This window comes from Canis lupus, chromosome X (assembly GCF_048164855.1).
Source record: "Canis lupus baileyi chromosome X, mCanLup2.hap1, whole genome shotgun sequence".
Lineage (NCBI taxonomy): Eukaryota > Metazoa > Chordata > Mammalia > Carnivora > Canidae > Canis > Canis lupus.
Genome location: NC_132876.1, coordinates 8,788,238 through 8,860,326, shown reverse-complemented (window position 1 = coordinate 8,860,326; position 72,089 = coordinate 8,788,238). Strand labels below are relative to the sequence as shown.

Sequence of the window (72,089 nt, the reverse complement as noted above, 5' to 3'; positions counted from 1 at the left end):
CCAGGGCGTGATCCTGGAGTCCCGGGATCGAATCCCACGTCGGGCTCCCAGCATGGAGCCTGCGTCTCCCTCTGCCTGTGTCTCTGCCTCTCTCTCTCTCTCTCTCTCTCTGTGTGACTATCATGAATAAATAAAAAATTAAAAAAAAAAAAAGAAAAAGAAAATATAATGACCAAAACGCATTGATTAAAAAGTATGTCAGTGACGTATTAGTGAGAACATTACGGCAGAACCAGAATTAATTACAGAGAAAGACTTACCGTGCACATCTGTGGGGAACCACATATTTGCTTCAGTCAGAAAAAAAGCTGTGGACCTGTTGTTCCTCAGTGCTTGACGACTTAAGTCAGGAACGTTAGAATTCAAGAGTGTGGACAGGAGTGTAAGAACTTTTTTCCCTGATGAATCTTACATCTTCTTACACTTACTACGAAGTTAATTTGATAGAAAAAAAAAATCAAGAAACAGTTGAAAGCCAACCAATGCAACTCAGTTTAAGACCTTAAACATACTTCGTATCCTCTCCAAGCCCCCAGATTCCCCATTTCTAAAAGTGGAAATGTTTATACACACCCCAATTAGCAATTAACATCTAGGGAATGCTTATGTAGAAATCAGAGTGCTTAGCGTTTATATTCACTATTTTATTAAATCCTTACCCCCACAAACACTGTCATATATGAAATTATTACTCCTGTCACACATTTGAAATGAAGAGAGATATGTGAAAATAATCTTGTCAGCTGTAAGACAGCACACAAACTTTTGGGCTAATGATCAAGACATTTGCATTTTCTCATGTAACGGTAAACATCTATGCGTGTGTATATAATTTCCCTTTCCTAGTTCTATCCCACATTCCCTTTCTAGCAGGAATTAGTTTCATGCTTAATAACTGAATTCAACCCTGAAAGTTCAATCTCTATTCTTTTAACCTAAAGATCCCTAAGTGAATTTGTGTTTCATATAGTTATCAGTCAGAGCAGTATGAGTACACGTTCTGTAGCTTCAAAGCCCCAGGAAGTTTTCAACGGAGGACTACAGGCTATCCTAGCCCAGAAAGCAAGAACTCTGCTTGGCTTTGCCAGCTATTATTGTAAGCCATAGTTTGGGGTTGGAATTTTACAGCATATCAGATTCCAAAATTCTATTACTAGCAAACCACAAATAGCAAGAGAATCAATGTAAAGTTTTGGGAACTGAAAAGATATTTCAGTAAAGTGAGAAGATAAAAAAAAACATACATAATATTTAAGAACAGTGACTTTTCTACATAGGGATGATTAGAAGAAAATGTGATAATGAACTACACACCAGCATAAGGAAAAATGTTTAAAATAAATTCCTTAGACTCTTAACAAGGACTGTTGAGAACCTGAATGAAGACAACCATAAGGCAAAAGTTCTAAAAGGTGGATTTACTAGATGGACATACACACTTGGGCCTGGATGTATTGTAAATAATTTCTCTCCAATTAATTCATGATGTAAGGTATTGGACTGAAAGTCTCAATGTGATTTGAGAAAGAGAAGTGAAGTTAAGACTTTTTCTGAAAATATGGAGCATTGAAAATAGTCTTTATTTTCGTGATTTCAAAGAACAAGAAGAGCTCAAGATTTTAGAGTTCTGCTCTACCTCTGAAACTAATAATACACTATATGTTAATTAACTGAATTTAAATAGAAAATAGCCTGTTTAAAAAAATAAATTCTTTATACATAAATAAATAATAAATAAAAAGAGTTTAGAGTTAAGGAGCAGAAAGTAGAGCTTGTGAAAGATAATGAGCAAGTTCTATATTGGGAGGGAAAAGGAGACTTCAAAGCTCACTTTGCTCCAAACAAATGCATCTCACATGAGCTTAAATACTTAAATTCAAGTAAAGAATAAAAGGATTTCTATAAAAACCTCAAAAGCACGCCTTGTGCATATTCAGTAGGATATATTCCTGATTGTGGAAAACTGTGCAGTAGTAGAGGCATCAGGTGACACATCTGGAGTATGGTCATTCTGGAAGGGGGGGTCCCCTCAACTCCCTATTTTTGCTTGTCTTATATTTATCGACAAGTACCATATCAGTATCTTCAAATACTGACAAATATTTAATGTGAGTTAACTTAAAAAAAAAATAATAATGTGAGTTAACTTGTGGCACACAGCAAGCCTAGTTTACTCAGAACTAAGGGAGGAGAGATGAAGGATTCAAGATGCAGGGGAAGAAGGGGAAACAGAAGCGGGGGGAGGGGAGCAGGAGATTCGGGAGGAGGAGAGACTGAGGGGAGGAAAATTAGAGGGGGGAGTTTATCGCTGGGGAGGGGAGAGGGGAAGGAGGTGGGGAGAGAGGAGAACAGGGAGGAAGAAAGGAGAGTGGAGGAGGAGTTAGGAGGAGAAAGAGCAATATGAAGCAATATGAAACCACAACATCGAACGTTTGCTGAACTCTCAATTGCTGAACTCTCAGACCTTTCGGGAAGCACTCTGACAAGGATGACCTCATATGCTGCTTACTGTACACATTTACACGCTGTGCATTACATAAATGGACCACGTGCACATAGAACAGTATTTGATGAGCACTTTTGAAAATTTTCATCAGGAGGACAAGTGAGCCAACATATGCGAAAAGCTCTGTAAATTGGGACTTGACCTAAGAAGATGAGCAATAGGGGGTGCCTGGGTGGTTCAGTAGTTGAGCTTCTGCCTTTGCTTCAGGGGGGATCTGGGATAGAGTCCCACATCAGGCTCCCTGCAGGGGGCTTGCTTCTCTGTCTCTCTCATGAATAAATGAATAAAATGCAAAAAAAAAAACAAAAGAAGAGGAATGGTTACAGCACTGTTTCTAGGTCTAATTAAACACTTTACAGCCATGTACTTTTACCAATAACCCACCTACCAGGCTATGAGCACCAGAATAAGCCTCTGAAGAGGCTTGATTTCACCACCAAGGCTTAAAGACAATTCTTTTCCCACCAGCATCTCTGCTGTGTTTGGGTCTCACACTACTGCCCAGACAACCCTGGGGGATTGGGGGGGGGGGGAGTCTGGTGGCAGGGACCCTCCCAGTGCCAATCCTGTGGGAGAAGGTCCCTATAATACCTACCAAGAAGCTGCAAAACCAAGTGCAAAGAGGGAGTACAGTGGTGGAAGCCAGGGAACCCCTGAGAGCTAGACTGCTGTCTGACTGGCTCTATTGCCCACATACAGCCCCTCTGTTGAAGAGACAGCTTTTCCCATAGTTCAAGTTTTGCAGTGCATCACACATAAAGGACAAAATGATCCCCCTGAAAACTCAAGGACATAAAGTGAAAATCTCTAAGAACCCAAAAGATGGGCCAATGAGGTGGACAGAGGAAAAAAAACACAGATGAGCAATCTCAGCATTGAGTGATGAATGTAGTAAACATTCTAGTAAGAAAACAATTGGGCAGCCCCGGTAGCTCAGCGGTTTAGTGCCACCTTCAGCCCAGGGTGTGATCCTGGAGACCTGGGATGGAGTCCCATGTCAGGCTCCCTGCATGGAGCCTGCTTCTCCCTCTGCCTGTGTCTGTGCCCCTCTCTCTCTCTGTGCGTGTCTCTCATAAATAAATAAATAAAATATTAAAAAAAAAAACACAATTAAGATCTGTCCGGAACATGAATGAAGTAATCCTCAGGGATGCCTGAGTGGCTCAGTGGTTGAGCGGCTACCTTCAGCTCAGGTTGTGATCCCAGGATTCCCAGATCAAGTCCCACATCAGGCTCCCCGCAGAGAGCCTGCTTCTCCCTCTGCCTATGTCTTTGCCTCTGCGCCTCTGCCTCTCTCTCTCTCTCTCTCATAAACAAATAAGGGGGATCCCAGGGTGGCTCAGCGGTTTAGCGCCTGCCTTCAGCCCAGGGTGTGATCCTGGAGTCCCGGGATCAAGTCCCACATCAGGCTCCCTGCATGTAGCCTGCTTCTCCCTCTGCCTGGGTCTCTGCCTCTCTCTCTCCCTCTCTCTGTGTCTCTCATGAATGAATAAAATCTTGAAAAAAATAAAAATAAAATCTTTAAATGAATGAATGAATGAATGAATGAATGAATGAATGAATGAAAGGAATCCTCAGAATTTGCACTGAGAGTTAGAAACAAGCGAACAAATGTACATGGCCCCGACTGGCCTGAGTTCACAGTGTGTAACGGGAATTCTACAGGAGGCATTAAACCTTTCACCGTCAATATTAAAGCCAACTTGCAACAATAAATCAGGGACAAAATTCGTGAAATTACCCACAAAAACAGAGTAACGAGGGACACTTGCCACAGCAAACTGTGCTGTAAAATGAAGGTATTTCAAACATTACCAGGGAGGCTTGAGTGGTGACAGAGATCACAGGATCAGAGTGAAGAGCTCATCTGACACTGGGCAAATTGGGTGTTTGCCAGTGACGCTCAGCTGGGGAAAAATTAATCCTCAAAAACAAAATTTTTCCTGATAAAAGTCTAAAAAAACTGAGTGGCTCACGTGGTTAAGTTCTTGGTTTCAGCTCAAGTCAGGATCTCAGGGTCATGGGACTGAGCCCATATTGGGCTCCCTGCTCAGCCGGGAATCTACTTGAAGATTCTTTCCCTCTGCCCCTCACCCCACTCATTTGGGCATGCTGTCGCTCGCTAGCTCGCGTTCTCTAAAATAAATAAAAAACCTTGAAAAAAAAAAAAAAGCCTGAAAAAAATGTTGCACAGCATCAGGAGTTGGACATTAAAACATCAAGCGAATTGTTAAACACCCATGCTACCCAAAGCAATCTACAGATTCAGTGCAATCCACAGATTCAGTGCAATCCCTATCAAATTACCAACAGCACTTTTCAGAGAACTAGAACAAACATTGAAATTTGTATGAAACTGCAAAAGACTGCGAATGAAACATGAAGCATACAAATGTCCCCCTGGAGGAACATCCCTGGGGTTCTCCTCAGTGATGGGAGCAAGCTGTAGAAAACAACGGGTGGACTAGGACCCTGAAGGCAAAGGAAGAAATCCGGCTGGCCTGGTCGGTTTGTTTTCCCAGGGAGGTGAGGCCAGGGAGCTGCAGGGTGCTGGGAAAGCCAGACCTGAGCACCAAATCAGATTGGGGAGGAGGGCAGCAGAGGGACAGCAGGCTTGGGCAAGACCACTTGATATCTGCATGTCCATCTTGGCAGCATTTTACCAGTTAGAATGAGCAAGTCATTATTTTCTAAGGAAAGTATCAATGAGGACACGTAACAAAATAAATGTGAGCTTACTGTATGTGCCCTTACCAAGTGCTTCCATTCCTCTAGGTCTCAACTTGATCTCTAAAAATCAGGAAACACCTGCTCTTTGAACAAGTACCAATAGCAATAAGTACCAGTTAATAATGACAATAATCACAGCACTAACTTAAGGTCGGGCTGGTGGTGCATGCTCCTATTACTAACAACTCAGAGGCTGAGCCGGGGATGGGCTGGAGCCCCAGAGTTCTGGGATATAAGTACCCATTGTGTCCCCACTAAGTGTCCACACTTAAACTTGACCATCCGGATGGGACCTTCCCAGAGCGGGAACAGCCAGGATGCCTGAGAAGGAAAGGGTCAATTGGTCCAGGTTGGAAACAAAACCCATCAGTGATAATAAAAAGTAACAAGAAGCTATACGTAAATAAAGGTACAAAACAATGATGAGGAAATTTAACAAACCCTTGATTCAATAGAAAGATCCATATTTCTGTATGACAAGATTGTTATTGAAGATGCAGATTTTATTTCACTTGCAGTTGAGAAGTACGTCAAAAAAAAAAACCCACACCCCCCGAAAAAAAAATCCCAATGTGGCACTGAGAGTCGTGCTAGCCAAGAACATCTGCTACAATGATAAAAGTATGCTAAAATTTGCGCTGCCAAAGACAGCAGCCACTGGCCCCAAGTGGCTTTTAAGTGCTGAAGGTGGAACTAGATTTTATTTAGTTTAAAATAAATTCAATTTTGGGCGACAGGTGACTCTGGTTGAATGTGTGCCTTCAGCTCAGGTCATGATCCCAGGGTCCTGGGATGTCCTGGGATGAGTCCCGCATCAGGCTCCCTCTCCCTATGTCTCTGCCTCTGTGTGTGTCTTGTGAATAAATAAAATCCTTAAAAAAAAAACAAATAAATTCAAATTTATATTTTTTAAAGATTTAGTTTATTTATTCATGAGAGACACACACACACAAAGAGAGAGAGAGGCAGAGACAGGCATAGGGAGAAGCAGACTCCATGCACGCGGGACTCCATCCTGGTCTCCAGGATCAGGCCCTGGGCCGAAGGCAGATGCTCAATGGCTGAGCCACCCAGGCGTCCCATAAATTCAAATTTAAATATTCATCTCTTGGTCAGCTAGCTCAGCTTTAGGGAATTCATGAAATGAAATTAAGGAGGAGTCGTATTCTAATACCTAGTAAGGAATTTTCATATTAGATACCAAAACGGAATGATAAAAACTACCAAAATCAAACCGTATGGTTTTGGATCAAGTATTGACATAGTTGGAAAAAAGTACTAAAATGCTGCTGCAAAAATTAGGTATTTGTGTAGAAATTAAACTGTTAAATCAGCACTTCCCCACCTACACCCACAATACGTTAGATGCAGGTTAGATCTCTAAATTATAAATGTCATACAGGCATACCTCGTTTTATTGCATCTCGCTTTGTTAAGCATCGCAGATATTACGGGATTGGTTTTTAACTAAAGCTTTGTGACAACCTGCATCAAGTAATTTGTCAGTGCCACTTTTTCAATGGCAATTGCTTACTGTCTCTCTGTATCTCACAATATTTCTAACTACTTCATTATTATTGTATTTGTTATGGTGCCTGTGATCAGTACTCACAACTCACTAAAAGCTCAGATGATCATTAGTATTTTTTGCAGTGAAGTCTCTTTAGATTGAGGTACGTACATTGGTTCTTTTTTAGACATAATACTATTTTGCACACTCATTAGACTACAGTACAGAGTAAATGCAACTTTTATATGCACTGAGAAACCAAAAAAACTCATTTTGACTCTTTTTATTGCAATATGTGCTTTATTGTGGGTGGTCTGGAACCAAACCCCCATTATCCCCGAGGTATGCCTGTACAACACACAACTATTAATCTACAGAACTTCCGTAGCATATTTCAAGTAAGAAAAAAAACTAAAAAAATCAAAATTCATAGCAGGATTCCTGTTTTTAAAATGAAGTAATTCTTAAAGATTACCTGAGTGCTGGTTATTGACCGAAGTGTCTCTGCAAGGGTTGAGGTAGAAAAGAGGGTATAAAGCAAGGGAGGGTAGATTTGGAGCCACGGGGGAAATTTAAGAGGTGTGGTGTGCATATGCACATATGTAAGTAACTTTACTTATCTGATCTGCTTTAACAATGGATGCCTTAAAGGTGGGCTGGAGGGAGCAGAGGTTCCAGAAATCCTCAACGGCTTTTTAAATCTCTTTGTATTCTTTCTCCAGGCATTTGAGCATGTGTAACTCCTCTAATCAAAATAATTTAATTCTAAAATTGCAAGGAAATGAATGTCCTTTATTTGTTCTACTACTTAATATATACAACTTTAATTTTTCACATAATCAGGAAGAAAAATGATATCTGCTACAGAGAAGGGCTGTTAGCTATGAGGTTTTATGGAGTGCTTTCTCCAAGTCACACATTTTGCCCTGACCTGAGGATTCTCTTCTGGAATCTTCACCACAGTCCATGCAGCAAATTTAATCATTACACCACCTCCCTGACAGAGTGCTCACACAGATCAAGAAAGAGAGAAAGAGAGAGAGAGAGAGAGAGAGAGAGAGAGAGAGAGAGAGAGAAAGAGAGAAAGAGAGAGAGAGAGAGAGAGAGAGAGAGAGAGAGAGAAAGAGAGAAAGAGAGAAAGAGAGAAAGAGAGAAAGAGAGAAAGAGAGAAAGAAAGAGAGAAAGAAAGAAAGAAAGAAAGAAAGAAAGAAAGAAAGAAAGAAAGAAAGAAAGAAAGAAAGAAAGAAAATGGAAAGAGTGAACCTACTTGAAAATACAGTTGAATAAGTTACTGGTAACACAGCCAAATAAAATTTGTTTTGCATGTCATATGTATTACAACTGTATCTTACCATAAGGTAAAAGGAAGTATTAAGAAAATCATAAGGAAGAGAAAACATATTTACAATAGTATACTGAAAAAAAAATCATGCATAAGTGGACCCACAGTTCAAACCTGTGTTGTTCAAGGGTCAGCTATACTTTGCTAAACTGTAAATCAACCAACATGCTAAGGAGTTATATTATCAAGACAGGACTCTAGTTTTAAAGCCGGCGGTATTTACCAATTTCATGCTGTTTTTCTATCCAAAATCCACTCACCCTCTAGTACGTGAATGCAGTAAACAACCTGTCTCTAATACTTACGATTTAAGGCCCGCTGAGGGCAGTATTGGCATTGACTATGACCAACTGTTTTCCAGGACATTTGGGGTTTTATTTGGGGAGGGAAGATCCAAATAAGGAATGCTGCTTGAGTCATTCTATATAGGCACTCATAGCACTTCAAATGAATGAGAATGTAGTGGTTCTCTCTTTTAAAAATTTTTTTAGGGGCACCTGGCTGGCTCATTTGGAAATGCATCCAACTCTTGACCTCAGGATCATGAATTCAAGCTCCACGTGGAATGCAGATTATTTAAATAAATAAAACTTTAAAAAATAAAAGGGGCACCTGGGTGGCTCAGTGGCTGAGCCTATGCCTTTGGCTCAGGTCAGCATCCCGGAGTCCCGGGATCCCCAGGATTGAGTCCCACATCAGACTCCCCATGGAGAGCCTGTATCTCCCTCTGCCTATGTCTCTGCCTCTGTCTCATGAATAAAATTTTTTAAGAAATAAAATAATTTTTGTAAATATTTTTAAATTTTTGAAGTGCATAGTAGTCACTTGATTTTAATAACACAATGCAGGGATCCCTGGGTGGCGCAGCGGTTTGGCGCCTGCCTTTGGCCCAGGGCGCGATCCTGGAGACCCGGGATCGAATCCCACATCGGGCTCCTGGTGCGTGGAGCCTGCTTCTCCCTCTGCCTGTGTCTCTGCCTCTCTCTCTTTCTCTCTGTGTGACTATCATAAATAAATAAAAATTAAAAAAAAAAAAATAACACAATGCAAATTCATAGAGGATATTGTCTCAGTAGAAATCCCAAAATAATAAATTAAAAACTATGAAAACTACTTTGTCAAATCAGTTAGAAACCAATCATATACCTATAATATATACTAATGCAACAATATATAATATTAATATATAATATAGTGACGTATAGTTCATCTATACATGTAAATCGTATATGTAACTCATATACAACTACATACACACGAAGTCATAAAAGGAAAAAATCAAATGCACAGAAACAATCCTATCAAGAGTCATTCGAATCCTATAAGGAAACACTACAATATTTTGTCATGTGAAAGGCCACTTGAATTAACAGACGTATATTCCTATTACTTTTGGAGAATGTCATCCAGAGAACGTGACCGCTAGTTGACCTATGAGCTGTCCCAGGGTAACTGGCAATTGAAGGCTGCTGGCCCTCTCCCTCCTCACAGAGGAGGCTGTTTTCAAGGATGTGGCCTTGACGACTAAGGTAATGACAAGACCACCTGGATGGTAGACAGGACTGACGCCCATTAAGGCCTCTGTGTAAACTTACAGGATTCTGGGCAGGCTGAGATCTACTTGTTTTAAAACTGCCTGAAACAAGTATTATTTATTTAAGTTCCCCTGCTGGTTAAAGCTGTACCAATCTGGAGTGGCCTGCCTTTTTCTTCTATCCATCCTTGCCCTCCAAATATGGGGGCCAGTTTCAGATTTCACTTGGGAACTCTTGAGGTTTCAAACCAACAATTACTGAAAGGAACTTTTGATATTTGTAACCAGGTTTGGTTTTTTGTTATTGTTGTTCTGTTTGGTTTTTTTCTATATTTGATGTACATTTCATGGTAATTGTACTAAAATCTCCCACAGTTATTTCCTGAACTTGACAATGGTGTTAAAGTCAACCAGAAATACACCTGGGTACGTACATACTCTGATCAAATCTGAAACCGGCAAGACTAATGAAAGAACTTTACCACACCAAGCACTCACTGGCATTTTAAAGTTGGAATAATTGGCCCAAAAAGGTGCAGGCTCACACACTGACTGTCACATCAATGGAACCATATTAATGAAAGAAATGTTGGGGAAACAGCAGGACACAGTGATAAAGTGTGCAAAGTGTCACTCTGCACCTCATGCAACTGAAGGGTAGCAGAATACTCCACCCAAAAAAATGCCCCTTTTGGCACACTGATTATTTTGAAACAAAGTAACTTAGGGAACAACCAGTGCAAGAACACTCTGACCCTCCTTTGTGCTAGGAAGCAGGAAGTAAATATCCCATGTGAAAAGTATCCTCTTTGCATCAGAAGAGCAGGAGGCATTATCAGAAATAGCGAATTTAGGGTAGAGAAGGCTATATAAACAATCTTGTTATTTCCTCACTAAGTAAGTACCGCAAGCCCACAGTTTTTTGTCTTCTCAATTCTTCATAAATTTATTCTTTCTTTGCCTAAAAGCTGCCTGCTTTGGTCACTTGAGTTTTATAATCTTTATGGTGCAAGATTAAATTTGTTTAATTTTTAAAATCTGTAGGTTTTTCTTGTGTTCATCTGTTTTCTGTCAATTTAATTATTAAGCCAGCCAAAGGACCCAAAAGAGAAGAAGGGACAAGTTTTCTGCCCCTACATAACCAAATGATGCAGTCAGATGGTTTTTTAAATTTACTTTTAGAATTATAAAACTAGTGACTGGGATTAGCACGGCATAGTTGGGTTTTTTGTTTTTTTTGTTTTTTTTTTTTTTTGGATTTTATTTATTTGACAGAGAGAGAGAAAGCACAAGCAGGGGGAGCAGCAGAAGCAGACACCCCAGTGAGCAGAGAGACAGATGAAGGACTCATCCCAGGACTCCAGGATCATGACAGATGCTTAACTGAATGAGATGCTAAGCCAAGGCAGATGCTAACCCAAGGCAGATGTTTAACTGACTGAGCCACCCAGGTGCCCCACAGTTTTAAGTGAGAAAAGAATGTTTCTCCTCAATTGCAAAGTACAAGAGTCTTTTAAGCAGGAGTTGTCAACAAACCCCTATGAAATGGACAGGCACGGTAGGCAGAGTGGGCTCTTTCCCAGAGGATGGTTAGTGATCACTCATGAACTTGCTCAGTTCATCTTGGAGAGGGACCATCCTTTCAAGTAGATGCAATGATTACTCGTAGTTCTGTGCATTCCAGCAAGGATGAAATAGGAAAGCCGTGAGTCAGCACACAGAGTTAAGGATGGTTACCACTTCTCTGGCTGACAAAACACATTCATGTATGGTATTCAGACGTGCTATTTGAAAACTGCCTGAATGAGGGCTATGAGGATGCTTGTTTACTTATTAACTAACTGGGTTTAATCTCTGTGGCCTGTTACACTGCCAGTCTATCACTGTATTCCCAGGAGTGTGGGAGCCAGGGCAAACTTGCACCAGTTGACAGCAAAGTCATATCAAGTTGTTCACCTAAAGGTCCAGGTGCCAAATTGGAGCTCGAGAACCTGGGTCAGTGTCCAGGGAGGAAAGGGCCCCAAATCATGGGTCTGCTTGTTCCACCTTGCAGTGTCTAGCACTTAAGGATCATGATGTGTTCTCACATTTCACTATATCAAAAGCACATTATCCATTTTAGGCCCTGATGATACAGCAATGAACAAAGAAAAAGTTTTAATATTTACAAAGACAAAGAACACATATGGCACAAAGTAAATATTAAATAGGTATTTGAAGGGGCACCTGGGTGGCTCAGTGGTTGAGCGTCTGCCTTTGGCTCAGGGCATGATCCCTGGGATCCCTCCCTCCTGGGATAGAGCCCTGCATCAGGTTCCCTGCAGGGAGTCTGCTTCTCCCTCTGCCTGTGTCTCTGCCTCTCTGTCTCTCATGATTAAAGAAATAAAATCGATCTATGTGTCTGTTTTTGTGCCAGTACCACACTATCTTGATGACCACAGCTTTGTAGTACAACCTGAAATCTGGCATTGTGATGCCCCCAGATATGGTTTTCTTTTTTAAAATTCCCCTGGCTATTTGGGGTCTTTTCTGATTCCACACAAATCTTAAAATAATTTGTTCTAACTCTCTGAAGAAAGTCCATGGTATTTTGATAGGGATTGCATTAAACGTGTATATTGCCCTGGGTAACATTAACATTTTCACGATATTAATTCTGCCAATCCATGAGCATGGAATATTTTTCCATCTCTTTGTGTCTTCCTCAATTTCTTTCAGAAGTGTTCTATAGTTTTTAGGGTATAGATCCTTTACCTCTTTGGTGAGGTTTATTCCTAGGTATCTTATGCTTTTGGATGCAATTGTAAATGGGATTGACTCCTTAATTTCTCTTTCTTCAGTCTCATTGTTAGTGTATAGAAATGCCATTGATTTCTGGGCATTGATTTTGTATCCTGCCACGCTACCAAATTGCTGTATGAGTTCTAGCAATCTTGGGGTGGAGGCTTTTGGGTTTTCTATGTAGAGTATCATGTCATCGGTGAAGAGGGAGAGTTTGACTTCTTCTTTGCGAATCTGAATGCCTTTAATGTCTTTTTGTTGTCTGATTGCTGAGGCTAGGACTTCCAGTACTATGTTGAATAGCAGTGGTGAGAGTGGACATCCCTGTCTTGTTCCTGATCTTAGGGGAAAGGCTCCCAGTGCTTCCCCATTGAGAATGATATTTGCTGTGGGCTTTTCGTAGATGGCTTTTAAGATGTCGAGGAAAGTTCCCTCTATCCCTACACTCTGAAGAGTTTTGATCAGGAATGGATGCTGTATTTTGTCAAATGCTTTCTCTGCATCTAATAAGAGGATCATATGATTCTTGGTTTTTCTCTTGCTGATATGATGAATCACATTGATTGTTTTACGGGTGTTGAACCAGCCTTGTGTCCCGGGGATAAATCCTACTTGGTCATGATGAATGATTTTCTTAATGTGCTGTTGGATCCTATTGGCTACTATCTTGTTGAGAATTTCTGCATCCATGTTCATCAGGGATATTGGTCTATAATTCTCCTTTTTGGTGGGGTTTTTGTCTGGTTTTGGAATTAAGGTGATGCTGGCCTCATAGAACGAATTTGGAAGTACTCCATCTCTTTCTATCTTTCCAAACAGCTTTAGTAGAATAGGTATGATTTCTTCTTTAAACGTTTGATAGAATTCCCCTGGGAAGCCATCTGGTACTGGCACAAAAACAGACACATAGATCAATGGAACAGAATAGAGAACCCAGAAGTTGACCCTGAACTTTATGGTCAACTAATATTCGATAAAGGAGGAAAGACCATCCACTGGAAAAAAGACAGTCTCTTCAATAAATGGTGCTGGGAAAATTGGACATCCACATGCAGAATGAAACTAGACCACTCTCTTTCACCATACACAAAGATAAACTCAAAATGGATGAAAGATCTAAATGTGAGACAAGATCCCATCAAAATCCTAGAGGAAAACACAGGCAACACCCTTTTTGAACTTGGCCACAGTAACTTCTTGCAAGATACATCCACAAAGGCAAAAGAAACAAAAGCAAAAATGAACTATTGGGACTTGATCAAGATAAGAAGCTTTTGCACAGCAAAGGATACAGTCAACAAAACTAAGACAACCTACAGAATGGGAGGAGATATTTGCAAATGAGTATCAGATAAAGGGCTAGTTTCCAAGATCTATAAAGAACTTCTTAAACTCAACAGCAAAGAAACAAACAATCCAATCATGAAATGGGCAAAAGACATGAACAGAAATCTCACAGAGGAAGACATAGACATGGCCAACATGCACATGAGAAAATGCTCTGCATCACTTGCCATCAGGGAAATACAAATCAAAACCACAATGAGATACCACCTCACACCAGTGAGAATGGGGAACATTAACAAGGCAGGAAACCACAAATGTTGGAGAGGATGTGGAGAAAAGGGAACCCTCTTACACTGTTGGTGGGAATGTGAACTGGTGCAGCCACTCTGGAAAACTGTGTGGAGGTTCCTCAAAGAGTTAAAAATAGACCTGCCCTACGACCCAGCAATTGCACTGCTGGGGATTTACCCCAAAGATTCAGATGCAATGAAACGCCGGGACACCTGCACCCCGATGTTTCTAGCAGCAATGTCCACAATAGCCAAACTGTGGAAGGAGCCTCGGTGTCCATCAAAAGATGAATGGATAAAGAAAATGTGGTTTATGTATACAATGGAATATTACTCAGCCATTAGAAACGACAAATACCCACCATTTGCTTCAACGTGGATGGAACTGGAGGGTATTATGCTGAGTGAAGTAAGTCAATCGGAGAAGGACAAACAGTGTATGTTCTCATTCATTTGGGGAATATAAATAATAGTGAAAGGGAATATAAGGGAAGGGAGAAGAAATGTGTGGGAAATATCAGAAAGGGAGACAGAACATAAAGACTCCTAACTCTGGGAAAAGAACTAGGTGGTGGAAGGGGAGGAGGGCGGGGGGTGGGGGTGAATGGGTGACGGGCACTGAGGGGGACACTTGACGGGATGAGCACTGGGTGTTATTCTGTATGTTGGTAAATGAACACTAATAAAAAAATTAATTTATTAAAAAAAAGAAATAAAATCTTTTAAAAAATAAATAAATAGGTATTTGTTAAGTGCAACGAATATATAAGCTATATAGAAAATGGGTATTTGGGATCCCTGGGTGGCGCAGCGGTTTGGCGCCTGCCTTTGGCCCAGGGCACGATCCTGGAGACCCGGGATCGAATCCCATGTCGGGCTCCCGGTGCATGGAGCCTGCTTCTCCCTCTGCCTGTGTCTCTGCCTCTCTCTCTCTCTCTCTCTCTGTGTGTGACTATCATAATTAAAAAAAAAAAAAAAAAGAAGAAAATGGGTATTTTATTTACAGACAAGCAATACTCCATTAGAAAGTATGGTGGGGAAAAAGAAGCAATTTGTGTAGTGATAAAATCTAAAATGCTTAGAAAAAAACTCTTCAGGGGTACCTCGCTGATCCAGTCAGAAGAGTATGCCACTCTTGATCTCAGGGTCATGAGTTCGAGCCCCATACTGCTGGGTGCAGAGACTGCTGAAATAAATAAACTTTAACAAAACAAAAACAGAAAAAAAAAACTCTTCAACAATATTTGTTCAGGAATGATACAAACACAGATTAAAATTTAATGCAGAATGCGAGAGAAGATTTGAGTAAGTGGATATTTATTCCAGGAGTTTTCCTGAAAAATAAGATATCTGATGAAGTGGAGCCACAGAACAAATGGTCAAGATAGAATTCTTGAGATGATTTCAGTGCAAAACGGTTCTTTTATTACAGCGCAGGAACAGGACCCATGGGCAGAAAAAGTGCCTGGCTGACTCAGTCAGTTGAGTATATGACTTAATTTGGGGCCATGAGTTTGAGCCCCATGTTGTAGGCAGAGTTTACTTAAGTAATTTTTAAAAAAATTTTTGGAAAGAACTGCACTGGGATTGAGGAATGGCTGGCTATATACTTTTTAGTTAGTAGGGGTCAGGGATAATTTCTCTAAGGAACTGGAAAGCAAGGTTTCCAGGACCTTGAGGGGCTATTGTTAAGGTAAGGTTGCACTCAGTCTTTTAATGAAACATCAAGGAGCCATGAGTTCCTTGACAAACATCATGCTCTGTACTACTTCAGGGATTTATCAGTGGGCTGCAACTGTACAGAAATTTAATTTTAGGCTACATTTCTCTTTCCTTTGTTCTCAACATCATCTATCACATAGATATATAGAAGTATACATCATCTATCACATAGATGTATATGCACCTCGTATAGAAGAGGATGCCCATGCCACAAAGGATCTTTTCCTGGATCCCTGGCATCCATTCTACAGCCCAACATCTGAAAATCACAGCCACCAGAATCAGATATATACTACTCTCACCTCTTCAAGAAAAAGAATTCCAACAATTTATCGAGAGCTTACAGAAAACCAAAGACCTTTCTATGTGCTTTACATGGCTATCTCCTTCAATCTAACACAACTCTGCAGAACAGGAACTTTTATTATCTGCTTCCTACAGATAATGGCAGTTGAGGCTAAGAAGGTACTGGTCCCATCTTAAGTAACAAAGCCAGGTTCTGAGCCCCGTTCTCCCTGACTGCAAAACATATACCCTTTACATTCAGTGCACTGGGCGTGGGATCTGCTTAAGACTCTTTCTTCCTCTGCACCGCTGCCCCCTGCCCCTGCTTGTGTACACACACATGCATGCATGCTCTCTCTCTCAAAAACAAAAACAAACAAAAAAAATCAGTGATTTTTTAAAAAGTAATTGAAGAAAATACTAACCAATCTCCCTAGTGTGGCTCATATATTTTATTTCAGGAGGAAAACTGTAAGTTGTAGGAGACAAGATAATTATGTAAAATAGTAACAGTGGTAATAGTTATTGATTACTTATTCTGTAGCACATATTATCACTTTATCATGATTAACTCTTTAGGATTTTATTTATTTATTTGAGAGCAGGAGGGAGGGAGGGGGGAAAAAGGGAGAAAGGGGAAAAGAGAGATGGAGAAAGATCACACACAAATGGGTGAGGCCCAGAAGAAGAGGGAAAGGGAGAAGCAGACTTCCTACTGAGCTGGGAGTCTGATGCGGAACCCAATCCAAGGACCCTGAGTTCATGACCTGAGCCAAAGTCAGATGCTTAACTGAGCCACCCAGGTATCCCTATCACAATAACTCTTCAGAGTGGGTACAATGATTATCCCCATTTTACAGATGAAGAAATGTAGGCTCAGAGATAACATAATCTATGTTTAAATCTCAATCACCTTGTTTGATTCCAAGGTGTTAAGACTTAGCCACATGCTACACTGATTTCCGACCAAAGTGCTGTGGTGAAGCAATACAAGGGTCACAAAGCTTGATGACTGCACATTCCACTGGGAGGTCAAGAAGAGGTCAAGATGCTGTGAGGTCGATGGGTAACTGTCCAGGCTTAGAGCAGCCCCTATCAGCTAAAAGCAGATGAACTCACAAGTAAATCACAAGGGACAGAAACAAAACATTCTCCAAATGACATTGACCTGAGCAAACCCTCTGCTCACTTTCTGTCCAAAGGCACCTTTCTGAAGTGTGCTGGGGAGACAAGAAATAGGTTAGGAGATTCTCAAGCCAAAGCCCACCAGGATTCCCTCTAGCAAACAGCTTTCCTTTCAGATCAGGTCAGCCTTCATTTTCACATTGGCTCTCCATATGCTAGAACTCTGTAGGTTGGAAATGTACTCTACACCAGCGTCTGCTCTTGTCGGGTATTGTTGTATTTAATTCAAATGGAACTATATGTGCAGTCCAGGACATAGAGGGTAAATGAGAAAGGCTTTCAGGGAGTATGTTCATCATCGTATGAAAAAACTGCAGTGTCGTAATGAATTTAAATATCAAGAAGAGAGAGGAACCTCAAGGCTTCATGGAAGTGATGAAGAAATCATGAATCTGAAGACAGTCTGCTTACTTCATTCACTATAATGCACACTGGGTACCAACTACACGCTAAGTATCTGGGGGCCAGGCTTTTCTATAGCTATTATCTCACATAATCCCCTCCACAGTCGTATAGGTAGGGCACACTTTTTACATGAAGTGACTCACCAAGGAAGTGAAATAGCTAGGATTCAAACTAACTGGGTCTGGTGCCAAATCTGAAATCCTTCCTTGGCCCCTTAGCTATTTGGGTGACACGTTCATCTGTTTGGTGAAAATGAATCAATTCTGATTTTATGAATGCCACCTCCTCCCTTTCTTTTCCTATGTTTTGACTATAGTGGCAGGTTGTTTATAAGTGTAGGACTGACTTTACTTTCAGATGTAAGTGCTGAGCTCTCCAAAGAGTCTAATCCCTATAGGTCTGTAAAGTAGTCTTTAAAAAGACTTTTCAAAGTTCAATAAAGAATGACAGATGGGAACACATTGTGAACAACATATAATAATGATGTCAATCAAGATACAAAGAAAAAAAAAACAGTATTTGTTTCACAAAATAAAAACCAGTTCTGAAGGTTACTCCTCTTTTACTTACATAAAAGCAGATTACAGAGGGGTGTCTGGGTGGCTCAGTGGGTTAAGCTTAACCCATCTTCCTTGGGTTCAGGTCATGATCCCAGAGTCCTGGGATCGAGCCCTGCATCAGGCTCCCTGCTCAACGGGAAGGCTGCTTCTCCCTCTGCCCCTGCCTTCTCTCTCTCTCTCTTACACGCTCTCACAAATAAATAAAATCTTTAAAAACCCAGATTACAGAGACAGGATCCAAAATTATCTCAATGGGCTAAAATGATAGAACATTAAATTTAGCACAGTGAAAGTTAATGTAGCTAAATATGAACCCAGTATTTGGACCAAAATGAAATAAAGTAAGCAGAAGTACTGCCTAAGTATGGACTTAAAGATATTTGACTAACCAATAACTGTTGTTTTTTTTAAAGGTTTATAATTTTCTGGAAGCCCAGAATGAGTCAACAGTGTGACAAAGTTGCTGAGTAGTGATTATGATTTTATGTAATATCAGAAACATTCTCTGTATAATAAAAGAAATGATAGTCTCTAGTCTGTGAGGAGCAGGTCTCACATAAGGTTTTTTTTATTTTTAAATTTTTTTTCACATAATGTTTTGATCAGTGTTTAATTCCATATTCTGAGATGCTAACATGCTAGATTATATCTAGAGGTAAATGATCAGAATGGTAGTCTGGAACCTTTGGCAATGGAAAAACCGAAGTTGTCTGGAAAAGAAATAAATTAGCAGGAGCAATATTAATGTTTTCAACTATTTAAGGGAATAGCATGCAAAAAGAACGGTATGGCTCAAGAGGGACAAACTAGGATCCTAGCTCAGTCAGTAAAAATTTTAAGATAGTAGATTTTTACCTGACATTCAAATAAACTCTACACTAGTTAGAATAGGACAAAAGTACCTTCATGAGAAAATGACTTTGACATCTCTAGAGGTCAGAACATCATTTATCAAAACTGAGACAATTACTTTAGAGAGAAGATCAGGTTTGGAAAAGTTCAAAGGAAATTGTTGGTTCTGAGTCTCAGTATTCCTATCAGGCCTGCCCAGTAGGTATCTGAGTACTGTCTGCTATGATGTATGGGGTCTCTATCTAATGTAAACTTTACATAACTGCATTGAAAATTAGACACCAAAAAAGAACAGGTGACATCGATGGGGCTGGAACCATTTTAGCAACTCTGTCTTTAGAAGCACATGGTCTTTTGAACTAGGGGTAAGAGTTAAGATAACCAGAAATTTATAAAGAGTTACACTCCCTATGTTAAGAGCATAGACCAGTACATTGTTTGGATTTTGCTAGCTAGAAAAGGGGCATCATTAATGCACAGAGATGATGAGAAATGCGGACAATTCTACATGCCTGGCAGGATGGTGATGGCAGAGAAGCTGAGCCATGGAGTGAGGACTGGAGCTAGGAATTTGGAAAGCTAGCATATGAAGGCAAAAAAGATTCCTCAGAAGCTGAAGCCTCCTCTGGAAGAAAAAAGAATAGAGAAATGAATAGGTGAGACTTTGCAAAACCCCTGAAAAACTGGGAACTAAGAGTTGATGAATGGTCTAGGTGCTGATGTCCGAAAGTGGAGTGGCTTCTTGGCAGGGTAAGCACCATGACAGATGGTGTTTGCTTGAGAAAACGTGACAGGAAGGAGAAACAATGACTGCTTACTTTAGGACTTAGGGAGAAAAGGAATTAAAAGTATCTAACGAAGAGGCATCGGGGTGGGTCAGCTGGTTAAGCGTCCGGCTCTTGATTTAGGCTCAGGTCATGATCTCAGAATCCTGAGATCCCCACATCGGGTTCCGTGTTGGGTGTGGAGCCTGCTTGGGATTCTCTCTATCCCTCTATCCCTCTCCCTCTGCCCCTTCCCCACCGACTCATGCTGTGCCCACGGCACCCCACACACACATGCACACGCGCGCGCGCGCGCACACACACACACACAGTATCTGAAGAACTAGAGGCAAATAATTATTCTATGAAAGTCTATCATGTTTAGGGAAATCACTGAAAACCAAGTAATGCAGTATGACCCATGGGTATCCATAGCAACCAGGACACAAACCGAATTCTCAGAATGGGCTCTAGTTTTACTGGGTAGCTTTTAGAGAAAGCCTTTCCAAATATGCCAGAGAAACATACTGAAACAAAGCTTCCTGGCCTGATGGAGAGACTTGTTTTGTGGAACCACGAAAATATTCCTGTTGTGCTTATTTGTAGGGTGCAAAATGAAGAGGGGGCAGTGGACAGGGGCAGGAAGGCAGGTACACAAACTGAGCCCCACTTTGTGTCAGGCCCGTGCATGGCATTTTCACTGATACCTTCGCATTTAATCCTCGCACTGACACTATGAGAAAAGTATGATCATCGACATTTTACCATGGAAGGAAACAGGCTCACAGGTGCAAAGAGACTTGCCTTAATGAGTAAGAGGGAAAAGCCAGGTTTCAAGCTCAGGTCTCCAAGAGAAGGTCACAGAGTGGCGAAGAGAATGGAAATAAAGTATGAATGGGCAAAAATCTCTTGGTGAGAAAATGCAGTACAGTGGAGAGCATTTGACACAAAAATCCATGGTCGTATAAACCGAAAGCAAGAAAGTGCTTTAAAAGCCACACAATGGAGATAAGATGAAGAGAAACTGGCAGTGCATCCCAGGCTATTTTGCAGGACCTGAGCCATCATCAAGGACTGGTCATAAATGAAGAATATTAAAGACAAAGTGTTCTGGTAATGACAGCAGTAGGCAGCTGTTATCACTCAGCAAATCGCCCCCTTTTCCCTCCTAGCTCTTAATAGCTGACAACAAACCCTACACAAGGCACGGACAATCAAAAGGGGAGAGCAACCCAGAGTGGAAGCTGGGCAAATTCCCAAGGAAGAAAACAAAGACATGGCAATAGACTCAAAGAAGTCAGAAAAAGCCAAAGTAAGAAGTGAAATGCAGCTTGTAAAGACACAAAGGAATGGAGAACGAATAACCATTGAAGGGCAAACATGTTTCCCTGGAGTGGCTGCAGAGGGAAGCTATGCAAGTCAGTACACACATATCTGAGTCTAGACGCCAGAGCTCCGAAAAGGGGTCTGAGTGTTTTAGGAAGGAACTTGCCCTAATGCTCTGGCAATTACAGTGATTAAGTAATACAGATCCCCAATTACTTCTGCAAGGAAACAGCAGCGCCACATAAAGGGAGTACAAGCTGCTGTCTGGGTGCAGGAGACCAGGGCTGGTGTCATGGACCGAGGCACTTGGAGATTTTCCATCTAACCCTCTTATTCTCAGATATGGAAATTAAGATTCAGAGTGGTTCAGTGATCCCATGTTCCCTTTAAAGGACTGTTCAGGATGGTAGAAACCTAGAAGTAATCGGCAGAGGGAGGACTGCTGCTGCCAAGACCCTGGGTGAATATTGACATTTAAAAATCCCAACCCAAAGACACCCAGAGCAATCCCCTCGGACCTTCAGCCCGCAAAGAGGAATGTTCTTCTTGAAGATAACATGAAAATGACAAAGTAAATAAAACTTATGCCACACTCTTTGAATTTATCTAACTGAAAAAAGAATTTAAAAATTCAAAAATAGCATAGAAAAGGAAAAATAAAAATGTGGCTGATCTAGCCCTCAGTGCAAAAGCAGAGATAAACAAGTTATTGTGGATGTGTTAATATCATCTTAGGGGAACTGCAGATCATTATATGATTTATTTGAAGCTTTCTTTGTTTCTTAACTTGCTACACTGTGATTTTCTGAGACCCACACATGGAGTGGGAACACCTGAAAACAAAAGCAGAGTAAGACAATTTAGGACTGCAAAATAAAATGCCTGTAACTCTAATTTCCTATGTGCTGTGGGAAGAAAAAAAAATATGTTCTGATCAAAACCATCATGCCATCATGCCAGCTTGGGTCAGGCGTGGTCAGGCTAAATTGAACCCGAAATTACTCCCAGCAGAGGGGAAAGTATTTGCTAAGAAGAAACATGCTTGTATTAAACTGCATGCCACCTGCTTCCTTTGACAAAGGTTTCATGTTATGAAACAAGTGTGAAAGCTCAGTTATTCTGGAAAACATTATAATGAAACTCTAATTTCCTGTTATCAATTTTGTCGATTACATTAAAGGGAACATTACTGTGTGGCCTGGCATTCTGGATGTTTCTGCCTTCTGATTGGCCGCAAAGACTATTGCAGCCCAGCAGGCAGGATCTTCTAAGTTCAAAGTAACCATCAGTGATTTCTGAATTAAACTCCAAATTGGTCAAAATCATGCTGAGCCTGACCCAACAATAATCAGAGGGCAGACATTTTTCAAATGGAAGAAGTGGCCAAAGCAATGACATTTCAGACACTTTGTCTTGGGGCTGAGGGCCATTTCATGACAAACAGGCTACAGCATCAAAACTGGCAAATGATGCATGGAGATATTTATTCCTGGTCTTTGTAACTGCTCAGGCTTTATAGGAAAGGGAACTCCAGTACTCCCTTGCTGTTCACTGCCCTAGTTCTCAACTACTCTGCCATATTTTAAACCCCGCGATTTCCAAACACATCTCTTGGCTATTACTTACTTACTTACTTACTTACTTATTTATTTATTTATTCATGAGTGATAGAGAGAGAGGGAGAGACACAGGCAGAGGGAGAAGCAGGCTCCATGCAGGGAGCCCGATGCGGGACTCGATCCCCAGTCTCCAGGATCACACCCCGAGCTGCAGGCAGCGCTAAACTGCTGAGCCACCGGGGCTGCCCCTATCACTCCCTCTTTTGACTATACTTCAGCCTAGATGTCTAGGCACCATCTTCTTGGTGTCTCTTCATTTGGGATTCAGGTCCTGCTTCTGGCTAAACTAGTTTAGGTACAAATCCCTTCCCAGCTAGACCAGGTCCTGTGCCTGCCAATCTTGGTTGGATGGCCTCACTGCTTTCCCCCTTCTGCCACCTTAGGCAGCAGCATATCCAAGCTGCCAACCAACATGGCAGGGGAAGTAAGGTGGGGAGGAGGTGGCTTTCTGCCAGTCTTCATATGAAAGCCCCTACTGGGTTGAATTTACCAGTGGCAAAGTTACAAGGTAAAACTGTTATCACTGGCTACCAGGTCACCCTAACATTGTCATCACTCTGGTTTTCCTAGATCTATCTATTGACCTGGGAACATATCCCCTGCCCTCTTCAGTCTTGAGGGAAGCACCAAACCTCTGTTCTCCTGAGCTCTTCTTCCAGTGATTCCTGAAAGAAAGGACTCTAAGGAGAATTAGGAATTGGTCCCTGATCCGTGTCATCTATGCAGACATGCCACTTTCTCAGATTTTTCCTCAGATAACTGAACTGGTGGGGGATCATATTCCCTTTCCCTGTCAATGGGGAAATGGCTTGGTTTGATCAACCACAGGTACCAGAGTATCCTAGATCTGGTCCCTAGAAAAACAGAGGCCAATTGCTCCTTACAGTTATCCTGTGTGACCAGCCTTTGACATCTATGAAGTTTCCAATTGAGGCAAACTTTTGTTTTTGTTTTGTTTTTGAGAGAGAGAACATGAGTGGAGTCGAGGGGAGGGAGAGGAGGAAAGAGAGAGAATCTTCAGCAGACTCTGTGCCCAGTGCAGAGACTGACATAGGGCTATATCCTACGACCCTGAGATCATGACCTGAGCCAAAATCAGGAGTTGGGATGCTTAACCAACTGAACCACCCAGGTTCCCCAGTTGAAGCAAACTTTTCAGATGTTCCTGGGTGAGTAGGATTTTTGGCAGACCAAGAAGAGAGTGAGGGGATCCCTGGGTGGCTCACTGGTTTAACTCCTGCCTTCGGCGCAGAGCGTGATCCTGGAGTCCCAGGATCGAGTCCCACGTCAGGCTCCCTGTATGGAACCTGCTTCTCCTTCTGGCTGCGTCTCTGCTTCTCTCTCTCTGTATCTCTCATGAATAAATAAATAAAATCTTTAAAAAAGAGAGAGAGAGTAATGTTTCTGGTAATTAAAAAAGCATATCCCAGGTACAGAGATTCCAAAGGGCATGATGTGTTCAAGAACTAGCTAATAGGGGATGTCTGGGTGGCTCAGTTGGTTGAGCATCTGCCTTCGGCTCAAGTCATGACCCAGGGTCCTGGGATTGAGCCCCATGTTGAGTTCCCCGCTGAGCAGGGAGTCTGTTTCTCCCTCTCCCTCTGCCCCTCCCCCTGCTCATACTCTTTCTGTCTCTCTCACTCTCTCAAATAAATGAAATCTTAAAAAAAAAAGAACTAGCTAACAGTCAATGGCTGGAAGGGGGGTGAGGAATGGGGACAGCACAGCATTCAAAGTTTGTGACGAATAACTTGGAAAGGTCAATGGGCTGCTAACGATGAACACATTGAGTATCTTGTTACAGTTTAGACTCTGCTCTGTAGGCAACAGGAAGCCACTCATGGGGATCCCTGGGTGGCGCAGCGGTTTAGCGTCTGCCTTTGGCCCAGGGCGCGATCCTGGAGACCAGGGATCGAATCCCACGTCGGGCTCCCGGTGCATGGAGCCTGCTTCTCCCTCTGCCTGTGTCTCTGCCTCTCTCTCTCTCTCTGTGACTATCATAAGTAAATAAATAAAAAAATTTAAAAAAAAAAAAAAAGGAAGCCACTCATGTTTTTGAGTAGAGGAATGGCATGGTTAGAAAGACCGCTTGAGTCACAAGAAAAAGGATGTGTGGAGAGCGGAGACTGGTGTCAGGCCACTTAGGAAACAGCTGAGCCTAAGGTCAGTGTTTAACGAAGGGGGATTCCACAGCCCTGCAGGAAGGATGAACTAAGATTTGAAACTACCATATGCAAGGAGGCGGCCCTGCAATAGGTTAACCTTGCTCCCCTTACTTGCAAAATGTAGATCTTAATCCCTGTCCTGCTTCCTTAGCAGAGATGTGGGGAGGACTCAAGGACACAATTGAAGGCAGAATCAACAGAAAACTGTTAGAGAGGCACCTGTGTGGCTCAGCGGTTGAGCATCAGCCTTCAGCTCAGGGCGTTGCCCTGGAGTCCCAGGATCAAGTCCCACATCAGGCTCCTCTGGAGGAGCCTGCTTCTCCCTCTGCCTATGTCTCTGCCTATGTCTCTGCCTCTGTCTCTGTGTCTCTCTCATGAATAAATACATAAAATCTTTTTCCAAAAAAACCCAGAAAGCTGTTAAGAGAACCAAAAAGAACTACTGATCATGATACTACAAGAGTCTATATTAACTGCTTCTCGGTCCCGCTGCATGCCCGCCAGCAGTTCTTCCTCTCTTACCGCCAGGCCTCCAGTGAGTGGCGGTCACGTGGAAGGCCTGCAAGTAGTCAACGGAGCAGGTCCTGTCCCCTCCAAACATGCTCTCTTCTTCCTGTCCTTCTCTACACTTTTCCTTTTTCCATCCACCTAGCCCTCCTGATCGTCCGCCTCCTGGGCGAGACTCCTTGCTTACTTCCCTCTGCCATTCCACATGCTCTGTTTCCCCTGACAGCCCACTGCCTCCTCTCCCCATGTCCCCACCACACCGGCCCGTACCCTCCCAGGCTTTGAATAAGGCTCCCTCTTATTCATCCACTCCTGGGCCCCTGCTCTGTGGTTCTCTGTGCTCTGGAAGAGCTGCGTGGAACAGAGACCATGTCCTCACTCCTCCTACCAGGCATGCGCAACAGCAAGGGCCTCAAATAAATGAGGACCTGGTCCCTTGAGCCTGGGCTGTCCTGAGGGATCAAGTCCATGTTGCCTCACCTAGATCTAGCCTGCGAGCATCCTGAAATACAGAAGATGACAAGGGTAGGAGTAGCACTTTACATGGATGACCTCACTTCTTACGACATCTCTGTGCAACAGGTTACATATATGCTACAAATGAAGCCAAGGAAATCACAGGTTAAGAAATTTAATAAAGTTCTTCAAAGAAGATAAGCCAGTCCTTGCCGTTTCTGTAACATTTTATAGTATAAGTGTTTACTGGCCATTGAAGGGAGTCAGAAGTAGGAAATACAGAGTAGACCTTATTATACCCATGCAAAACGGTCTTCCTATCACAATCCACTCAGAAGAAACAATGAGGATGTTTTACCTTTAAAACAACATAATATGGGATCCCTGGGTTGCTCAGTGGTTTGGCGCCTACCTTCGGCCCAGGGCGTGATCCTGGAGTCCCAGGATCGAGTCCCATATCAGGCTCCCTGCACGGAGCCTGCTTCTCCCTCTGCCTGTGTCTCTGCCTCTCTATGTCTCTCATGAATAAATAAATAAAATCTTTAAATAAAAATAAAATAAAATAAAACAACATAATATGAGAGGCACCTGGATGGCTCAGTTGGTAGTGTCTGCCTTCAGTTCTTGTTGTGATCCTAGAGCCTTGGGATGGAGCACTGTGTCCCTTCAGCTCTTGTCCTGATCCTGGAGTCCTGCGATTGAGCCATGCGTCGAGCCCTGTGTCGGGGGCTCCCTGAGATCATGGGTCTTTCCCTCTGCCCCGCCCCCTGCTCATGCTCTTTCAAATAAACAAAAATCATAAAAACAAATAAACACAACGTAACATGAGTTTGTAATATGAGTTTCTTATTCGAGTTTGATCCCTTTTGCCATGAATGAAAGAAAACTAACCCAAATTAGGTTTAGCCAGAGCAGGATTCATTGGCTCACATACCTGAGTCCAGGGATAGGGCAGTCTTACAGCATGGCTCGATTCAGGGTTACATTGGGTTACAGGACCCAGCTTCTCTTTTCTGCCCTCTGCTGTGCTAGCTGCAGTCTCTGGAGCAACATGTTTTCCAGATGATAGCCAGACCTCTCAAATCTTCATCTCTCAGGTCCAAGACCAGTTAGAAAGACAGTATCTTCCCAAATGTCCTAGACATTGTATTTCACTCGGTTTTATTAAACTATATGCCCAAGTCTGAATAAGTACTATTGTCATATGGGTTGAGTAGGATATGGCTGATGGTTCAGTTCAGGGTCACATGCTTTTTGCCAACTGAGTTGTGGGATGGGTTGTCACCTGAGCCAAATGAGCAAAGAATGGGGGAAGAGTAGAGTCTCAAATGGCTATTTCCTGTTAATGTAAATGGATGTATGTGGCCAAAAAAATAACAAAATTCCTCTATATGTCTCTACTAAATAAATGTCTCATTAGAGAAGATTAGTAACTATTAAATACTAATAATTCATAGCATCTATTGAGTCCTTGCTATTTACCAGGCACCATGCTGAGCACTTACAAGTATTATCTCAGCATACCTCATGACAAACTTCTGAGGTTAAGTACTAACTAGCAGGATCTAAATCTTACAAATGAGAAAAATGAGGCCAAGGGCAGTGAAGTCACTAGTTCAAGGTCTCATAGTTAGTAAATGGAGGAACAGGGATATTGACTCAGGACACTGACAAATGCTAACACTTTCCAGGTTAATGTATTTGTTAGTATAAGAGAGTTCAGATGGAGAAAAAGAATCATGCTCATGGGGATCAAAGTCTTTACATGGAGACAGAACAAAGCTCCATGTTTAGTGACCAGAAAAAGACCCCTCTTTTTTTTAAAAAAAAGATTTTGTTTATTTATTCATAGACAGAGAGAGAGACAGAGAGAGGCAGAGAGAGAGGCAGAGACACAGGCAGAGGGAGAAACAGGCTCCATGCAGGGAGCCCGACACGGGACTCGATCCCAGGTCTCCAGGATCACACCCCAGGCTGCAGGCAGCGCTAAACCGCTGTGCCACTGGGGCTGCCCAAAAAAGACCCCTCTTAAGAGTTGGGATAATTTGGCCAGTAGGTAACAAAACATTTGATTAAAAATAACTTAAATCATGGAAATTTATTATCTAACCTCTCCAGAAGTCTTGAGGCAGGCAGTTTCAGAGTTGGTGTTCCTCTCTACCATCTAGTATTCAACCACTGGTCTGTCCCCTCATAGCTGCAACATGGCTGCAACAGCTCCAAGCATCCCATCTTCATATGATTCTGTCTAAACACAAAAGGTGAAATTGCCCCTTCAGTGTCTCCTTTTCATGAGGAAGAAAAACCTTTCTTGGGAGTCCCACAGCTGACATCCTCTTACATTTCACTGACCTGCATGGAGCTCCATGCTCTGCCCTGAACCAATCTCTGCTGAAGGGGAATGGGTTCCTCCCTCCAGAAGGAAAAAGGCCCATCTTCCTAGGAACAGGGTGAGGGAGGTGAAGACTCTAGGGTAAAAAAAAATAAAGGCACTGACTCTACAGGCAATCCAGGCCATCCAGGCGCCCCTCATATTATATTGTTTTAAAAGTAAAACATCCTCATTGTTCCTTCTGAGTGGATTGTGATAGGAAGACCGTTTTTGCATGGGTGTAATAAGGTCTACTCCCTATTTCCTACTTCTGACTCCCTGCAATGGCCAGGCAACCCTCGGACTGCCTCTTACATTTGGGATACCCCAAATGATCTTGAGAATGAGGGCATCCTTAGGTTTCATGCCCTCAGTGATTCAGTCACTTTATCTAGGCTCAGCCCTGCTCAGCATACTGCCTCCTCCCCACCCTTGAACAAAGTCAAGCGTTGTTTCAGAATAAAAGATGGGGAAGATGGCCTTTACAATGACAGTCAGTGTTTCAGGAGCAGCCAGACTTGTCATGCCTCAGCTGTCAAGCAAGCACACAAGGCCTTAGTCTAACTTCTGATGTTGGGCTTTTAACATCTCTGGGGCTTTTAACTGGAAGATATTCAAGGTTCCTCTTAGCTTTGAAGTCTGGAGCACCTTCTTAGATACTTTTAAATCAAATGACATTCATGGCGACATCTGCTGCTAAAGTAGCTGAACAATACAGAGACGGATGCTATTTGATCCCTTCTCCATTACCACTTCTCTCATCCCCCCCCTCCCCACCAACACATACATGGCATAAATCATAGAGGAGGGGCACCTGGCTGGCTCAGTGGGAAGAATGTCCAACTCTTGATCTCAGGATTCAGAATTCAAGCCATACGATGGGCACGGAGATTACTTTTAAAAAAATCATACAGCAGTTAGTAGTATTTTTGCCAGGTGGAGAACTACAGTGGACACCATGGGGTACCACCTAGCTTATCCACTTCCAGGACCAAAATACTCATTTCCTCAGCAATTGGGAGAGTCAGTGACTGATTTTTCCCAGCTGAGTCAATTTCCAGAAACTTCTTACGGCTGGAGAGATAAACTGCTCCAGCTGTAAGAGCAGTGGCTGGGTGGCTCAGTCTTTTAACCATCTGCCTTCAGCTTGGGTCATAATCCTGAGATCCTGGGATCAAGCCCCACATCGGACTCCACAGGGAGCCTGTTTCTCCCTGCCTCTGCCTCCTTCCCTCTCTCTGTCTCTGTCTGTCTGTCTGTCTAAATAAATAAATAAATAAATAAATTTTTAAAAATTTGCTCCCCCAAATCACATCTCTTCCTCTTGGGTAGCCTATATCCAATGACCAGTTGAGGTGGAGGGGGTACTTAGGGGTGGGATACGGGGAGTGGTGAGTGGGAGGAAAGTTGTGGAAATGGCAGTAATGAATGGTCCTGGCTCTGACTCCAATTTGGGACAAACTTGGGTTTTTAAAAAAGATTCTATTTATTTGGGCAGCCTGGGTAGCTCAGCGGTTTAGTGCCACCTTCAGCCCAGGGCCCGATCCTGGAGACCCAGGATCGAGTCCCATGTCAGGCTCCCTGCATGGAGCCTGCTTCTCCCTCTGCCTGGGTCTCTGCTTCTCTCTCTCACGAATAAATAAATAAAATCTTAAAAAAAACATTCTATTTATTTGACACACACACACACACACACACACACACACACACAGAGCACAAGCAGGGGGAGCAGCAGGGAGAGGGAGCCCCATGTGAGGCCCGATCCCAGGACCTCAGAATCATGACCTGAGCCAAAGGCAGACGCTTAACCTACTGAGCCACCCAGGTACCCTCAATGTGGGACAAACTTGCAGAAGTATTTCAGTTCCAAAATTCTGAGGTATTGGGTTGAAACCTTTGTTTTCACTGCACTAAGTCTCCTGCTCAGTCTTCCTACCATCACACCCCCACAGGTGCTGATCCTGAGAACAATCATAGGTAGGGGTGCCTGAGTGGCTCATTTGGTTAAGTATCTGCCTTTGGCTCAGGTCATGATCCTGGCATCCTGGGCATCCTGGGATCTAGCCCAGCATGAAGCTCCCTGCTGAGCAAGGAGTCTGCTTCTGCCTCTCCCCCTGCTTGCTCTCTTGTTCTCTCTCTCAAATAAATAAAATCCTTTAAAAAAATGAAAAAGAGACTCACAAACTTCTGCATACAATTCTCCACCTCAGAATTTGCTTTCCAGAGAATATAAACTGTGACGGGGGAACTACAAACTTTTGTGGAAGATGGGGTTTTTTTCTTTCTCTTTTTCTGCTTCTTTCCTTTAATTTTTGGTCGTAAATACTTACATAGGTATCACCTTTAAGTAAAATAACACATAGTACACACACAATTGAGCACATTTCTTTGTGTTCAAGGAATAATGATGTTCCCTAAATTATTTCAGTAGGATTAACTAGGCTCCAAATAGTACTGCCTAGAGTCAAGACCACATGACACAAATCTGGAATGATTTTTTCTCTTTGGGTACATGATGAATTCCTCATTTTCAATTGAGTGCCTTAAATTGGAGTTCTGGTCCTGAGAGCCTGCATTCAACTATTTGGAAAAATGGTTCCCCTATTGGGCTCTTTATATGGAGGAAAAAGTCCTTGTCGTTGAAAACACTCATTTTTCCTAATGCATTTGTATTACTAGTTCCTGCCTAAAAATTAAGCAACCTTTCATAGGTCTCCATGACCTGAACGTTGGTTAATACATATTTGCTATTAATTTCAAAAGTATATACTTTATTGGACTTGGAATTGGTCCTGAGAGGGATTCAAACAGCAAGTGAGCAAGCCTTTGCCCCAAGGGTCCTGTGTCTGCATTTCTAACCAGAGGAGCTCAGGCTGACTGCTAAATCCCTTACACCAGAAGCTAAGCAAGAATGATATTTCCATGGACTGTCTTTAATGTTTGATGGAAGTGATGAGACTGCAATAGATTCATTAAATTTTTAGTTGTTATTCTGATCATAAACAATCTTTTTCGTTTGCATGACAGAAATAACGCACTGTCCAAACAGCGTGATTCATTATCCAGTTTCTTGGTCCCCTGCTCATTTCAGTTATCACATGAGATCAAGACCCCACTATGTTACAGAGAGCAATAACTGATAGGGACACCTGCTTAATTTCTTGAGAGTATTCATAGGTAGGACCTAGGTAAACTTTTGCCTTGATAAGAGCATTGTCCTCCCTACATGATCATTCTCACTTCAATCTCTTCAGACACTTTTGTCCTCACAACTGCCAAGGTGTTCATTTTATAAAATCTTTTAAAACAGATTTTATTTATTCATGAGAGACATAGAGAGGCAGAGATATAGGCAGAGGGAGAAGCAGGCTCCCTGTGGGGAGCCTGATGCAGGACTTGATCTCAGGACCCCAGAATCACAACCTGAGCCAAAGGCAGATGCTCAACCACTGAGCTACCCAGGTGTCCCAAGGTGTTCATTTTAAAGCCTAATTTCACCTAATACAGAACTGATGCCAGAAATGAGATGAAACTTATAACAAAAGTATGTAGCACTGCCTCAGTGGTCAGGCAACCTGATGACACAAACAGGCTGGATAACAAGAGATCTACTTCATTCAATGGCAAACATTTGGTACCATCAGTGCATTAACTTAATTACAGATGGTGAGCTTACCTTTGTTGGTGATATAATGGATGAGGATGAAATACAAAATGTTTGCAGCATGTGTTAGGTTCTGTTGACTCTGTTTGCCAAGACATTACATGAGAAAGATGACCTAAGAAAGAAGTGATTGGTGTCTGAGAAGAAGGATCCAGAGAACGGAGGCCCTGCAAAGTTGGAAAACCCACTTGGTTACACAACACAAATGATAAAGAGAAAGGAATAAAACAGGCTTAAAGACTAGTCAAGCTTTTCAAAGTGACTCCGGACAGAGACCAAAATAAGGGTAAGGGTCTTTTCACATGTTGTTCTAAATATTTTTACCCATAAATTGGGAGAGGTCTGGGGGTAAAGAAAGAAAGAAGGGATATTTGAGAATTATGTCCAGAAAAACTTTGTATTTCTAGTGCACAGAACTACATATAAATAGATTACTAAATTTGGAGATGATTATACTGTTGAAGAAACTATAAGCCTAGACTGAAGTGCCCTGGACTACTGTAGACAATAAACAAACTTGGGTCCTCCAACTTCCCATGAGTAGGAGGCCAACTTCAAAGGCTCACCAGCACCGAAACAGAGCTTTCTCCCCAAAACACATTTCAGGAAAATAATGAACAAGGAACCACCCCCTCCCCAAGGGCAGATTCAGAAGCCATGGAGAGCAACGAAAAGGAGTTCTCTCAGAGCACAGAATCAGAGTCTAATCAAGGTACTTTCCCAGGACGAAAGGTAGGGGACCTTCACAGCATCTTCCTAGGGGGATTTCAAAATTATCACAGCCCAATGACAGTTCTGTCTCCCTTTCTCCCACTTTCTAAATGAGAATTGTGTTAACTTTTGCTGTGGTTAAAAAGCTTGCATGTATTAGTAGCTTATAATAATATGCATCATTTCTCACTTACAGGTTTGTGGGTCAGCTGCAGCTCACTGGGGTTCAGCTCCAGGCTACGTACAGTTGCACTGTGGTCTGCTCAGCATGTCTAGCTGTGGGATGCAGGGTGAAAGAGCAGCAGTTACCAAGGGCATGCTCTCATCATAGGGCAGGAACAGAGCACTAGAGTGAAAGCTAAGCCACACAAACACATTTAAAACCTCCAGTCCAGCATGGCATTAAGTTGTATCTGCTCACATCAATTAACCAAAACAAGGCACAAATAAAATCAGTGTGTGGATACACTCTATCCACAGGGAACTATTTTTTTTTTTTCCACAGGGAACTATTTTTAAGGATAGGAAAGAAGGGGGAAATTGCGAATGCCAATTAGAATTTGCTAGCAAAATGTTTATTGCAGTTATTTGCATTTTGGGTAAGGGTGAGTGCAAGCAGGTGACCCACCTTTTGACCTACAGGCTGCCAGGCAAAAAGAGATGACATCAGGACCAGATAGAGAATACTATGCATCATCCTGAGAGCTTGGACTTTGAGCTAGAGACTGCGAATAGATAGAATTTAGGGCTACATCCCTTAGAGAGTGGCAGATTGCCTTCTATGAGTAGAAAGAAAAATGAACCAGTTTAAAGACTAAAAGAAAGACTAACAAAGACAATGCTAAGTGTCAGAGTGAATATAAGTCACCCAATAATTCATCCATTCTTGTTGAACTTGCACACGAGAGAAGTCTCCTGAAAAGTTCCCAATTTCAAAATTTATTTTTTACAAAGATTTTGTTTTTAAGTAATCTCTATGTCCAAACTTACAACCCCGAGATCAAGAGCTGCATGCTCCGCCAACTGAGCTAGCCCAGGCATCCACCCCTTTATTAATAAATATTTTTAGTAACGGGCATGAAGATATACCCTTAATTTGATACTCACATTGAGATAATAGGTTAAAAGGATTTAAAGATTTTAACGATATTATGGAGGAGGCCGTATCTTTTGATTTTTCCTTGGTTTAAGTCTTGAAATTAAATTTGCCTTTATTGCTCAAAAACTGTATTTCACACTGTTTGAAGTTTAAACTCATTTTCAAGCCTGAAGGCTCACCAATTTCTAAACTCTCAACTGTCTTTCGCTTACGTTCAACCACCAGCTAATTATCTTATCTAAGCTCATTTCTTTTATAATAATTGGAGAAATGTAGACAAAACTTACCAAGACTTGAAACTAATATTCTGTTTTTCAACCTCTTCCCCTAAACTACAGGCTCAGTATATCTGCTGCCTTTCAGGCTACTACTACTTTTCAGGTCACAGTTTTACTAGAACTTTTTGTACTATTTGACATGTTCTCACTGACCTAGCTTCTGATGGTATCCTCACTGCCAAGAATACAACCTTTAAATCAATGCCACATATTTCATAGATTTTGTTGCAATGGCACCTCAATTCTGATACTGATTTCTGTATGGGTCAGGATAGGCACAGTTAAGCCATGGTGTCAAACCCCCAAATCTCAGTGGTTTAAAACAAAGATTTCTTTTTCATGTACACTGTATTTCAATCTTGGGTTTGGTTGAATATCTGTGGTTGCTGTTACAGAAGGTAAACAGAATATGGCACATTAAATACCAAGTTTTAAAGCTTCTGCCTAGGACATATTTCACTGACCCAAACAAATCATATGGCCATGCAGAGTTTGCCAGGACAGCAAGGCATTAACTCTCTTACAGACAGGGATGCCTGGTGGCTCAGTGGTTGAGCATCTGCCTTCAGCTCTGGGTGTGATCCCAGGGTCTGGGGATGGAGTCCCACATCAGGCTTCCTGCAGGGAGCCTGCTTCTCCCTCTGCCTGGGTCTCTGCCCCTCTCTGGGTCTCTCATGAATAAATTTTTAAAAAATTCTCTTACAGGGAAGCAAAAACAGATCATTGTGAACAGTCTACTACAATACCCTTTACCTACTTTTTTCTGTTGTGTTGTCATTTTCTTATTGGGGCAATATGCAGATTGCAATATTAACCCTGTGTCTCATGTTTTTTCTAACCTTGCCAACCATCTTTTAACTCTGCTTATGATACATAATGATGAATTTTGCCATACATAATTTTAGTTTTGCTGGAAGTATGCCAGATTACTTCTTTCTTCCTACCTTTCTTCACCCCCTTCCTCCTTTCTTTCTTTTTTGGGCTTTATGGCTTCTGGATTTCACATATTCCTCGGGAAAGTCTTAACAACCTCAAATGTTATATAGATGATCTGCTATAGATTCTTCTCTAATAAACTTTTAAAATATTTTAATCTTCAATACAACTGGATATTTTTTGTGCCTATATGGTATAACTGGAGCTTTTCCTTTTTTTTCCCCAAGTAAGATAATTGATAGACAATTTTATCAGTACTATTTATTGGGGAAAAAAAAACCTCTCACGCCAACCTGATAGACAACCACATACATGGCAAACGGAGAGGTGTCTCACTGGCCTAGGTGCTTCTGAAAAAAAAAAAGTTACTATTTGTATCACCACTCAGCATCCACACCTCATCTTCATATCTATTATTCAAGCCTGGAATTGAAAAGAAATATCTCCATGTTTGTGGCAGCCCTTAGCTATGGCTGCTTTGAGATTTCCCCTGCTTTAGTTCATTAGTCAATATGATGTCTTCTATTTTTTTCTACCTTGTATAAATTACTCAAAATATCTGATGTCCTAAAAGCAGACTTTCTGATTTTTCAATGCTATTATGAATTTATTCTCTACAAGACATTTTATGTCTGGTATTTCAGCAGGATTTTGAACAGAGGAAAGGTAAAAATGTATATGTAGTATGCTAGTTCAAACCCTTAATCGGGGGTACCTAGGTGGCTCAGTGGCTGAATGACTGCCTCTGGCTCAGGTCATGATCCTGGGGTCCTGGGATGGAGTCCTGCATCAGGATCCCAGCAGGGAGCCTGCTTCTCCCTCTGCCTATGTCTCTGCCTCTCTCTCTATTATGAATAAATACATAAAATCTTTAAAAAAAAAAACCCTGATCAATTTCTCCCAAAATACTTTGCTAGTAGATGTAAACCCTATATATGAATATTTCCTGGATTCTTTTCCCCCAATGATTCTCTTAGGCCTATCCCTTTAGTTCACCAAATATGCCCAGACATGCTTACATGCCAGAAATGGACAATCCGAGGCTATGACTCGTATTTCCCTGATACTCTACTAAAATAAACATTTCAATCTAGCTCCACAATTATACTAGGCATTGTACCTGGAGGCTGAATAGAAGAACGGAAAAAGAGATGCTTAGCTTCTGTTTCCTCCATATATCTAGCACAGAGAAGGTCAGTCAATGTTTGGTGAATTAACGTATGAATGAATGAATGGGAAAAAAAGTATCTCAAAAGAAACGAAAAAGAAGTAGGAATGAATGCTGAAAGCCTTAAAGTTTGATTCTTAATTTAAAGAGATCTATACACCAATGAAAGAATTTTGAGTGAGGAAATAAGTTACCATTTATCTAAGGATTTAAGATACAGCATCAAATAAGGCTTTTTAAGTGGAATCTTTACATTATATGTATCTGTAACACAGCTCATATCAAGAGGTCCTGTAGGATAATCACTGATAACCATAATCAGAAAAGATGAACTCTTACCTCCAGAAATTTCCTGGATAATTATATGCGATTAATATATATTTTTAGATAATGTTAATTCCTCTTTCAAATTTATTCTGGATTAATAAACTCAATATTTACAAAATGCTAACAAATCAAGCATAGCAGGACTACTCTGAGGATTATTCTAATGGAGATTCATTCATACAAGAAAGTGTAAAGGTGTGATTAGCAAGATGTGCCCCTCCCCTCAAAAGATGTCCACATTAAAAAAAAATAATAAAGGTTGAACACATCATAATCCCTAAACTTTGAAAATATGTTACCCAGTGTTATGGGTTGAACCCTATCCCCACAAAAAGATATGAAGACCTAACCCGAAGCATCTCAAAATGTGATGTTACTTGGAAATAGGGTCTTTTCTGAGATAACCAGGTTAAAATGAAGTGGGTCCTAATCCGATCTGACTAGTATCCTCGTTAAAAAGGGGAAATTTGGACACACAGTCTGTGAAGACTCACAGGAAAAGGATGTCCATGTGACTACAGTCACATGGCTTAGAGCACAGACCAGCACCAGCCAGCCAAGAAACAGGACTTCAGGCCTATAAATACAAGGAACTGATTTCGGCCAACACATTCAATGAAACTGGAAGCAGTTTCACCCCTGGAGTCCCCAGGAAGGAACCCAGCCTCGCTGACAGCTTAATTTTGGCCTTATGAGATTCTAACCAGGGGATCCAGCTGAGCCATGTTGTACCCTGACTTCCGACTGACAGAACTGTGAGACCATCAATAAGAGGGTTTCTTTCTTCTTACATAAAATATACAGAACATTTATCATTTTAAGCATCTATTTCAGCAGTATTCAGTATATTCACACTGTTGTACAAATATCACACTGTCTTCACAACACTTTCCTTAGACGACAGCTCCACATTCTCCTCTTCTCACCAGCCCCCAGTAACCTCAGTTCTACTTTACATCACTGCATAGTTCACTACTCTAGGTACTTTATATAAGTGGAATTGTACACTATTTGTCCTCTTGTGTCTGCCTTATTTCACTAAGCATAATGTCTTCAAGGTTAAGTGGGTCTTTTTAACCCACTAAAATAACCCCAATTATTCCAGGAGTTTTGTTTGCAAAATGAAAATGTGCATTCTTATACTAGAACCTCTTGTGCCTCATATCCTATAGGCCTACCTTTTATTCCAGTCCTTGCTGTGGTGAGCAGTCTTTTCAGCCACCTTCTGATACCTCTGGCTCCCGGCCCCAGGGCCATTAAATGCTGTTATAGTAGAGGCATCTGTGGAAACCTGCTTGGCACTTGCAATATGTTCAAACATAGAATTTCTATGAAGTGAGCACCGCGTAAGGCAACCAATGACCAATGAAACAGCAGGAGCTGGTGGATAAATGCTCCTTTCATCCATCTTCTAGAAGAGAATTGTGCGATGTATTCTATATGTTTCCTCAGGGGGTCCACAAGCACTGAGACTCTGCTGACCCAGTGGTAATTCCTCCCTTATTTCGCTCTTCTCTCGTCTTCCACTCCTATTCTCCGAGACCATCTCCCCAAAGAACACTTCATGTGACTTCTTGTCTCAGGCTCTGGATTCTGGGGGTAAACCCTGATTAAGAAAATCACGAGGGGATCCCTGGGTGGCTCAGTGGTTTGGCGCCTGCCTTCACGCTCAGGGCGTGATCCTGGAGTCCCGGGATCGAATCCCGCATCGGGCTCCTGGCATGGAGCCTGCTTCTCCCTCTGCCTGGGTCTCTGCCTCTCTATCTCTCTCATGAATAAATAAATAAAATCTTTAAAAAAAAAGATCACAAAAGGGGGGCACCTACGTGGCTCAGAGGGCACCTATGTGGCTCAGAGGTTGAGCATCTGCCTTTGGCTCGGGTCATGATCCTGGGGTCCTGGGATTGAGTCCCACATCAGGCTCCCTGTAGGAGCCTGCTTCTCCCTCTGCCTCTGTCTCTGCCTCTCTCTATGTGTCTCTGAGTATATAAATAAAATCTTTAAAAAAAAAATACTTGGGATGCCTAGGTGGCTCGGTGGTTGGGTGTCTGCCTTCGGCCCAGGGCATGATCCTAGAGTCCTGGGATCGAGTCCTACATCAGGCTCCCTGCATGGAGCCTGCTTCTCCCTCTGCCTGTGTCTCTGCCTCTCTCTGTGTCTCTCATGAATAAATAAATCTTTAAAAAAATTACTTGAGTCCATGTGCTTCCAGACTCTTTTAGGAGTACTTCACAGATCTGCGTAGTGAACTACATCTTTGGATTCCCAGACTAAGGTGATGGCCTTGGTGACTAACATGAATTGAGATTCCTGATTTTACTATGGCCAAAGGCTAATGTGTAATTAGCACCCTGAGTGGGATCTGGAAGAGAAAGCTTCATATTTAGAATTCAGGTGATGTTAACATCTTTTATCTGAAAGGTCTGGATTTTATATGGTCTTTAGGACAGAAGTTTCCACTTGTTACTATATTCCTTCATACTTTAGTTTTAAGAAATTAGTAAGGGGACAAAAGACCTTTTCTGAAGCACTGAATATGGTGTCCTGACAGCAATTTTCAGTTCTTTTTCCTGCCTTTTTTATACAACTGAAGCCCTAAAGGGACATTTGCCAAACATTGTAATTCAAAAATGCAGTTGTAACTCCCATGACTGCACTGACATGAGGATAATTTGGAAGGAGTACATCCCTCAGGATAATGTGAAATTAAACTCTCAAGCATGATGATGGCATAATCCTTTCATTAAGGAGCAAACAAGATCGAGTCACTAAGAAAAAAGATGGAAAACATGGGGAAAGCAAAGCACTTCCGAAGAACTAAAACACCAAAAGTTTCCTCATTTTGCCTTTCTGGAAATCTTCCATGTTATACAAAAAGATATTTTCAGGAGGAGATTTTCCCTGGAGGTGCTACCCACAGCAAGGCCAGTGAATACAAAAGCAGGAAGGCTCTGGCTCTGAAGCCAAGGCCTAGCCCTAGCCCTGGCTGGTGGATGAGGACCTGCTGGAAAGCCAGGGTTTCAAATCCCCAGATGCCCAGCCCCTTTTCGCTGAGTGCAGTTTTCTCAGCTTCTGTCAGAAATGAAGTGGGAGAAATTCACATCCCCTTTGTGAGAAATCATGGAAGGAGAATGAAGCACCCTCCTGGGGCAATAGGGGCGAAATGGAGCTGCTGCCAGGAGACCAGAGCTGCTTTTTCTTTCACACAAAAGCCACTCTCCCTTGGGTAAAAAATGTGTCCATGATGTTGCTATATGGCTAATAAAGTGTATCATTAATAATTCAAGAAAATAAAATAAAACACATTCTGGGGTGAAAAACCATCCACTTCATAGGATCTGTGTGAAATAAAAGTAATGCTACGAAAGACATGAACAAATGGATAATAACTTATTTAGAAGGCACCTCTGTGTGCTTTTTTTTCCCTTATAGTAAAAGTATTTTTTGTTATGTGTATAGTTTACAATAAAGCAAGTATCAGAATGAAGGATATTTATATTTATTGGTTGTTATGCTTTCTGGAATTTTTTAAAAGTTTTCCTTATATGCTTTGTGTCCCCCAAAGTCATTCTGTTGCCTGTCCTACTAACACTCACACCATTTACTAGTAAGAACAATCTCTGCTTTTAGTTTTTATTTGTTATGTGGTCCATAACAACTGATTTGCACAGAAAATTAAGAACCTAGAGCTCCTCTCCACATATTTGTCTCCAGGGGGACCTCAGTAGGACCACCACCCTTTCAGGATTTGGTCCATTATACTATCTTCAAAGATAGATCCATAACAACCAGAGAATGGAGACCCTTCTGCCTCCTTTGTATCACCTTCTCAGATCCTCCATGGTAGCAAAATATTACACTTGGGAAGCACCCGTTACAAGACCTGGAGTCCATGTACTATAGCCTTCTTTCACTCAGCAAATTGACCCAACCCAACAGGGCCTATGGCTCTTCACAGAAAAAAAGTGACAATGATGCAAATATGGTAGTTATGCAAACTATCAGAGCTTAAGGATTGATAGCAACATCTATCACTGTTTTTACTTCAAGCCTTCAAATCAAAATGAAAGATTACAGAGGAAGTGAGCCTTGAGGGAAGAGAAGGATTTGAAGAGATTCTACACATTTGGAGGAGGGTGGGAGAGGGAAGGAGGCAGAAAGAGGAGAAAGAGGGACAGAGAGGAGGGTAGGGGGAGAAATGAGGTAGGATGGAGGAGGAGAGAAGTGGGGAGGGAGAGAGAGAAGCATAACGACTAGATGTAGCAGGACATATTAAAAGCTACTGGGGGCGCCTGGCTGGCTCAGTTGGTGGAGCATGTCACTCTTGACTCTTGATTTCCGGGGTTGTGACTTCAAGCTCCATGTTGGGGGTCAAGACTACTTAAACAATAAAAAAAAAAAATTTTTTTTTTAAGTTTTTTAGGAAGAGAGTTTTCAGTAATTTTTATTTTATTTATTTTTTTTTAATTTTTATTTATTTATGATAGTCACACAGAGAGAGAGAGAGAGAGAGAGAGAGGCAGAGACATAGGCAGAGGGAGAAGCAGGCTCCATGCACCGGGAGCCCGATGTGGGATTCGATCCCGGGTCTCCAGGATCACGCCCTGGGCTGAAGGCAGGCGCCAAACCGCTGCGCCACCCAGGGATCCCCCCCAAAAAAAATTTTTTTAAATAATTTTTTATTGGTGTTCAATTTACCAACATACAGAATAACACCCAGTGCTCATCCCGTCAAGTGTCCCCTTCAGTGCCTGTCACCCACTCACCCCCACCCCCCACCCTCCTCCCCTTCCACCACCCCTAGTTCGTTTCCCAGAGTTAGGAGTCTCTCATGTTCTGTCTCCCTTTCTGATATTTTCCACACATTTCTTCTCCCTTCCCTTCTATTCCCTTTCACTATTATTTATATTCCCCAAATGAATGAGAACATACACTGTTTGTCCTTCTCCGATTGACTTACTTCACTCAGCATAATACCCTCCAGTTCCATCCACGTTGAAGCAAATGGTGGGTATTTGTCATTTCTAATGGCTGAGTAATCAAAAAAAAATTTTAATAAATAAAAAATAAATAAAAGCTACTGTAGTGGTACAAAAGACACTATCAAGGAAGTGAAAAGGCAACCCAAGGAATGGCAGAAAATATTTGTAAATTGTGTCCCTGCTAAGGGGTTAATATTCAGAATAAAGACCTTGTACAACTTAACATCCAAAAGACAAGCAACCCAATTCAAAACTAGCCAAAGGACTTCAACAGACATTCCCCCAAAGAAGATACATATGAGAAGATGTCCAACCCATCACTGAGCATTAGGTAAATAAATACAAATCAAACCACAATGAAATACCACTTCACACCCATTAGGATGGCTATTATCCAGAAAAAGACAGGAACTAAATAACAGGTGTTCGTGGGGATGTGTAGAAATTGGAAGGCAGCTATGCCCACCACTATACCACCAACATAAGTGATGTGTAGAAATCAGAACCCTTGTGCATTACTGGTAGGAATGTAAAATGGCAGCCATCACAGAAAACAATATAGTGGTTCCTCAGAAAATTAAATATGGAATTATCATGTGATTCAGCAATTCTAATTTACAGATTACATCCATAAGAATTGAAAGCAAGAACTTGAACAGATCTTTGTACACCCACATTCATAATATCAATGTTCACAATAGCCGAAAGGTGGAAGCAACCCAATGTCCATTGACTGATGAACAAATAAAGAAAATGGATTATTATTCAGCTTCAAAAAGGAAGGAAATTCTGAACCATCCTACCACAATGAAGGAACCCTAAGGACATTATGCTCAGTGAAATAAACTAGCCACAAAATTGTTAAGTACTGTATAATTCTACTTACATAAGGTATCCAGAGGAGTTCAATTCATTGAGACAGAAAGTAAAATGGTGGCTGCCAGGGCCTGGAGGGAGTGGGGGAGGGAACAGGGAATTCCTGTTTACTGGGTATGGAGGTTCAGTTTTGCAAGATTTGATAAAAGTTCTAGAGATGGCTGGCTGATGGTGATGGTTGAACAACGAAGTGAATGTACTTAATGCCACTGTATTGTACACTTAGAAATGATTAAGATAGGGGATCCCTGGGTGGCTCAACAGTTTAGCACCTGCCTTAGGCCCAGGGCATGATCCTGGGGTCCTGGGATCGAGTCCCACATCAGGCACCCTGCATGGAGCCTGCTTCTCCCTCTGCCTGTGTCTCTGCCTTTCTCTCTCTCTCTCTCTCTCTCTCTCTCTCTCTCAATGTGTCTCTCACGAATAAATAAATAAAACAAAACAAAACAAAGAAATGGTTAAGATGGGGCACCTGGGTGGCTCAGTTGGTTAAGCATCTGCCTTCGGCCCAGGTCAGGATCACAGGGTCCTGGGATTGAGCCCTGCATCGCGGGGGCTCCCTGCTCAGCAGGCGGGATCTGCCTCTCTCTCTCCCACTGCCCCTCCCCCTTGCTTGTGCTGGCTCTCTCAAATAAATACTCTTAAAAAAAAAAAAGAAATGGTTAAGATGGCAAATGTTATGTATATTTTACCACAAGTTTCAAAATCTACAAATATAAAAAAGCAACACAGAAACAAGTCTCACTGAAATATGCAAATGTAAATGGAAGAGGGGATTATGTAGAATTTCAGCAAGCTTCAAGAGATGCATTTTTTAACTTTTATCCAAAAGGAACCAAGCAATGTCATGTTTAAAAAATTCATCTTTGATCCTTTTTCCATAACCATTCCCAACACTTGTCTGATAAAGTTGTAGCTACATATAAATTACACTTCAATGAAAAACTTCTAAAAGGCTATTGCAGTAGCACACAGCATGAAAGGGAGAAAAGACGACCCATGATCTCTTGGATCTCTTGAAGGAAGAAGCCACAGATTCCAGATAAATTCTGTAGTAATCCTGTGGGCTCACACTGGAAGAATACATAAATCTGTAACTGTTTTGTGGGTACTTATGTGTGGTGTTTTAATGTCAGATCATTTTTAAGAAACTACATGCTACATCAGAAATTCCGATTTCTGGTTCTGCCTCAGAAGGATCAGATTAAAAATTCAAGGAGTCTCTTGCTCTGCTTAGTAGGTGTGATACCTGTGAGTACCTATTCCACTACCCCAGATGGTGATTTTACCCTCAGCACATATCTTCCAAGTACTGCAAACACAGAATTTTATTAACAAACTTAATCAACCAAACGCTAAGGTCAACATTCTCTTAGTAGCTGACAAGAGAAGCTGATGAATCCTAATTTCCCTGTGCTTGTAGTGCCAAGTACTGCCCTTCTGAATATGCTAATCATGCGAAAAATGAGGGGGAGGCTCCCAGGCCAGTTCCTCAGTTCTGCACCCTGCCCATCAGAGACTCCCTAGCCACAGATTTATGCTAGTTGACTTTAGCAGTATTTCTTCTCTGCAATCAAAGCAACAGATTACATGCAAAACCCAGTCCTATTCTGTGATGTGAAAGGATCCTCCATCTAATATCTATCTATCTACCTATCTATCCCGTCATTGGCCATAAAGTAACTGCAAATGACTACTGGGGTCACATTTAACAAAAAGGTCCCCCAAAGAACATCCCTTTGCCCAGTCTTCCAAATCCCTCCCTACTCCATAGAACTTCCTCTAGCAAACCCATTTCAAAGGAGGCTGAAGTCCTAACTTGCTGTCCACAGAGATAAGCCCCCTGACCAACAGGAGGGGTGAGAACAGGGAATTCCTGGTGGAACCATGCTCTAAACACCTCAGCTTCCTGTACACACCCATGGCAATAAAGGAGTCATTATGGGAATAGATGAGCACTTCAGAATTTAGAGGGATGCCGACACTGTATCACGTTGGTGGGAAATTTATAGTTTACCTGGAGCCTCACAAGTGAGGGAAGGTGCCCACTGCATGCATACTCACTGTTTCCCACTCTAAGGAGGCATATTTTCAGGACAACACAATAGGATGTGGGGCCTGGATCCACTAAACTACAGTACGAATAGGTAAGAACTGGGATAATAATGAAAGCAATCATCTCCTACTGCTATAGAAAAAAGCTCCCATGTTTCAGAAATTCTGCTTTTATTTATCTTATCAGTTTTATGTCTGCTGCTAGACTGCTCTTCCTACTGCTGTTTATAGGTCAATTTATAAATCCTAAAACGTACTACTTCCTCCATACAATGCTTCCTATCAGTAGTAACTCCCATAATTCCTTCATAATTTTCACTAAAGATGGAGACATTTTTTTCCACTGCCTTCCAAAGCAGGATGCCCTGGGGCTTTCAATTACTGGTGTAAAGTCCCAAGAGATCAGATTCCTGTTTCAGGCCACCACTGTTTCATGCCAAATGATAGGCTGAGAGAAACACTCCCTCCGACTCATTCTTATCACCACTTACACAGAAGGTAAAGGGGAAAAAGTAAACATGGAAATTATTTACTTTTGGCAGCCAAGGTGACTGATTTCTATAGCTGTGGCTCAAAACACTATACGTACAAGTGTAATTCTTAAAGAACTCTGGGATCTATTCATCCCTTTGGAAACGTATCATTTTCTGAATAAAGGCAACATAGCTGAATTCCAAGTCTCCCTGTTCCTAACAGCATCCTTCTCAAGATTAAAAATGCCAACACTGGGGTGCCTAGGTGGCTCAGTCGGTTAAGCGTCCACCTTCAGCTCAGGTTACTGATCCCGGGGGTCCTGGGATCGAGCTCCATGTGAGGTTCCCTGCTCAGTGGGGAGTCTGCTTCTCCGTTTTCCCCTCCCTCTGCATGTGCACGCGATCTCTCTCTCACTTGCTCTCTCTCAAATTAATAAATAAAATATTTTAAAAGTAAATAAATAAAAATAAAAAGAGCAAACCCTTTCTGGTACCACATCTAAGGTCAAATCTTACAAGTGGACCACTCTCAATGAATTCTGATGAGACTGAAGACATATCTGCAGTTGTGTTCTGCATGTGTGCCATCTGACGCTCAGCTACCAGGGCCCCGGGCTACAGACTCTGGCTACTTACAGACCTGCCTGGCCAGAAACAGCCACGGGAGAAACCCGCACTTGCAACTAATCCAACTGGCCTGCAGCCTTGCATCCAGCTCTGCTCCTCTTTGGGATGGGGACACTTTATCAAGTACGCTTTATATAAGGTAAAAGGCAAAGCATCAGGAAGAGAGGCTAATTATTGAAATAGAGCAGTGCTTCTCCACCTGGCCACATATTACAATTGCTGCGGGGGCGGGGGGGCAGGTTGTAAAAAAATGCCAGTGCCTGGGTTCTTAACCCAGATGGATTAAATTAGAATCTCCAGGGATGGGTCCTAGGTAACAGTATTTTATAAACACTCCCCCTTGTGATTTTTAACTTGCAACCAAGGTTGAGAAGCACCACTTTAGATGTTACCCAAAAGCCTTATTAGAGGAAAAGGGCATACACCTATGACCTATTTCTTAAAAGGTTGTCTGGAGAAACCAACATTTAATGGTGCTTAGTAACAGACAAAAAGGCAGTAAGTTTTTCCAGGGTGTTTTTTTTTTTTTTTTTTTTTTTTTTTTATTTTTATTCATGATAGGCACACAGTGAGAGAGAGAGAGGCAGAGACACAGGCAGAGGGAGAAGCAGGCTCCATGCACCGGGAGCCTGATGTGGGATTCGATCCCGGATCTCCAGGATCGCGCCCTGGGCCAAAGGCAGGCGCCAAACCGCTGCGCCACCCAGGGATCCCCCAGGGGTTGTTTTTTAAAGTAGGCCACGTTTCCAACTAAAAACAGCTGCTTTTAAAATCTTAGGGGTGACTTTCCTTTGACCTCTGTAAATTGGTCTTCTTCCTTATATAACTTTCTACAGAAAATAGTAATCATACATACTAAAAAAATGACAGATTTCTATACTATTCATACTGGCAATTAATTTATTAACACAAGGTTGGGTATCAACCTCAATTTTTCATGATTTTTCAGCTTCCTTCAAATGATCTAGGCTCCCAGTTTCAGGTAAAAAAAAAAAAAGCCATAATTAACTTCATTCACTAAAGAAAAATGGCATGACCAAAAGCAAAGTAAATATGAGTGAGAAAGATTTTCCATCTCCCCTCTCATCCCTCCTGCTGAATTAGCCTGGCCCTTGGATCCTAAATCTGATTTCCTGGCTCCTGAACTAAGCCCTGGCAAAAAGGCATTCTGCTTTCAGTAGTGATGGCTTTGTTACATGGACAAAACAGCATGGGCCCTATAAAGCCATCTACCACTGTGGCTTCTCCTGACAAATTAACACTAACCCACTTCCCTGTGTTCTTAGAAAGGTTTACTATATGCAAGAAGATGTGTGTTGAAGCCTCAATCCATTAGATGAGAAAGCACACAGTAATAAACACCTAGTGGTAGAGACCTTCGAGTTGATTCTTAAAAGGTAAGTGCTCAGCAGGTGGAGCAGAGTGGGAGTGTAGTTGCAGGTGGGCATTGGGGGGGGCATTTAATCTAGGTCACTGAATCAAGGCAGAGATGAGAAAGAAGATGGCATGTTCAAACAAGAAACATGCTGGAAAAATACACGCAAAGGAGGAGGGGGAGGTATGGTGAGAGAAAAGGTTGTAGAGGTGGGCAGGGAGTGGACGGAGATGAACGTAAGGAACCAGGAAGAGTGGAAACTGCTACTACACAGATGGCAAGCAGAAGCTGACAGAGCTAAACCCAGGCCAGGTTCATCAAGCACAGAGAGGGACTCACGGTTTAGTGGTGTCACATACACAGTATGGATGTGACTTAGCAAAGGGAGATGATGCCCAGGGGGAAGGATCTAGCCCCTAGCAGGTCTTTCCAGGTGCCTGGCTGGAGGGGAGGGGCTGTGCACCTCGCTATCCACTTCCAGCCACAGGAACATGACTGAGTGAGCCGTTTAGGGTAGAGGTCCCAGATAAAATGCAGGATCGTCACTCAGTTAGATTTGCATTTCAGATAAATCACAAATAAATGTTTAGTATGCAATACGTAGGGCACACTCAAACCAGAGAAAGGTCAGTGTAGAGGTTTGTAGAGAGGTGGGAGCAGCCTTGAGCTGAGAGAGGACTATTCCACAGGAACCAGAAACAACAATCAACAAAAGATCTTGCTCTTGAGCACTCATAGTGAGGTCTTTGTTTACTGTAGCATATATATACGTTAGAATTTTCCCACTTAGAATTTTCCCACATCAATCCGAGGCTGAGTAATTTACTTCATGTTGCCATAGTGAAATATTCAACTTGGGCTTAAGAAGCAGTGCTGTGGAAGTGAGGAGAAAATAGAATCTTCCTGACAGCACATTTATGTACCAATTTGTTTTTCAAGATATTCTGGTCATATTTAGACCTAGGAAATCATGATTTCCTAAAAATGTACTCAATTGGACTGATGTTCTTTACTATCCATCTAATTCTGAAAATGTTAATGTTCGAGGCTCATTCGATTTCCTTCTCATTAAAGTGGCATTTTTCTTCTTAGCAATTCTGACTTACGTATGGACTGGGGAAATGAATTTTTCTAGAAGAAGGAGGAAGTTACTAGGCTGACAAGAAAAACTTTTTTTTCTCACAATGTGTTCTGCTTTTTTAGAAAAATACTACCTAGTTATTGTCCCTGAAATATCCCCAAGTGAAAATAGACACTTTTCTTCCATTTGTTTAGAGCAGTGATAGCAAAGATAGAATGTTAAATTTTGTATCAAGTTGCAACACAGAGTGGGCTGCTGCAGGACCCTGTGGTGACTTGCAGCTATGTGGGGCCGCACTCCCTGAGTGATCCATCTGGGGAGTCTGACACCCTGTGGATGGATGCCCATCTCCCCCCAAAAGCAACCCGGGGGTGCAAGGAGCTCAAGAAGTGTCCATGCAGCAGATGAATGATACACAGCTGATGCTCCAACTGCTGCACCCACTACCTCATATGGCTGCTCAAGTGCAAGCGTGTCAGCTTCCCCACCTTCCTGGCCAGCAAGCACAAGTTAACAGTAGCACAGCTGGGACTCCCCTGAGTACCTGGACTGCAGGATGTGCATGAAGACATCTGAGCAGGAGCAGTGGCTACCCCAGTGGAAGAGAGGCCAAGAGGTGGGAGCAGAGGGAAGTGAGGTGCCCCCCCTCCCCCCAGGTGGCCCTGTGCTCGACCAGCCCCGATCCTGTGGACCAGTTGAGAAATAAAAGCCTAAAGTAATCTCTACTCCCAACCATGAGACTCCAACTCATGACCCCCAGATCAAGAGTCACATGCTCCACCAACTCAGCCAGCCAGTCACCCACCACCGACAACAAAAACTGATAGGCATCTATAAGGCTACCACAAGCCATATGTTGCAAGAATGGAAGAATGGTCCTCAGATTTGATCGAAATCTTAGCTGGGCTGCTAAAACTGGTCCTAGAGAAGTGGAATTCTGGAGGTGGACTTAGAGAATGGGTAAGATTTCGTTATGTCATCTAGAGAGTTACGAAGGACATTCTAAGAGGGCAGCCCGGTGGCTCAGCGGTTTGGTGCCGACTTCAGCCCAGGGCGTGATCCTGGAAACCCAGGATTGAGTCCCACGTCGGGCTCCCTGCATGGAGCCTGGTCTCCCTCTGCCTGTGTCTCTGCCCCTCTCTCTCTCTCTGTGTCTCTCATGAATAAACAAATTAAACCTTTAAAAAAAAAAAAAAGAAGGACATTCTAAAAAAGCAGCATGGGCAGACTTACAAGAGCCAGCACATCGCTGCCTGTGAGGAGGGCACATTCAGATTTAACCTGCCTGAACAATGAGATTTAACCCACCTGAGGCAGTTTGAATAAAGGTGTGATTACAGAGGGTCCTGGAAATGATACAGAGTTCTAGCCAAAAGGAACCAACACCACCCAGTATTTTCCAGAAATGATTCTGGCAGTGTGATTCGGATAAAGGATTAAAGGCAGGCGGATGGGTGAGGGGAAGGAGGGCTGTAGCTAGATGGAACAGCTGCGTGGCTCAACGATGACAGAAGGAAGTGTGTTGGCTCCCATGCCTTGTTGGAGCAGTTACTGAATCATCACTGTCTTTTGCTCTTTCCTATAGGGCAGGGGTCAGCAAACTGCATGTGTAAAGGGCCAGAAAGTAAATAGTTTAGGCTTTGTGAGCCATAAGGCCATGTCTGTTCCAACAACTCAACCCTGCCTGCCATTGTATCAAGAAAGCAGCCATAGAAAATTCTATAAACAAATGGGTGTTTGGCTTTGTAATAAAATTTTATTTACAAAACCAGACAGTGGGATAGATTTGGCCTGTGGGCCATAGTCTGCCTACTGCTGTAGGGCCTCAGGTGAGTGCAGGTTTACGAAGCTGCTAGAGAACGTGGATAAAAAGCACGACTATGTAATTCTAGTTGTCTTTTGTGCTTGCTATTCAGACAGCTGAACTCCTTAGACTATAAACAACCTATGTGGGAAGGAAAAATTCTTTCTTGGATTGTTCTTCTCTGGAGTGGAATTAGTGCTATTATTATTGTGAATATACTGCTCCCTACTCATCTCTCTCATTATTTTTATGACTCATGTCCCTATGATGGAGGCAATAAATGGAATGATCTTCATAGAATGTGAGCACAATGGGGGGGCACCTTGGCATGTGTGATGGAAATTATCCAAATCTATCTTGAAATATTCGGGCAATACAAAAATAGGACCACGTGTACCACTGTGATATCAGGCAGGTTTCTAAAGGTGGATCTGTCAAAACGCATGGATATTTTGATTAAGGTTCACTTGTTCGGTTTCAGCAACTCCCAACCCAGGAAAAAAGCAAGTGGAGAAGGCAGAGGTAGGTAGAAAGAGCTAAGGATCTAGGTAGAGGAGGAAGCAAAAAGGAAGAAAAGAGGATAAAGGAAATAAAAGGTAGAAAGACTAGTGGGAGAACATGAAAAGGGGCTTCCGGTCTCTGGCCTGGCTCAAGGTTGTCAGTAGATTCATGTGCATGTAGGGAAGGCTTATAAAAGAAGCCTGCCTCTCTCTGTGGGTCTCTAATAAATAAATAAAATCTTAAAAAAAAAAAAAAGGGGGCAGCCCCGGTGGCTCAGTGGTTTAGCGCCTGCCTTCAGCCCAGGGTGTGATCCTGGAGACCCGGGATCGAGTCCCATGTCAGGCTCCCTGCCTGGAGCCTGCTTCTCCCTCTGCCTGTATCTCTGCCTGTTTCTCTAATAAATAAACAAAATCTTAAAAAAAAAAAAAAGAAGAAGAAGCCTGCAGAGGGAACAGCATAAAGACATACAATTAAGGACTTTCCTTTCATTCGTCTCAGCCTATGAAGTACCTGTCCCAGGCTCTGTGCTAGGCCCTGGGTATACAAAGGTGGCTATAACCAAGCAGTTTATAGTCTAGTATACAGAGGTAAGCCAATTCCAAACCATAACAATATATAGTAACAATAAGGGACTTCTCAGTTTCTAACCTAGAGAAATTCTAGCATGCCTACACAACAAATATATAACATCAGTATATTAGCTAAAAAGTGTCAGTAACTGAAACATTCACCAGTACAGGAATGGATACATATGCATATACCCCACACCCAGACATGCTAAATGAAAAAAACAAGTTCCAGAATATTCAGAGAATATAATACCATTTTTGAGAAAATCATGCACACAAAATAACACATTTTCTGAGTATTTCACCACATAAGAGATATTCTAGAATGATTAACGTTAAACTTGTAACAATGATTACTTCTTTGGAAGGATACTGATAGTGGTGATCATATAGGTATTTTTTAAAATTATTTATTTATTTATGAGAGAGAGAGAGAGAGAGAGAGAGAGGCAGAGACAGGGGAGCCAGACATGGGACTCAATCCCGGGTCTCCAGGATCATGCCCTGGGCTGAAGGCGGCGCCAAACCATTGAGCCACCCAGGCAGCACCAAAAAATTTTTAAAAAGTGAAAAGAATGGGGCACCTGGGTGGCTCAGTCAGTTAGTGTCTGCCTTTAGCTCAAGGCATGATTCCAGGGTTGGGATCCCTTGCTGGGCTGGGAGCCTGCTTCTCTCTTCTCCCTTGTTTGTGTGCTCTCCCAATCTTTTTTTTTAAAGTAGAAAGAGCTACAGGAAAGATACGGATCAATGTGAAAGGAGTGATTCAAAAAGAGGACTACAGGGGTGTGTGATGACTACAGGGGCATCTGGGTGGCTTATTTGGTTAAGCATCAAACTCTTCATTTCAGCTCAGGTCATGATCTCAGGGGTGTGAGACTGAACCCTGCAGAGTGTAGCCTGCTGAAGATACCCTCTCCCTCTCCCTCTCCTTCTGCCCCTCCTCTCTCTCTTTCATTCTCTACCCCTCTCTCCCTCTCAAAAAAAAAAATATATGACTACAGATTTTTCTCAACTTACAATGGGGTTCCATCTTAAGTTGAAATATTGTAAGACAAAAATGCACTTAAGACATGCAACCTATGGACATCATGGCTTAGCCTAGCCTACCTTAAATGTGCTCAGAACACTTACATGAGCCTACGGTTGGGCAAAATCATCTATCACAAAGCCTACTTTATAATAAGTGCTGACTATCTCATGCAATTGATTGAATATTGTACTGAAAGTGAAAAGCAGAAAGGCTGTCTAGGGACAGGACAGTTGTCAGTGTATGCATTGTTGACCCTTGTAACTGTGTGGCCGACTCGGAGCTGTGGCTCAGTACCCCGGCCCAGAATCATGAGAGGAGATCAGACCGCATACCGCTAGACCAGGAAAAGATCCAAATTCAAAATTCCAAGTACGATTTTTCCTGAATGCATATCACTTTCTCACCACTGTAAAGTCAAAAAAATCTGAGGTCAAATCACCTGAAGTTGGGGATCTTTTTTGTATGAGATCAGAGAGGCCAGTGCTGCCATGTTAAGTGCACAGAGCATTAGGTAGGTCAGAAAGACCCAGCTCCAAAGAGTGACACCTCTTAAGCATGATCCATGAAAATTTGGCTTTTCTGAGTTGTGCTTCCTTCATTTGTGGAAGGTGAATACTGATACCCACCCTTTGCGTCCTACTTCACATCATCCCATTTTTTATGGCATTTATTGTTACCTGAAATAAACGTGTTTGTTTGTGCTCCTGTTATTTGCCTACTGCCCAACCCTCACATCACATCTTTTGAGAGTACATCTTTATCATAATGTCACAAGCCAAAGAAGAGTAGTTAGCACGCGGAAGGTCCAAAGCAAGCTGATTTTAGCCTCAGAGCCATTGCACACATTCATCCTTTTGTCTGTAAAACACGTCCCCCCATCTCCTCAGGGCTGGTTCTGTCCTGCCACTCAGGTCTCAGCTACGATGTCATCCCAGCAAAGATACCTTCCCTGACAACCTTAGCTGGCTAGCATTGCCTTCCACGCCATCACTTTCTAACACATGCCACTGCTTCATTTTCTTCACAGCACTTATAATTAGAAATTATTTACTGATTTACTTATTATTAGTCTATTACTGTCCTGTTTTGTGTCTCCCCCAACTAAAATGGAAACTGCCATTAGAGCAGAGGCTTTGTATGTCCTATTTGACAAGTATAACCCCAATACTTAAAATGTTTGAGACAGAGTGGGTACTAAATAAATACTGAATGAATGAATGAAGCCCTACAAACAAACCAATATAGCCATAAGGGACATTAACAAGAGGAAAGCACAATAAAAGATGGGATATAAAAGATTCAGAACATGTGGGGTTTTATAGGTCATTAGTTTGTGTGTGTGTGTGTGTGTGTGTGTGTGTGAGAGAGAGAGAGAGAGAGAGAGAGAGAGAGATCTCCACACCCAATGTGGGGCTCAAACTCACAACCCTAAGATCAAGACTCTCATGCCCTCCAACTGAGCCAGCCAGGCACCCCTGTAGGTCACGTTAAATAGTATTTTTCTTTAATTTTGCTGAAAGCTCTGTGCTCATCAATATGGAGATACACTTTAGAATTACCTGAATGCTGTAGATACCCCCCACTATTCCCCATGGCCAAGTCACCATCATTTGTTAGCTGGACTAATGCGTTAGCTTTTAATATGACCATGATCTGCTATTCTTCCTCTTTATTAATAAGTATCTAGCATATGTTATGCCTTAAAGGAGATGCTAAGGATACAAAGAAAAAAAAACAGATGATTATCATTGCCCTCAAAGGGCTCAGAGCCCTGTTGAAGATAATGTACCTACGGCAAACACAATGATCAACTATAAGCTCCAATAACAGAAATGCCATATGAGAAGTATAAACAAAGTGTTAGACAAATGGAAAGGTTTTTGAGTGAGGAGTCCTGACTGGGCTTCCTAAAGGGAGCATCAGCTGGATCTGGAAAGGTTTATAGCCTTTTGCAAAGATGATAAGGGTAATGAATGCAGGCTGAGGGAGCAGCAAGAGAGAAAGCTTGAGGAAGGGAAAGCAGACAGATTGTCAAAGAACTGATGAACAGCACACTCTGATTGAAGCAGGAGTACAACACAATAGTGAGATAGGAGGTTGTAAAAGTTAGTGAGGAGGCTTGAGAAGAGTGGGGGGTGTGGAAGAGAAAGTGCAGTAGAACAAAAGAGGGCGTACACAAAGACACAAAAGAGTTCAGCTGACATTGGGCATTGGAGTTAATGGCAAAGCCAGTTTTGGGGGGGTGTATGTCAGGATAAATCTCTCTGGGGATAACCACAGTAGAGAATTGCACAACTAAAACTACAGGTCAAGGGGTGCCTGGCTGGCTCAGTCAGTAGAGCATGCAACTCTTGATCTGGGGGTCGTGAGTTCGAATCCCATGCAGAGTGTTGAGCTTACTTAAAAAAAAATACAATACAATAAAGTTATAGGTCAAAGAGGCAAGGGATCTTGGAATAGCAGCAGAGACATGGCTGAAACAGCCAATTCAGGGGTCCAGGCTGATTTAGGTGGCAAATGAAATCTGAACTAAGCAGTGGTCTGAGAGAATAGCAAAGGGATGGGATATCACTGGAAGTCCAAGGCCTTGTATATATTCATTTTGAGTAAGGTAGCAGGAACTCTGGATATTACAGTCTGAGAAACTGAAGATGGACCATTTCTTCTTCTTTTTTTTAAATTTTTTTTTAACTTATTTATGATAGTCACAGAGAGAGAGAGAGAGAGAGAGAGGCAGAGACATAGGCAGAGGGAGAAGCAGGCTCCATGCACCGGGAGCCTGATGTGGGATTCAATCCCGGGTCTCCAGGATCGCGCCCTGGGCCAAAGTCAGGCGCCAAACCGCTGCGCCACCCAGGGATCCCCATTTCTTCTTTTTAAAAGATTTTATTTATGTATTTGAGAGAGAGAGAGAGAGCATGATCATCTGGGGCGGGGGACAAAGAGAGAGAGAGAAGCAGGTTCCTTGCTGAGCAGGGAGTCTGACTTAGGACTCAATTGCAGGACTCTTGAGATCATGACCTGAGCTGAAGGCAGATGCTTAACCGCTGAGCCACCCAGGCGCCCCAAGATAGACCATTTCCAAGTGATAATAACATTTAAGGTGTGAGATTGCTTATGCATAAATGGAGTACAGTAGAGATCAAGTGTCTGAAACTTGAAGGTGGTGGAAATTTGCCTAGGTTGAATAAGATTTGAAAGAGGAGTGTTGCGTATATCATAAATTAGGCAAGGAAGAGTTAATGCAACTTCCTAAAGGGCAAATTCTTAGTAAGTAACTTGTGGGTGAGTGACTCTTGACTTACTTTATTCCTATTTTAGGGATCTATCAGATATAGAACTTTAAAGACATGCCATTGTCAGCTAGGTCTTACTTTTGCAAAACATAGCTCAGAATATTCCTTTAAAGTATAATAGAAGGCAGCCCGGGTGGCTCAGTGGTTTAGCGCCACCTTCAGTCCAGGGTGTGATCCTGGAGACCCAGGATCAAGTCCCATGTCGGGTTCCCTGCATGGAGCCTGCTTCTCCCTCTGCCTGTGTCTCTGCCTCTCTCTCTGTCTCTCCCATGAATAAATAAATAAAATCTTAAAAAAAATTGTTTTAAGTATAACAGAATGTAAATTACAGATTGTACATTAACTCTACTGCTTCCTTGGAATTTGTAATCTAGGTGATTTGAGGAGGAGCAAATCATGTTATAAACATCACTGAACCATTAGAGCCACAATCATTAGGGAATTATTATTTATTTGACTTGGTATTTGATGACAGTAACATGTTATTTACTACCTAGAATAGCAAACATCTTAATTGATAATATTCTATTCCACTCACATAGAGTACAGGCATTTTTTAAAGCAGGGCCCATGCCCAGCATGGAGCCCAACATGGAGCTTGAACTCACGACCCTGAGATCAAGACCTGAGCTGAGATCATGAGTCCAATTACTGAGCACCCCCAGGCGACCAAGTACAGGCATTTTTTTTATCTCTATTGTTCCCAGTAGGACTAAAATGACTGGAGAAACTTTTTCAAATGATTGACACGTCAGGTGAGTTGTTTATCATTTGACATTACCAGGAGTTTGGGGGAAAAAAAAACCTTCAGTCTAACTTTTATAATTACATTAATTGAACATGACTCAACAGCATGGATTACTCATACTGTCATAACCCCAAAGTAAAGTTTCTGGCAGTATCCAAAAGACTGAGGCAAATGTAGACAAATAGCTTGAGTTTTAAAAGATTCCATGAAGTCATCAAATATCTTTGTAGGTTTCTCAAGATTTCTCAGATATAGTGGTGTGACTTCCCATAAATTGAAATAAAGTCTTTTTGACCTTGGCAGCATGTTAGTGGTGGTCTGTGTAAAAATACAAATTGTGTTTTAACCATGTCCCCTCTCCCATAACATAAAAGAAGCCCCTCCTTTCAAAGTGCAGCCATTTTTAGGGCCTTCTAAGTTAGCTGAACATAACCAAGGCCACTGAGGCCTCCATCTCCCAATGTTTCCTCCAAAAAACAAAAAAAGGGTGAGAAGGAAAAAACAAGTCTACATAAAAACCAAGCAAGGAGAAAAGAGAGGAAATAGCAACCGGGCCTAATATGGATCCAAAAAGACTGGGATGAAGCATAAATCCATCCTCAGTATGAAAATTACTTAAAAAAAACCCCAAGTATCTGAACACATATGAGAGAGAGAGGACTTAAGGACATGCAATTTGAAGGATCAGTCTCCAAAACTCATAGCTTCTAAGAGAGATAAAGGGTAAAAACAGGGCAGCCCCAGTGGCACAGCGGTTTAGCGCTGCCTGCAGCCTGGGGTGTGATCCTGGAGACCCGGGATAGAGTCCCACGTTGGGGCTCCCTGCATGGACTCTGCTTCTGCCTCTGCCTGTGTCTCTGCCTCTCTCTCTCTTTCTCTCTTTCTCTGTATCTCTCATGAATAAATAAATAAATTCTTTTAAAAATGTAATACATATCAACTGAGGTAACTAACCCCAACCCCAGAAAAGCAATCATGAAACAAAAAAATATCAGGGCACCTGGGTGGCTCAGTCAGTCAAGTATCTGCCTTAGGCTCAGGTCACAATATTAGGGACCTGGGATTGAGCACCATGTCAGGCTCCCTGCTCAGCTCACTCTCCCTTTGTCCCTCCCTCGCTCCTGTGCTCTCTCACTATAATATACAAATAAGGGATCCCTGGGTGGCGCAGTGGTTTAGCGCCTGCCTTTAGCCCAGGGCGCGATCCTGGAGACCCGGGATCGAATCCCACGTCGGGCTCCCGGTGCATGGAGCCTGCTTCTGAGCCTGCTTCTCCCTCTGCCTGTGTCTCTGCCTCTCTCTCTCTCTCTCTCTCTGTGTGACTATCATAAATAAATTATAAAAAAATTAATATACAAATAAAATATTTTAAAAATACTGATACAAGACAATACTCCAAATGGAATTAAATAGACACAAATGGAAAGGTGGTGACAAAAAAATACCTTGGATCAGAAATTCAAAAGGGAAAAACAGAAATAAACAAAATACAGGAAGAAATTAAAAGAAGTGATTGGGAATGCCTGGGTGGCTCAGCGGTCTGTCTTTGGCTTGGGGCGTGATCCCGGGATTCTGGGATCAAGTCCTGCATTGGGCTCCCTGCATGGAGCCTGCTTCTCCCTCTGCCTATGTCTCTGCCCCTCCCTCTGTCTCTCATGAATAAATAAATAAAATCTTAAAAAAAAGAGGTGATTGAACTCAGGAAAAAAAAAGGAAGAAAAAACAAAGTCATTTTACAATTGAAGAATAAATTACGGGATGCCTGGGTGGCTCAGTGGTTTAGCACCTGCCTTTGGGTCAGGGCGTGATCCCCGGGACTCTGGGCTTCCTACATGGGGCCTGCTTCTTCCTCTGCCTGTGTCTACCTCTCTCTCCCTCCCTCCCTCTCTCTCTCATTCTCTCTCTCTGTCTCTCATGAATAAACAAATAAAATCTTAAAAAAAAAGAAGAAATTACAAGTGCCCAAGTGAGAACAGGCCTTAGTAAAATGTAATAAGGGGGCATTGAAAATATTAAGGGAGCAGGAAAACAAACAATACAATGAAAATGTGATAGGAAAGTAAGATGAGGAAGAGAAGATAATGGAACAGAAGCCAAGCAAAGAAGGAATGATATTATTGCAGTCCCAGTGAAATGATGATCAATAGGACAAATTATAATCCAAGAAAATCTTCCAGAAATAGAAAAAGACCTTTGTCTACCTATCCACTAAAAATGCACAATCAAGGACTCCTGGGTCGCTCAGTCAGTTGAGCATCTACCTTCAGTTCAGGTCATGATCCCTGGGTCCCTGAATTGAGCCCCTCATCCGGCTCCCTGATCAGTGGGGATTCTGCTTCTCTCTCTCCTTCTGCCCTCTGACCCCTCCTCCCTGCTTGCACGGCACGCTCGCACTCTCTCTCATGCTCACTCTCAATAAATAAGTGAAATCCAAAAAATAAAATAAAATGCACCATCAACTGCAAGATACAGTCTTTCGTCTATTAGATTTCAAAGATAAAGTTAAAACTGTAAAGACCTCCAGGCAAAAAGATCAAGTACTATGTAAAGGCGAGAGAACTGGACTGGTATCAGACATTCAGAAACAATATAATCAAAACAAAACAAAACAAAAAACAATATCTAAAGCAGGGCAAAAATGGAACAGCATTTATAAACAATCAATGAAGCATGAACCAAGGATTTTATATCCGACAAAGCTGCCTTCTAGTATCAAGGCTATTAACACACACATACTTTTCAACATACAACAGCTTAGGGAATTCTGTACCCATGAGCCCTTTTTGAGGAATCTACTAGAACAAGTGCTGGCAAATTATTCTCCGGGACCACATCCAACCTCTCCCATTTTTGTATGGGGACTGAGCTAAGAACTGTTTGTTTGTTTTGCATTTTCAAATAGCTAAAAGAAAACCAAAAGAGTAACAATATTTCACAACCTGTGAAAATTATTTTTCCCTTTCTTTTACCTGTGAAAACTATAATCAAGTCAAATTTCAGTGTTTACAGATACAGTTTTATGGGAACACAGCTACACTCCTTTGTTTACTGTCTATAGTAGCTTTCAGGCTACAGTAACAGAGCTGAGTAGTGTGGCAGAGACCATATGATGCACAAAACCTAATAATACTCATTATCTGGCCTGCTAGAGAAAAAGTTTGCCAACTGCTGTCCTTGGAAGATAAGCTTCCTCCAACCAAGAGACACCTATGAATAACTTTGGCAAAATGACTGACGGTAGAGCATTTTGGTATATAGATAAGTGGATGGAAGGACAGATGATATAAAGAACAAAACAAATTTGGGACAAAGAGTGAAAGACTCATGTATAAATGTACGTTTTGACAAAGCAAAAAGCAAAAGCAATGCAACCAATAAATGGGATAAAGGAAAATGAAAGAGCAAAACAGAGTAGGGAATAGGTGAAAGTTACGATACTAATAAAAAAAATTACAAACCAGACCCTAAACAATAAAAAGAGACTATGAGTATTTAAAAACATATAAATAGGGGATCCCTGGGTGGTGCAACGGTTTGGCGCCTGCCTTTGGCCCAGGGCGCGATCCTGGAGACCCGGGATCGAATCCCACATCGGGCTCCCGGTGCATGGAGCCTGCTTCTCCCTCTGCCTGTGTCTCTGCCTCTCTCTCTCTCTCTCTCTCTGTGACTATCATAAAAAACATAAATACCTGAGTGCCTGGCTGTCTCAGTCAGAAGAGCATGCAACTCTTGATCTAAGGGTCTTGAGTTCAAGCCCAATATTGGTGAAATGATGTGAAATGATGATCAATCATCATTGGTCTCAATGATGGGACCAATATTGGGTATCCCAATATTCACGTCCCAATATTGGGTATTGAATATTGATTTATTGAAATCACTTAAAAAAACTTTTTTGAAATAAAAGGTATAAATACTAAGATAACCACTAAAACAAATATGCAAACTCTCCTACTACATACCTAAAATACATGTGTATGCTAAAGAGCAAATGATACACATCTTATAAACATAGCAAATAAAATATACATAATTTAAAATATTGACAAAATGTAAAATAAACATGTATACCAAAAAAATAAATGGAAATGGGCTTTCCTTGATTAGTAAAAGCAAACAATTTTCAATTTCACACACAGCAAAACCCAAACCTCGTTTAAAAGACTTTATTCATTCGTGAGAGAGAGAGAGAGAGAGAGAGAGAGAGAAAGCCAGGCAGAGACATAGGCAGAGGAAAAAAGCAGGCTCCATGCAGGGAGCCCAATGTGGGACTCAATCCTGGGACCCCAGGATCACGTGCTGAGCCGAAAGGAGATGCTTAACCACTGAACCACCCAGGCATCCCCCAATTCTCTTGTATATAAGAGACACACACCTCCAACAGTGATTCAAAAATGCTAAATTATAAAGGACAGGTCATGGGGCACCTGAGTGGCTCAGTCGATTAAAAGTCAGCCTTGGGCTCAGGTCATGGTCCTGGGTCCTGGGTCTCCCTGCTCAGTGGGGAGTCTGCTTTTCCCTCTATCCCTACCTCTTTCCCTCCCCCTTCTCATGGTCGCTTGCTCTCTCTCTCAAAAAAATAAATAAAATCTTTTTTTCACAAGATTTTACTTATTCATGAGATACACAGGGAGAGAGAGGCAGAGACACAGGCAGAGAAAGAAGTAGGCCCCATGCAGGGCACCCAATGTGGGGACTCAATCCTGGGACTCCAGGATCACACCTTGGGCCGAAGGCAGGCGCTCAACCACTGAGCTACCCAGGCGTCCCAAATAAATAACATCCCAAATAAATAATATCTTAAAAAAAAAGAATAAAGGATGGGACAAAGGCATACTGGATGAATGGAAACAGGAATAATGGAAATAGAAAAATGGAAACAGAAAAAGAGCAGATACCCTGGTATCAGCAAAGTAAAATTTAAGTCTCAAAGCAAATAGTCAAGACAAAAGGACAATTTTGTATTAAAGGCCACTATGCAGAATGATCATACAACATTTAAGAATATTTATTACCTCAGTAGCACATCGGTTAAGCATCTGACTTCTGATTTTAGCTCAGGTCATGATCTCAGCATTTGGAGATAGTGCCGGGTGTTGGGCTACTCTATCTCCCCTTCAGCCCCTCCCCCTTCCCACTCTCTCTCTAAAAATATATTTTTTTAAGATTTTATTTATTCATGAGAGACACAGAGAGGCAGAGACATAGGCAGAGGGAGACGCAGGCTCCCTGGGGGGAGCCTGATGTGGGACTCAATCTTAGAATCCCGGGATCACACACTGAGCTGAAGGAAAATGCTTAACTGCTGAGCCACCCAGGCGTCCCCCAAAATAATTAATAATAATAAAAGAGTATTTATTACCAAATAATAATGCCAACATCTTTAATAAAGTAAAAAACTACAGAAGTTGTGATTCTGGTGCGGAGCGGTGGTGGGCATAGCTAGCGGGTCGGGCGCCGAGAGGGGGTGCAGCTCGGTTCCCCCCCATACCCCTCCCCCTCAGGCGCGAGCCCCACCCCTCCACTGGCCAGGCCAGCCCGGCCGAACTATCCCCTGTTGCGTGAGCCTGGGGCACCCCGGGCGCCCCCAGCAGACCCCCCCCCATCACGGGCAGCCAGAGCTCCAAGGCTCCCCGGGGCTACGTGACCCCCGAGGAGGCAGCAGGTACTTCGCCTGCTAAGGCCAACGGACAGGAGAATGGCCACATGAAAAGCAATGGAGACTTATCCCCCAAAGGTGAAGAGGAGTCGCCCCCCCAGGAACGAAACAGAGGAGGCAGCCGGGGCCATTGGCGATGCCATAGAGCCAGCACCCCCTAGCCAGGGCGCTGAGGTCAAGGGGGATGCCCCCGCCAAGGAGACCCCCAAGAAGAAGAAGAAATTCTCTTTCAAGAAGCCTTTCAAATTGAGTGGTCTGTCCTTCAAGAGAAATCGGAAGGAGGGTGGGGGTGATTCCTCTGCCTCCTCACCCACAGAGGAAGAGCAGGAGCAGGGTGAGATCGGAGCCTGCAGCGAGGAAGGCACAGCCCAGGTAGGGAAGGCTGCCGCCACCCCTGAGAGCCAGGAGCCCCAGGCCAAGGGGGCAGAGGCTAGTGCTGCCTCCAAGGGAGGAGACACAGAAGAAGAGGCAGAGCTCCAGGCTGCAGAGCTGTCCATTCCCTCGAGGCCGGAGAGTGGCCCTACACCTGCCGGCGAGCAGAATGAGTAGCTGGGTGGGGGCAGGTGGGTGATCTCTAAGCTGTAAAAACTGTGCTGTCCTTGTGGAGGTCACTCCCTGGACCTGGTGCCCTGGCTGCCATCCTGTGGCCCAGAAAGGAAGGGGCTGTTGCCCCCTCCCAGCCACATTCCCTCTCCTTTTCCCTCCTGTGGATTCTCCCATCATCCATCTGGCCTTCCTCTTAAGGCCAGCTGAAGATGGTCCCTTGCAGTTTCCCGAGTTAGGTTAGTGATGTGAAATATGCTCCTGCCCCTGGCCCTACCTCTCCTGCCCCTACCCCTGCAGAAGGCAATTGCTGGTTTTCTTCCCCAGTTCTTTTCCAAGTAAGTTTTGTTTACTCCCCAAATCCCTGAGCCAGATGTGGGGTGCCTACACTCCCAACCCCGAGTGTCCAGCCTTCCCCTCTGTTGAGTTTTTAGTCTCTTGTGCTGTGCCTAGTGGCACCTGGGCTAGGGAGGACACTGCCCCTGTCCAGGTTTTTATAAATGTCTTACTCAAGTTCAAACCTCCAGCTTGTGAATAGACTGTGTCGCTTTTTTGACTTGGTAAGCAAGTATTAGGCTTTGGGGTGGGGGGGGAGGTCTGTAATGTGAAACAACTTTTTGTTGTCTTTTTCCCCCCTCCCATTGTTGTAAATAACTTTTAATGGCCAAACCCCAGATTTGTACTTTTTTTTTCCTCTGCTAAAACCATTCTCTTCCACCTAGTTTTACTGTAACATTTGGAAAAGGAATAAATGTCGTCCCTTTAGTAATGCAAAAAAAAAAAAAACAAAAACAAAAACAAAAAAGCAAAAACTACAGAAGTTGCAAGGAGACAGGAACAGAAACACAGTAAGAATATTCTGCTCACTACAAATCAAATCAAGTGGACAAAAAAATAAGAAAAAAGAACACCTGAACAGCATAAGCAACACGGTAGAACTTATGAATATATGTAAAGCTCTAAACTCATCACACAGAACATTACTTTTCAATTCTGCATGGCATATTCACAAAAACTGATCATAGATTAAGTTGCAAGGAAACAACAAATTTCACAAAAAAAAATATTACAAACAACCCTCTCTGATCACGAAGCAGTTAAACTGGAAATTACGAATAAAAACAAAATATATTCCTATTTGTCACGTAAAGAAAATTGTATTTGCGGGGCACCTGGGTGGCTCAGTGGTTCAGCATCTGCCTTTGGCTCAGGGCATGATCCTGGGGGTCCTGGGATCGAGTCCTGCATCGGGATCCCCAGAGGGAGCCTGCTTCTCCCTCTGCCTATGTCTCTGCTTCTCTCTCTGTGTCTCTCACGAATACATAAAATCTTTTAAAAGAAATTATTTTCAAAGAAAAAGCTTACAATTTTTTTAAAAAGCAATCACTTCTACAGCAAGGCATTTCCTTTAAAATTAGTATCTGGGGGCAGCCCGGGTGGCTCAGCGGTTTAGCGCCGCCTTCGGTCCAGGGCGTGATCCTGGAGACCCGGGATGGAGTCCCACATCCTGCTCCCTACATGGAGCCTGCTTCTCCCTCTGCCTGTGTCTCTGCCTCTCTCTCTCTGTGTGTTTCTCATGAATGAATAAATAAAATCTTTTTTAAAAAGTAAAATAAAATTAGTATGTGTGATATATATATTTTAATATATATATCTATTTATTTAAAGGCTTTATTAATGTAATCATTCATAAGAGACACAAGAGACATAGAGGGAAAAATAGGTTCCCTGCTGGGAGCCTGATGCAGGACTCAATTTCCAAACCAGGATCATGCCCTGAGCCGAAGGCAGATGCTCAATTGCTGAGATGCTCAATCTTTTAAAAGAAATCATTTTCAAAGAAAAAGTTTAAAAATTTTTAAAAAAGCAATCACTTCTATAGCAAGGCATTTCCTTCTTTAAAATTAGTATCCGTGCTATATATATATATGGTATATATTTATCAAATATATTCAATATACATATATATATTTAAAAGCTTTATTAATGTATTTATTCAGGAGACCTACAGGAGACATAGAGGGAGAAGCAGCTTCCCTGCTGGGAGCCCGATGCAGGACTGGATCCCCGAACCAGGATCATGCCCAGAGCCGAAGGCAGACGCTCAATCGCTGAGATGCTCAATCTTTTAAAAGAAATCATTTTCAAAGAAAAAGTTTAAAAATTTAAAAAAAAACAATCACTTCTATAGCAAGGCATTTCCTCCTTTAAAATTAGTATCTGTAATATATATATATCTAAATACATGATATATATTTATCAAATATACATATTCAATATACATATATATATTTAAAAGCTTTACTAATATATTTTCAGGAGACATACAGGAGACATAAAGGGAGAAGCAGCTTCCCTGCTGGGAGCCCAATGCGGGACTGGATTCCTAAACCAGGATCACGCCCTGAGCCGAAGGCAGACGCTCAATCGCTGAGATGCTCAATCTTTTAAAAGAAATCGTTTTCAAAGAAAAAGTTTAAAAATTTTTAAAAAAGCAATCACTTCTATAGCAAGGCATTTCCTCCTTTAAAATTAGTATCTGTGATATATATATCTAAATAAATGATACATATTTATCAAATATACATATTTAATATATATATACATTTAAAGGTTTTATTAACGTATGTATTCATGAGAGACACAGGAGACATAGAGGGAGAAGCAGCTTCCCTGCTGGGAGCCCAATGCGGGGGGGGGGGGGGGGGGGGGGGGGGACTGGATTCCTAAACCAGGATCACGCCCTGAGCCGAAGGCAGACGCTCAATTGCTGAGATGCTCAATCTTTTAAAGAAATCATTTTCAAAGAAAAAGTTTAAAAAAAAAAAAAAGCAATCACTTCTATAGCAAGGCATTTCCTCCTTTAAAATTAGTATCTGGGGGCAGCCCGGGTGGCTCAGCGGTTTAGTGCCGCCTTCCGCCCAGGGCGTGATCCTGGGGTCGAGTCTCACGTCATGCTCCCTGCATGGAGCCTGCTTCTCCCTCTGCCTATGTCTCTGCCTCTCTCTGTGTGTCTCATGAATAAATAAGTAAAATCTTTTTAAAAAAAAAAAGAAGCGGTTATTTAAAAAAAATAAAATTCGTATGTGATATATATATTTATATAGCATACATTTATTAAACACATATATTTAATATATATATTTAAAGGCTTTATTAACGTATTTATTCATGAGAGACACAGGAGACATAGAGAGAGAAGCAGCTTCCCTGCTGGGAGCCCAATGCAGGACTCGATCCCCGAACCAGGATCACGCCCTGAGCCGAAGGCAGACGCTCAATCGCTGAGATGCTCAATCTTTTAAAATAAATCATTTTCAAAGAAAAGTTTTTTTAAAAAAACCAATTACTTCTATAGCAAGGCATTTCCTCCTTTAAAATTAGTATCTGTGATAGTTATATCTAAATATAGGATATATATTTATCAAATATACATATTTAATATATATATACACTTAAAGGTTTTATTAATGAGACACACAGGAGACATAGAGGGAGAAGCAGGCTCCATGCAGGGAGCCCGATGCAGGACTCGATCCCCGAACCAGGATCATGCCCTGAGCCGAAGGCAGACGCTCAATCGCTGAGCCACGCAGGCGTCCTTATTTTCTGTGATATTAAGAAGAAAAATATCTCAAGATTTTCGGGTTTTAATTTCTCTATATGGTTCAGTCTACTTAAAACCTCCCCTATGTTTCATTCTCCCTTACAATATTTCATACATTATTAAAATACCTGTTTTTAGGCCTTGTCCAAATATCTACAAACAATTCCTTTCTGTTCCTTTCAAGTTCTTTATTTTTGCTATTTTGAACTTTTGTTACTTAAGCGAATACTCCACAATACGAACTCAAATTTTAAGACTGTTTTAGGAAACTCTTTGAAATTTAGAAATTACATGGTTCACGCTTTTAACAAAACCCGGGCCCTTGAAGAGCTTAATTCTTGAGGTGGGAAGCCAGGGGAGGAGAGGGAAAAAGAACAGAATCGTCGTCGTTTCTAGAGAAAGGGGTACTGAGTTCTAGAGGGCTGTCGAGCTCCATTTTGACCGACACATCGAAACAACACGAAAGTAAAACCAACCGGCAAAATGAAGGTAAAAACGAAAGGAACAGCAATTGCTCGTCAAACAACGCAGCAGACTTAGGAAGAACAAAAAGCTTCTTTGCTCCTCACATTTTTTACTTACCCAAAGGAACTTCTCCCCATTCGTAGCCAGGAACGCCCGAGCTCCCTCGGCGCCAACGGTCCCACCAGGCGGGCCAACGGTCTCCCGAGGAGGATCGCCTCAGGAGGACTAACCACAGCCGGCTTTGTACTTCCCAGTTCAAAGGATGGTCCCGCCCACTTCCGCCCGTTGCGTCGGGTCACGTGACCGGGTCCTCGCCAATCAACTGTGGAGGCATGAGGTTCACTTCCGGGTGGGGCCCCACGCCCTCCCCCATCTTGAGGCTCCAGGAGGGCTTATTTTGTTTCGAAGTTAGGGAATATAGTCTACCGGTTCTCTCGGCCTGCTGGGCTGAAAGAGAATGAGCGGGCCCCTAAAATTCACGAGATGCCATGTAACAGTTTCCTTCGCGTGCAGTGCAGAGGCAAGTGCGGATTCTGAGGGCCAGGAGGCTTGCAGAGCCTCGTGAGCCTGAGAGGTCTGAGTGCACGGAACTGGGAAATGCGCCATAAATCGCTATCACCTCCCTGCTAAATGCACCTTAGAGTGGTTTTGAAGATGCAGTGAGGCCTGTGCCTGGCACATATTGTTACAGAAGTGGTTACTATTTTTCCTTGTTTTGAAGACATTCTCTCCACCTTGAAGACATTTACAAGCTGTGTTATTCAAGGACAATCCTATTGCTTCGTCAAGCTTCCTTTCTCATATGAAAATGGAGAAAGCCCGTTTAACAAATGTTCCCTAATACATACCAAATATATATATGTATATATATATATGTATCTTTAGATCCAATTACCCCCTAATATATACCAAAAACCATCTAGGTTCAGAGGACAGAAAATTGAACAAGATCTGTAAGGTCCCCCCTTTCATGATACTTGTATTCTAGTATGGAGCAAGGTTATAAACCTAAAAACAGAATTACGGAGAATAAAATAATATATGATGTGCCTAGTATTGGACAAAGAACAGCTCATTGTTGAATTTTCTATACAATCATTTAGGGAATGGTGGGAATTTGGGTCAGCCCCACCCAAAGCTCATGAACTGATAGGGGAAGGGTGGTCCCTTAAAGTAAAATTCAAGGGTCCAAAATATACTGAATTGCAGAATGGTCCCCAAGTTCCTGCCCCTGATCCACACACACGCTCTATAATGATCTCCCCTTAAGTATGGGCAGAGCCTGTGAATATGATGTGACATCGCTCCTGGGATTATGTTATATGGCAAAGATGAAAGGATTTTTCAGAAGTAAGTAAGGTCCCTAATCTGTCCATAATAGTCACTCAAAAGGGAGAATATGCTGGGTGGGCCTGACCTAATCAAGTGAGCCCTTTTATAAAGGAGCGAGGCCTTCCTTAAAATCAGAACCTCTGAACCGTAGAGATGCTTTCTTCTGGCCTTGGAGAAACTAACCAGCAGGTTATGAAGTGCCTATGGAGAGGGGAAAGCACTAGGAGCCAAGGTCCTCTGTCCTACTCCTGCAAGGAAGCAAATTCTGCTAGCCTAAATGAGTTTGGAAAAGGACCCCAGGCTTTAGATTAGCAGATAGCCTAGTCAACACACATGACTGCGGCCTTATGAACCTCTGAGCAAAACATGCAGTTCAGACTGCTGACCCATGGAAACTATAAGGTGATAAACATGAATCCCCTTAAGCTGCTAAGTGTGAAATCATTTCCCATGCAAAAATAGAAAATTCAGGATTCTTCTCTTGTTTTGGGCAATCTGAAATATCAAATACGTCCTCCAAGCTCCTTGTATGTCATAGGCGTTCAGGGAGGGGCCTAAAGGAGCTGATATCTAAGGTAGACATGAGAAGTAGTTATCTAGGCAAAGAGGAGTATAAATGTGTCAGGAAGAGAGAAGCTCATCCTCACCTGAGCTATCACAAAATGCTTTTCCAAAACGCTGAGATTTACCACATTGGCAAAAAAGGAAAAGAAAGCCCCCTCCGCCACCACCCCCATCGCCATTACAGCTTCTTTGGCATAACATCCAACTGAGAGTGTCCCAGAGTACATTTCCTTGACCCACCAGCTTTTAGGCTTTTCGCAGAGGGCAATTAAGTAATTCATGAGCAATAGAGGTTTGAAATCAGTCCATTCAGTGGAGAGAGAGAAAGAAAAATTTCTGACACCTGGTTTGGAGACCAAACTAGATGACTTTCCTTTCCTTACGACGAGACCAGCCGACACTTTGAGAGAAACAGCATTTGTTATTTGCTTCTACCCCTAAAGAAGGAAAAAGTTTCATTTTTACAGTTGACATATTCCCTCTGAGTGGGGAAACATTTCATCTCCTCATTTCAGGTTGTGATTTATGAATCTGGAAGTACCTCTGTTGCTTTTTCTTCTTCTTCTTTTTCATTAGAAGGAGAGGGTAGGGAGTGAGCAGAAGCAGAAGGAGAGAGAGAATCCTAATCAGGCTCCATGCCCACAACCCTGAGACCACAACCTGAGCCAAAATCAAAAGTCAGATACCTAACCAACTAAGCCACCCATGCCCCACTGTAGCCTATTTTTTAAAGTATATTTATTATTATTGAGGTATAGTTCACATACTGTTAAATTTACCATTTAATGTGTCCAATTCGGTGGTATTCAGTATATTTACTATGTCATATAACCATCATCACTGTCTAATTCTAGAACTTCCTGCCTACCACCCAGCCTCCCCAAGAAAACCTATACCAGTTAGCAGTCAATCCCAATTTTAATCCCTCCTCCCTACTTTCTCCATTACCTGGCAACCATTATTAACCTTACTGTCTATATGGATTTGCCTATTCTAGATATTTCATGAAAATGAAATTAATACGTATTTTTTTGTTTCTGACTTATTTCACTTAGCATAATGTTTTCAATAATGCTGAATAATAATGCATTCTGCAGATCTACCTTTTTTTTTTTATCCTTTCACCCATTGATGGACATCTGTGATGTTTCCACTTTTGTTAGCTATCATGGATCTCAGTGTCCTGGAATGGAGCTCTGCATGGGGCCTCCTGCTCAGCAGGGAGGCTGCTTCTCCCTCTCTCCCCTGACCCTTTCCCCTATTCACCTCCACTCTTTATCTCAAAATAAGATTTTATGTATTTTTTGAGAGAGAGAGCATGGGAAAGCACAGGGAGCGGGGGCAGGAGCAGAGGGGGAGGGAGAGAGAATCTCCAGCAGACTGCATGCTGAGCTCAGAGGCCAACTGAGGGGCAGTCCTACAACTCTGGGATCATGACCTGAGCTGAAGCTGATGTTTAACCGAATGAGCCACCCAAGTGCCCCATGGTTTCAGACTCTTTTTTTTTTAGATTTTATTTATTTATTCATGAGAGACAGAGAGAGAAAGAGAGAGGCAGAGAGACACAGGCAGAGAGAGAAGCAGGCTCCATGCAGGGAGCCCGATGTAGGACTCGATCCCGGGACTCCAGAATCACACCTTGGGCCAAAGGCAGGCACTAAACCGCTGATCCACCCAGGGACCCCCTGGTTTCAGACTCTTGATTAAGTTTTCATTTTCCCCAACCTGTGGCTGCCTCCAGTGTCAATCTCCTTCCATTCTGCCCCAGAGCACCCGTTTTTCCCATAGTCTCTAGCCAACTTCTTCCTCTTTTACAGCTCATTTTTGCCATATTTCCTTAAAAGATAAACATTAGAGGGCGCCTGGGTGGCTCAGTCGTTTGGGCATCTGCCTTCAGCTCAGGTCATGGTCCCGGAGTCCCAGGGTTGAGCCCCGAGTCGGGCTTGGTGGGGAGTCTGCTTCTCCCTCTGCACCTCACCCTGCTCATGCTCTCTCATGTGCATGCGTGTGTACTCTCTCAAATAAATAAATATTTTTTTTAAAAAGATAAACATTAGAATTAAAAGAAGCATTTGAATGTGTTGGGTGTTCACACAAGTTACTATCTGCTTCCCCTGGGACTCTCTAGGCACAGAATGAGGGGAGAGACCATATGTATGTATGGAAAATAGTTAAATTCCATCTTTTCCAAAATATACAGAATTATACATGCTATATGAAGGCAGAGCTCCAGATTGGTCGCCAAGATTCTCCACACACTGGTGGTGCATGCACACTTCCTGTATAACCCAGAGGTTGCGAATATGGTAGATTTCATCCCTGTGATTCACTTCTGTACTATGAACAGTTGATTTTAATAAGGATAGAATCTCTGAGGGGTCTTGACCTAATCACATGAGCCCTTTAAATCTAAAGTTAGAGACAGAGAAGTCAGAGATTTGAAACACAAGACAGATTTGATCTGTTTCTTGCTTAAAGATGGAGATCTCAGTTCAACAAGGACAAGTAATGAAATTCTGTGGACAAGAACACAGCTGGACTTCTGACCTGTAGAACTCTGAGCTAATAGATGTTGTTTTAAGCCTCTGAGTTTCTATATATAGTGATAGAAATACTACATATTAATATACAGTGATAGAAATATACAGTGACAGTGACAGAAATACTAGGCTTTCTTTTTTTAAGGATTTTATTTATTTATTCATGAGGCACACACACACACACATACACATACACACACATACACACAGAGAGGCAGAGACACAGGAAGAGGGAGAAGCAGGCTCCCTGCAGGGAGCCTGATGTGGGACTCGATCCCAGGACTCTGGGATCATGCCCTGAGCCAAAGACAGCTGCTCAACCACTGAGGCACCTAGGTGCCCAGTACTATGCTTTCTCGATGACTGATCTGTGTTTCTATTTTGCCTTTACTGTCAGGGAACTCAGAGTCAAATTTGAGGCACAAATGTTAAAAGTTTTAGAGGTTGTTACAGTCTGTACATCTATTTTCAATGTTTTTCTCTTGGTCATAGCTTCCTGCATTTTTATGTATTTTGCCTGATTTTCCTATTCTTTTTTTAAAAAAGATTTTATTCATTGATTCATGAAAGACAGAGAGAGAGAGGCAGAGACACAGAGGGAGGAGCAGGCTCTATGCAGGGAGCCTGAGGTGGGACTTGATCACGGGTCTCCAGGATCATGCCCCAAGCCAAAGGCAGGCGCTAAACCGCTGAGCCACCCGGGCTGCCCGATTTTCCTATTCTTAATTATATTTAACATTCTCTTTTATGGGGGCTCTTGGGTGGCTCAGTTGGTTAAGCATCTACCTTCAGCTCAGGTCATGATCTTGGGGTCCTGGGATCGAGTCCCATGTCAGGCTTCCTGCTCAGGCGGGAGTCTGCTTCTCTCTCAATCTTTCCTTCTACCCCTGCCCCCTGCTAGTGCTCTCTCTCTCTCTCTCTCAAATAAATAAAGAAAAATATTTTAAAAACCCATTCACTTTTATGTAATCTTTTTTTAGTCTCATGATAAAAGCAATATGTGCTCATTGTGGAAAATGTGGAAAAAAATACTGTTAGGCCCAAGAAGGAGAAAAAATTAAGCATTAGAATTCTATCAGTTCATCTGGAGAAAACAACTGTTAATGTTTTGATGTGTTGTTTTCAGTCCTTTTCCCTATGCCCATATGTATATTGTTACATAATGAGGTCATGCTGTGTTATTATTCATATTCTTTTGGTAAGCTACCTCTAAACATTTGAGGAATAAACAAGAATAGAAATTAACATGTATTCAGTGGTTTGAGGGCGTTTTTCTTAAAGATTTTGTTTTTAAGGAACCTCCACCCCCAACATGACACTTGGTGTTCACCTATGTCGAGGGTCCCCGAGACCACCCCCGGGTTCACTGGTTTGGTAAGATGACTCACAGGACTCAGCGTATATTCTTACTCACCGGTATGACTTGCTACAGTGAAAAGGTACAAAGCAAAAAACAGCAAAGGGAAAAAGTAGCACAGGCGCCAAGTCTAGAGGAAACCTGACACAAGTTGTCAAGTGTTCCCTCCCAGTGAAGTCACAAAGGATGCATGTCATTCCTCCAGCATTAAATTGTGACAACACA

The 72,089-nt window shown here is 42.3% G+C and overlaps 1 long non-coding RNA gene and 1 pseudogene across 2 annotated transcripts; one reads left to right on the top strand and one right to left on the bottom strand.

Annotated features, from left to right (window-relative positions):
- Window positions 1-27,880: 27,880 nt before the first annotated feature.
- LOC140628252 (uncharacterized) lies at window positions 27,881-66,311 on the bottom strand. Of its 2 annotated transcripts, XR_012026567.1 has the most exons (5): window positions 66,189-66,311; window positions 32,767-32,848; window positions 31,874-32,028; window positions 28,179-28,294; window positions 27,881-28,074 (listed from the first exon to the last, which is right to left on the bottom strand). It is a non-coding gene; the product is annotated as an uncharacterized lncRNA (long non-coding RNA). The 2 variants fall into 2 exon arrangements; XR_012026568.1 differs by lacking the exon at window positions 28,179-28,294.
- Window positions 59,025-62,032, top strand: LOC140627788 (MARCKS-related protein-like; annotated as a pseudogene).
- Window positions 66,312-72,089: the final 5,778 nt, after the last annotated feature.